The sequence below is a fragment of the Apteryx mantelli genome, chromosome 26 (genome assembly GCF_036417845.1).
Source record: "Apteryx mantelli isolate bAptMan1 chromosome 26, bAptMan1.hap1, whole genome shotgun sequence".
Lineage (NCBI taxonomy): Eukaryota > Metazoa > Chordata > Aves > Apterygiformes > Apterygidae > Apteryx > Apteryx mantelli.
In genome coordinates, this window is record NC_090003.1 from 8,265,397 (window position 1) to 8,334,528 (window position 69,132).

At 48.7% G+C, this 69,132-nt stretch overlaps 3 protein-coding genes and 1 long non-coding RNA gene across 7 annotated transcripts; 3 read left to right on the forward strand and 1 right to left on the reverse strand.

The window, feature by feature from the left end:
• The first annotated feature begins 1,150 nt into the window (after positions 1-1,150).
• Positions 1,151-23,509, forward strand: KIF17 (kinesin family member 17). Of its 2 annotated transcripts, none has more exons than XM_067311054.1 (14): positions 1,151-1,381; positions 3,222-3,368; positions 4,479-4,580; positions 7,446-7,635; positions 11,593-12,045; positions 13,065-13,162; positions 13,867-14,014; positions 15,113-15,204; positions 15,635-15,759; positions 18,382-18,613; positions 19,944-20,202; positions 21,001-21,071; positions 21,742-21,862; positions 22,929-23,509. In XM_067311054.1, exons 1-14 carry the CDS (start codon positions 1,151-1,153, stop codon positions 23,126-23,128), a joined length of 2,469 nt encoding a protein of 822 aa, XP_067167155.1. In that variant the 3' UTR covers positions 23,129-23,509. The 2 variants fall into 2 exon arrangements, with proteins under 2 accessions (XP_067167155.1, XP_067167156.1); XM_067311055.1 differs by having other exon boundaries at positions 21,004-21,071.
• A 500-nt stretch (positions 23,510-24,009) lies between these two features.
• Positions 24,010-31,247, forward strand: DDOST (dolichyl-diphosphooligosaccharide--protein glycosyltransferase non-catalytic subunit). Its single transcript, XM_067311014.1, has 11 exons — positions 24,010-24,179; positions 24,475-24,585; positions 24,927-25,013; positions 25,471-25,574; positions 26,864-26,958; positions 27,567-27,660; positions 28,164-28,312; positions 28,965-29,112; positions 29,856-29,976; positions 30,137-30,243; positions 30,746-31,247. The coding sequence occupies exons 1-11, from the start codon at positions 24,023-24,025 to the stop codon at positions 30,893-30,895; spliced, it is 1,323 nt and encodes a 440-aa protein (XP_067167115.1). The 5' UTR covers positions 24,010-24,022; the 3' UTR covers positions 30,896-31,247.
• A 4,816-nt stretch (positions 31,248-36,063) lies between these two features.
• Positions 36,064-40,925, reverse strand: LOC106487504 (uncharacterized). 3 transcript variants are annotated; one of them, XR_010886376.1, is made up of 5 exons: positions 40,806-40,925; positions 38,421-38,545; positions 37,182-37,306; positions 36,567-36,678; positions 36,064-36,384 (listed from the first exon to the last, which is right to left on the reverse strand). It is a non-coding gene; the product is annotated as an uncharacterized lncRNA (long non-coding RNA). The 3 variants fall into 3 exon arrangements; XR_001293084.2 differs by having other exon boundaries at positions 36,064-36,678; positions 40,829-40,925; XR_001293082.2 differs by having other exon boundaries at positions 36,064-36,678.
• Positions 40,926-45,549: 4,624 nt separating this feature from the next.
• LOC106491261 (guanylin-like) lies at positions 45,550-49,902 on the forward strand. The gene is made up of 3 exons (XM_013950827.2): positions 45,550-45,786; positions 48,394-48,574; positions 48,908-49,902. The coding sequence occupies exons 1-3, from the start codon at positions 45,712-45,714 to the stop codon at positions 48,973-48,975; spliced, it is 324 nt and encodes a 107-aa protein (XP_013806281.1). The 5' UTR covers positions 45,550-45,711; the 3' UTR covers positions 48,976-49,902.
• The last annotated feature ends 19,230 nt before the right edge of the window (positions 49,903-69,132 follow it).

Sequence of the window (69,132 nt, forward strand, 5' to 3'; positions counted from 1 at the left end):
CACCCATGCACTCATGCTTGCACACTCTTGTGCACTCATGCAGGTGCATTCCCATGCACCCACACTTGCACGCTCATGCGCTTGTGCTCCCGTGCACTGATGCACCTGTAAACACACACTCGTGTGCACTTGCTGTCCTGTGCACTCACACTCAGTCACACGCCCGTGCACTCATGCTTGCACTAATGCTCTTGTATGCTTGCACCCTCGTGCACTCCTGCTCTGGGGACCTCGTGCACTCGCACTCATGCACTCGCACAACCACACTCCCATGCACTTGTTCCATTGCACTCCCATGCACTTGCACGCCCCTGCACTCGTGCACGCGCACGCCCGTGCACGCGCACCGGCGCGCTCCCGCTGCCGCGCGCGCGCTCCCGCTGCCGCCCCCCCAACTCCCTCCCGCGCACGCGCCCTGGCGCCGCCCCGCCCCTCCGCTGGCTCCCGCGCGACGCTCCGCGGTCGCCGTGGCAACGGGGAGGGGGGGGGGAGGGAAGCCGCGCTGCGCATGCGCGACGGGGCCGGCGGCCGCGGGCCGGGTGGCGGGTGGGCTCGCGGCGTGACACCCCTCCCCCCGCCCTCGCCTCGGCCCCTTCGGGGTCCCCTGTCCCCCCCCCCGGGCTCGCCTCGGCCCTTTTGGGGTCCCCTGTCCCCCCCCCCAGGTCTCCCTCAGTGCCCCCGGGCTCCCCTCAGCTTGCCCCCCCAAGGTCTCTTCCCCCCCCCCGTTTTTCTCCCCCCCCAGGTCTCTCTCTCCCCCCCCCAGGTCTCTCTCCCCCCCCAGGTCTCTCTCTCCCCCCCCCAGGTCTCTCTCTCCCCCCCCCAGGTCTCTCTCCCCCCCCCAGGTCTCTCTCCCCCCCCTCAAGTCTCTGTCTCCCCCCCAGCTTGTCCTGGTTTCCCCCTAAATTTGCCTGGTCTCCCCCCCCCCCACCGCCCCAGCTTGCCTCAGGCCTTGCTTGCCCTACACTCAGACCTGCCCTAGCTCCCCCCCCCCCAACCCAACCCCCCCATCTCGCCTCACGCATATCTGGGCTCGCCTTCTCCATCGCCCCCCCCCCCCCCCGAGCGGCTCCAGGCCTCTCCCGGCCCCCCAACCACCCCCATAGCCCGTGCGCGGGGGGGCCTCGTCCGCGCGGGGCGAGGGGCCTCGCCGATGGCCTCGGAGGCGGTGAAGGTGATCGTGCGGTGCCGGCCGCCCAGCGAGCGCGAGCAGGAGCTGGGCTGCAAGGTGGTGGTGCGCACGGAGAGCGCGCGGGGCCGCTGCGCCATCCAGAACCCCCGCGCCGCCGGCGAGCCCCCCAAGCAGTTCACCTTCGACGGCGCCTACGGCCCGGAGCACAGCACGGAGCAGATCTACAACGAGATCGCCTACCCGCTCGTGGAGGTGAGGGGGGCCGCGAGCACGTGCCCGCCGTGGGCAGGCGCCAAGCCGGCCGGCCGGCCGCAGGGAATGTATAGCGGGAGATGAAGGCTTGACGCCGCTTTCCGCAGGATTATCCCTGCGGTCTGTTGCGCCGTGGGTATATTTAAAGAAAACCTGAACGTAGCCTTGCTACGGTACCACCTTCCTCGTGCATCTACGCGCATCTTCTGCTGCTTGGAGCTTTGCACCAAAGTCACTTACTCTGATAAAGCTCTGCTGGTTGTGTGGCGTCTTAAATGCACGCGTTAAGCTGTCCGAAACCATGCAGGTATTTGGGGACAGGCGTTTTACACGGGGGGGCTGCCCCTAAGTGGTGCTGAGCGATACCCCCCGCTCCAAGAGGCTGAGCGACAACCCAGGTGCCTAAAAGAGCACTGGGGGAGCAGAGAGGAGCGAATGGCATCCCAAAAGCAGGCTGTGAAATGGGGGAGAAAACCCTTCCCCAGCAGCCAGCGGGGCACAGCGGATAGGATTACATTTGAGCGTATGAGATTCTTTCTAGCCAGATGTTTACATGAAAGATGAACCCCCTGAGGAGGCCCTGGACGTGGTAGCTAAACAGAAATTTCAGTACTCTCCTTCCTTTACAGCAGGGGAAAATGCTGTGAGGGGAAGAAGGACAAGCAAAGACCCCTGAAGATTGCAGGGCAGTTTTTAGCGAGAAATCTCAGAGTAGACTAGGGAACCTCAACCTGTTTTATTTAGCCTAGCAAAACGAATCCTGAGAGGGGGCACGATCGTTGCCTGTTAACACGTGGTAAACCAGTCAAGCAAGAGAAAAATGCCGTTGCAAGAAGTAGCAGAGAGGTAACGTGGCCATCGATAATTTTAAGACTCAAGTTCCTGATGGTCGGGAGAGCCGAGTTCCGAAGCAGTCTTCCAGCAGAAGCGGAGGGGTGAACAGAGTTACAGAGCCTGATTGCTCTAAGGTGGCTGTTGTGCAAGTGTGTGATTCTTGAGAAATGCACAAAAAGAGCCTTATAAGATGGCTGCTGCGCTTGCAGGCGCTCGGGGTCGTCCTTCCCTATCCTACGTTCCTGTTAGGATGGGATTTTTCAGTGTCTCCCTCAAAGGCTTTTGTTATCTGTTAGCATTGCAACTGGGGGCTTTGCACGTAGGTTTCTTAAACATTAAGAAATCCAAGTATCTTCTGTTTATATCACGGTTCCCTGAAATAGGAACAAACGAGAGCGACGCCTTCTTTCAGTCAGCTTTCCAAAGACTGCCCTTGAGATGGTTGATGAAGTATAACATATTTATTATTTTAAGCTAGAGACCTCCCTTTTGGCCACCCTGCAGTCAGCTAGCATCCTAGCTGTCTCTCTGGTTCTCATAATATTTTCTGCCCTATGGCAAAAATATTGTAGTCTTCTAAGCGTTGTCAGCTGGCCTTCCTGTTTGGGCCTTCTGCATTTTTTCAAACGCTGCATTTTGAGAGAAAACCACCGCATTTATATGGTAACAAAACACATATTTATTATCTTATTTCTACGGCGTAGGAAGATTTTCTCGTGCTCTAGTTTTGTATCCTTTCATCTCTCAAATTTTTTCAGTGACATGTCTAACCAAGTCCTTGGCTTGTTCTTTTTAAGAACCCAAGGGACTTTCCACAAGAATTTCAAATAGCAGCTTAGATCTGTGCATTTCATCCACCTCCAGGTTGCCCAGCAATTTGTTTGATGTTTACTTCCAGCTCTTCCTTAAAAAAAACCTTTTATGAGATGGGAAAGAACTCGAACAACTTATTTCCAGTTATGCAAAAGATAAAGATAACGGCTTTATGGTTTTACTCCGTTTCCAGGGTGTCACTGAAGGTTACAATGGCACGATATTCGCCTATGGCCAGACTGGCAGCGGGAAGTCGTTTACCATGCAGGGTATCGTGGATCCGCCTACACAGAAAGGCATAATACCCAGAGCCTTTGAACACATTTTTGAGAGCGTGCAGGTAGGTGTATAAAAATGTGAAGGAGCTCCTGTTGTAAGATTGCGTGATACCTGAAGGATGATTTTGTGGTCTTCTGTAGTGGTCACTGCCATGCTCTCTGAGCCACAAGCAAGAATTTATCCTGGCAACCCTTCTGGGAGGTAGAGGAGGAATATCCATACTATCCTCTGCACTTCCTCCTGCCCCGCCAAATCAGACAGAGCTACAAGTAGTACCCTGACCTAGATCCCGGTCAAGGTTTTGAACCAAAACACCATTTTTCCTAACCCTGAAACCATCAGCGGAGTAGCAGGCAGTGAGCTGGACAAGAATATACCATGAGGAATGAGTGAGTGCTGATCGCAGTTCTGGCTGGCTGAGCATATGTGATTCAGTAGCAAGAGTGGGAACAGACTCATCTGGGACTTTGGATTGTCTTTGAAGCAGTACCTTTTATTTTTTTTTTCCACTTCTGGAAGTATCTTTTTAGAATCTCAATTTCACTATCAGTAAAATTGTGACCACCAGGGCAATAAAAGATTTGATGACGCCCTGTTCCTGTGAGGTTTCAGTCTCAGAGGTTGTAAAGTATCGTGATGTTTTTTACTCAGGGTGGTAGAGAAAGGGTATGGTATTAGTTTTACTCCAAGCACAGCATTTGAAATATCTTGGTATAGACTCTTCAACACAGGACTAGGCTAACGTAGTCCTGCACACCGTGACGGGTCTGTTTATTTTCACTGGACAGCAGGCCTACAGCCCAGCCAAAAGGTGGGGGTCTACAAAGCAGGTGTCTGCTTCTGAGTAAGTCACCTAGGACATCCTCTCGGATCAGTATGGCCAGTGAACTTCAGGGTATATCACGTCTCAGCCTAAAGCAGAGGCCTGTGTATAGTCATATGAACTGTGCCCTAATCTCTGACTTGATTGACTCTCACCTGAGAAGTGTAAGGCCTGAAAGCTTCTGTAGCAAGTGTGTGAAACAGTTAAACCTGGGGACTAAATGCCGTGAAAGATATGATGAAGTGCTGCAGAGAGGTAGGCACCCAGCTGTCGCTGAGGGTAAATGCGAGATGCCTAGTTCCCTTGATTTTGAGAACCTCATCCTAAAATCATTCCTGTTTTGTGCAGTGTGCTGAAAATGCCAAGTTCTTGGTGAGAGCTTCTTACCTGGAGATTTACAATGAAGACATACGAGACCTTCTAGGAGCTGACACCAAGCAGAAGTTGGAGGTGAGGAGACCATAGAGTCAGCGTGTCTTGATTAGGACGTGCTTTAATTTGCTCAGATAACTGTTACCATTAATACCTTACAAAAGTGGAAAAACATTGTCTGTCAGAAGTTGAGCGCCTGAATATAAAGATATGGTGACAAATATGGAAGCCAAGAGGAGATATGGAGGGACTTAGTTGAAAGTTTTGTAGCAGTAGGAACAGGATCCAGTCGGACAGATGTCCTGTGTGTCCTTCTTAATGGTGGCCAGTAGCAGAAGCTTAGTGGAAGCTGCATGGAAGTCATTGTTGGAATAAACTGCTCATGGGGCAATTTCTTCATCTCATGGCTAGTTTATGCTCTAAAGCAGGAAGATTCTATGCCTTATAAATGTTTAATCTGATCCAGTGTAGCCATGGAGGATATCAATACCTGTTTAAAACAAAAAGGCTGATCCCTTTTGAAAGGACAGAGCAGATATTACTCTCCACTGGAACGCATGGGAAAGGTGGGAATTTTCCCAAAAGACAGGGAGGGAAACTTCACTGAAATCGTAATCAAGAGGTTGGTTTTCATAGAATTTGCCTCTTAAGTAGCTTTGCAGTTCTGCCTTTTACCACGTATTCCAGGGGGGAGACCTGCAAATCTTCTGTCCCAATTTACTTCCCTGCAGGATTGCCCTCGTAAAGAAAACCGAGGCACTAGCACCATCTGCTGCACAGAAGCGCTGAGATGGTGACAGACCCAGGCTGCCTCCCCCTGCCTTACAGGGCAGATTTTTTTTCTTTCCAGGCTCCTGCCTTTAACAGAGGCAAACGCTCTTGCGGGCTGTGCTTTGCTTTGCCTTCCAAGCCTGTGTCTCGTGCATGCGTGTGCCGAGAGAGAGAAGGGGGAGAAGGGGACTCGCTGTTTTCGAAGGAGCTTTCTGCAGATTCCCTTCCTTTGTTCCACATCAGCAGTGACACTGGTTTCTATGACAACCGCAGTTGGCACTGGGAGGGCAGGACTTGGGCAGAACAGTTTCCAGGGTAACACCGTCACACTGGTGACAGCCGCTGGCTGTTGCTGCCTCCACTGAGTAATTAAGCGAGTCGTGTCCTGCGGAGACAGAGAGACCAGACTGACCTACTGCCTTCTCCCGTTTCCTGGAGCCTGGCCCTTTTTCTCCTCTGAAATCCCATTTCTATTTGTTTCTTTGCAGAGGTGTGTTTGTTGCCTTTTAATGTCAGGGATTTCCATGAGTCTGAACCCCCTGCTCCGAGGCTCACAGTCACTTCCCATGAAATGAAACCCTGTGAAGAGTGAGTCCTTCAGAGCTCTGCTAGGATAATGTCCCGGTCACTTGAAACGTTTGTTATGGAGCTAAACACCGGCCATGTCTTCAGTTGTGTGCCTGGAGGATTGCAAAGTTCTCCCTTCCTCAGGGACTTGGCCTTTGCAGCATCCTCAAACGCAGCTGTGCCAGCTGCACATTTCTACTGTAGCTCGGTCAAAAGCCATAGTGTAAGAGCGGTCTGGCTACGATTCTGTAACTGGATTAATCCTGGGCTGTCACGGCTTTACGTTGGTCATAGAACAAGGCTAAAGTCCTGTCTAGCTTAGAGTTTTCAGCCAGCTCTGCTCTGTTCTGCACAGGTCTTTTTATAGCAAAGATTCTGTTTTACATTGCTTTTTGGAGTGTGTGCATCACTAAAGTATCTCTTAAGATTAAGATTCAGAGAAGAGGCTCTTCTCTGGAAGTCACACTGCCAAATGCAGTATCTGTCGCATATTTGACACCCAATCATGACACCTACATCTCGATATCCCAGCTGACTTATGATAAAGATAGGATTTTAGTTATGAACTCGGTGGATGTGGGGCATAACACAGCTGTTGAAAATGATTTCAGCTCATTTAAAATTCCCAGCGTGGAAGGAGCTTCAGAGGTGGCTAGTGTAGGAGGGTAGGAATCTCTTGATTGTTTTGTATTTTTTATGTAGGTTTGATGGATCATTGAAGACTTGGAACATTTCAATAGTTTATTAACATGCTGTATGAAAACTTTCTTCTGCACAATTGGTAATTGCTGAAAAGAAGCTATTGGGACTTAACGCTCTACCTCCATCCAGATGCCTGAATAGGATGTTAGAGCATCTAAAGAAAGGAACTAATATCTGGAGAAAATCTATTATAGTCCTGTGCGTGATGGGCGTGACTTGAGGAGTTTTGTCAGTGAGATCAAGACGCCCTCTCAGAGCAGAGGGGTTCAAAGAAGTACCCAGTAACAATATCCTTTATTATTAAATCTGTGCTTCCATTTTAAAAAGCTCTCTATGATTGAAGATACACTAGAGATTTTGCTATAATAGGTCAAAAATATTCCAGTTCTTTTTAACGTATGCAGTTTAATAATAGGGGAGGTAGAAAGCAGCTCAGTGCAGAGAAGCTGGGTTTCTTGTGGTCTGGAAGATGTAGGAATCAATCAGCAAGCTCTTAACATTAATTCTTTTTGACTGTAGAACCTTAAAGGTGGTTCTGTGTTTTTGTGTGGTTTTGTTCCTGCTTCAGAAATACCAGGTTTCGTGGTGGTAGCCAAATACAGCTGCCTACTGAAATTACAGCTGGGTGATAGGGTGTGCCAAAGACGGCCACCTACTGAGCGTTCCCGGCTCGCATGAAATTGTCAGGAGGTGCGGATGCTCAGCACGTTCACGGCAGTCTCGTTACATTTTTTCAATAGTTAACGGTACGTTTTTGCTGTGCTGCAATTTTCACGTAAGCGCGTTTTCTTTCACCACGTGCAAAATGCGTCTGGCCCTCGAGCTTCTGGACGGTTTCAGTGTGCTTTCCCGGAGTCTTGGTGTATCTTGTTGTAACCTGTACTGTGTTGTCCCTGTTTGCAGCTGAAGGAGCACCCAGAGAAAGGGGTGTATGTGAAGGGTCTTTCTCTGCACACAGTGCATAGCGTGGTCCAGTGTGAGCGTATCATGGAGACAGGCTGGAGAAACCGCGCAGTGGGTTATACCCTAATGAATAAGGACTCTTCCCGCTCCCACTCCATCTTTACCATCAATATGGAAATCTACACTGTAGGTAGGTGCTGGATTCCCTGCGTCAGGCCTGGAGCAAGCAGAGCATAGAAACAGCCTGTGCAATCGGGCCAGTAATCCCACAGTAAAAGTTAGATTGTAAATGATTTTAGGTTTAGTAGAAATCAGCGTTGTGCCCTGACGCTGGCATTCTTCACAGTATGAAATGGCTGAGTATTCATAACTCTTTTTTTTCCCCCCTTGATTCCTTTGGGAGAGAAATGTCTTATGCTTGAACTGGGAACACATTTCTGTCTCCTTCTGGTTCTTTAGCTTCTAAAACCCTTTATTTCCAGCTAGGGGTGCTAAAAATCACAGCCCATACTTTGGGTTGGAGTTCATAAACTATAAAGCCTGGAGAAACTTGTGCCATTATCTGTCTTGTTTGACCTCCTTTATAATGCAAGTTGGATAATTTCGCCCGATGATTCCTTCTTTTAGCTTAATCATGGGGCACATCGTTTAAGCAAACAGCTAATCTCAGGTTAAAGACTGGAATAAGAGTCCCTTAATAATGTTTTAGTGACTAATTTCCCTTTTTCAAGTATCTCATTTCCATTGGCTTCTTGCCACTGGAGCTTCTTTAGCTGATAAAGCTTATAAAGCTGCATCACTGGGTCTGAACTCGGACCTTGAAGGGATTATTTCTGGGAGTAAGAAAGGAATTCAGTCTCCTGTATTCTGTCTAGTCCTTGACCCCAGCTAAGACTGTGAACAGCTTGGCTTCATTTTCTTCAGCTGTTTCAGTCACGGGGAAAGTTACACAATGCCTTCCTAAACCGTGGTTCCAGATGTCAGTGACAGTACCTCATTTTCAGGAGTAGAAGAAGGATTATGCAGCAAACATCTATTAAAAACGGCGTGTGTGAGATCTTTGGAACTTAGCACAGGCGGTGATGCAAATCCTTGCATTACATGGGTCTGTAAAATCCTGACTTTGATGCTAACAAGGAAAATTAAGTATTTACACTCCTCTTTTGTGTTGCTGATGGGTGCAGGGCTCTTAATCCAGCCTGTAATAATTTAAAGCTTTCAAAATTTGTGCGCTACAGAATGGCAGCACAGAGATTTCCCCTGCCAGGGAGTAGTTTCACTTGCTGGCTGTAGTTTCACTTATTCATTAACAGACCTCTGTCTAATCCCTGGACCTAAATTCTGTTCCGAGACCCTGCGTTTTGCATCTTGCTGTCAGACATCAAACTCAAAATTCTTCATAAGTTGAATTTGTAGTTAAAAGTGAATACAGGCAAGACAGTGCTCCCTTATCTATTTTAAAGTTAAACTGATTTTACCTTTTCCTCAATTTTTCAGTTTCTATGTGGTTTAAGATTGGTTACTGATAATCCAGAGTGGCACAGGGGAAGGTTGGGAAACATGAGGTTTTGGCAGTCGAGTAGATGACAGCTGGAATATTCGAGTAGAAAGTTTAGGGTTCTGGCACAATCTCAGCTGGATGGTTCTGCTAGGATAATCACTAGTTGAAATAGTTAACAAAGTTGGTATTTATATTGTTGTCTTTAGGCTTCCAAAAGATGTGCATGGAGAAGTTCAAACTTGTTTTCCAGCTGAGCCTGCAGTCCATCCCAATTTACAGGCATTTAAAGGCTCTCTTCATAGTTACGTGGACTTGAATGACTTTTTTTAAAGTAAAAGTTTAGATTCAGGAACAGGATTGTGGCAAATACTGGCTTCTCTGGCTATGGATGTACGAAATGCACAAGTTACCATTTGTATTTTTAGAGTATTCAGAGTAGCAGATGTTTTATTCCTTTACATTGTGCTTGGGGATTGATTTGCTAAACAGAAGGAAGTTTTAGATTTGACCAGCGCTTATGCCACCGGAAAGGGCTGATGGACTGTAAGAGAATTAGACAATAAGAGCCAAGACGTTCAGGCTCCTGCAGGCGTTTTAGCAAGAGTCGGGGGACCTTGTTACACCATGGAAACTAAACCACTAAGCTCCCTGATTGAAACAAACAGCCTCCTCGGGTAAAAGTCCTGGCAGAAACCAAAACAACCTTTTAATTGCCAAGTCGGTGTTTATATGAAGGAGGGGAGGGAGGGAAAGGGTAAGAAAACCTGCTTTTTCTGACCGTCCATTCATCCTGGCACTGAGAAAGGATAGTGAGAGAATGGACTCTTCAAGCTCCATCTGCTGTTTCCCAGTTCTCCCCCATGTCCTGACATGCCAGAAACATCTGGACCGAAACAATTAGCAGTGCTGCAAACGTTAGGTTCTGCTGTTAACAGTCTATTACTGTAACTGGAGAAATATCCTGGGGCGGTGTTTTTTTTATGCTTACCTGAAAACTTCTAACTTTTCCCCCAAGCGTCGGACTATTCATTGTTCACGTTTAGGTTTTCTTCATGGCCATAAAGTGTAACACTGACCAAATTCGAGGTTAGGTATTGCAGAAGTCAGTGGGATGTCTGCGAAAGGGCTGACTCGGTGGAAACCTTGCTGCACCCTGGTGTGAATCTGTGCTTGGAGTGTTAAAGGAGCTCCTTCCTTGAACTTGTGTTGCGATTGCAAGGAACGACTGGGGCAGGGATATGCAACAGCGTGGTCCGGTGCTCGGCAGGGTAGTCCGTGATTTGGAGAGGTGTGTCCAACTCTTTGCTCGTGAACTCCCCGCATGAGGCTGGGAGAGTTTAGTCTCTCAAGGCCTCAGCCTGCCAGCTTTCAAATGGGAAAATGGCACTGTTGTCTCAGTGGAGAAGGTAAGGATGTCAAAGAGTACAAGGTAAGCCGGGCAAGGCTGGCCAGCGAAACAGGGCTGCTTAAAGCAACTGAATGCAACGTGTCTTAGTCACGGGGGATTTGTATCATCATGTTGCCTGGAAATCTTGCCTGGAAATGTAGGTCAGGAAGCAGGTATTATTACATGCATGAGGTGTGCTTCTAGATAGCTGGGAGCTAGCTGTTTACCAGCTGTTAACTTCAGCTCACTCCTTCCCTTACAGGTATGATGGGAAGGGCACCAGCTCACTGAGGAGATCTGGCTCCTCATCCGGGTGGATCATTAGGGCCGAGTTCAGTCCTGATTTCTACGAGTTTTCTTGTTTCTTGCATATGTTCCCTCATTTTACTTTCTCATCGAGAACATTGTGAATTGAGGAGGAACAGATGCTGCTGAGCATGCCTGTGTGCTGAGTCACTGCACTGTTTTAGAGCTATCTGGACAAGGGGGGAGATCTGCCTTGCTTCTTGAATGTTTGCGCCGTCTTGGGACGGAAAGCCAGATGGTGGTCCTTGATGGTATTTGGATCTCTTGATAGGATGTGCTTTTTCTTTTGAAGCACAGCAGGAAACTACTTGAACATCTCCCCTGATGAGGGTTGGTCTTGAGAAAAGCTGTAGTTTGGAAATTCATGGAAATACTGTTTCCCACTCTAGTGGTTCCTCCAGCCCTTGCACAGCGATCTCTAGAACTAACCTTCCTGTCTTCCTCTCCGTATCATGAAGGCATTCAGAGAGCCCACTCTTCGGCCTGTACTCTCCATTTAGCCTTGCTCCAGTTGCTGCCTCTTGAGTCCCATTCTCACTTCATGCTCCCTCCTGTTGTCAGTCATCATTTAACTTCATGAAATAATCTGGGGAGGAAAGAAGTTTTGAAATCCATGGTCTGATCTTGTTACTTGTAGAGGCCTTTGCATAAAATTCTAAACATACTCAGCTTCTAGGGAAGTCTGTGGAGGCTGTGTGTCTTCATGGCTCAGAGGGATAGTAACGGTTATGAATTTTTATGGCATCCTCCAGAAATGCAGGATCTGGTTCAGGAAAGCACTAAAATGTATAGTTCTAAAATTAAGTAGGTATTTACTTAAGGAAACCAGGGCCCAAACGCAAACAAAGAATGGGGCTTGAACTGAAACACAGTGCCAAAAGAAGTTTTTGTTTTTATTGTTATTAAGAGGCTGCTTTGTAAGAAGACCCTAACCCCAAATTATTTTCTTGCAGATGAGAGAGGGCAGGATCACCTTAGGGCTGCAAAACTCAATTTAGTGGATCTGGCGGGAAGTGAGAGGCAGTCCAAAACTGGAGCCACGGGGGAACGGCTCAAAGAGGCCACCAAAATCAACCTGTCTCTCTCAGCTCTGGGTAATGTCATCTCAGCCCTGGTCGATGGCCGGTGTAAACACATCCCCTATCGAGACTCAAAGCTGACAAGGCTGCTGCAAGACTCCCTTGGAGGTAACACCAAGACCCTGATGGTAGCATGCTTATCTCCGGCTGATAACAACTACGATGAAACTCTCAGCACTTTGCGCTATGCGAATCGAGCAAAGAACATCAAGAACAAACCTTGTATCAATGAGGACCCCAAGGATGCTCTGTTGAGGGAGTATCAGGAGGAGATTAAGAAGCTGAAGGCCATTTTAGCTGAGCAGATGAACATGAATACCTTGTCAGGTAAGAGAGCCCTCAGTAACACCACCAATGTTTTAGCTTTCACAGAACAATGAATTTCTACACATAAAATGCTCCTTGGATTTCACCTCAGCCTTTCCCTTAGCTGTTAGGAAGAGCTCTCCTCCATTCTGCTAATGTGCTTGTTCTTCACTGATGTCAGATTGACCTTATTCCATTCTGCAAAGACATCTCAGTTATCCTGTATTTTCCCTTTTCAGTAATGACAATTTCTGTTAAAACAGGCTGACATGATTCAAATCCTCGGTTCTTCTTGGTCATTCTAGCTTGGATTTGGTCAGTCACAGAAGAGAGGTTACAGCTGGCAGAACAAAGATGAGCTGCTAAAGAAATAATAATGTAAAATTCTTTATTAAATATTCATATTTTTTCAAAATTAGCATTCAGCCCTTGTTCTCCTAAGCTGTGAATTTTTGACTGTACCAGGAAAGTTTTGCCCTGCTAACAGCATTTGCTTACAGAGGAGCACTGTGCTCTATTTGAGGCTTCAACCCAGCCTCAACACACTCACTGTTTGCTATGAAGTAGGAATAGCAAATGTGGGGACAAATGGGAAAGAGCGGTCTTTAGGGAGCTGATCACCTTTTGAGAATTATACCTCTCCACTGAAAGTTGCCCATTTTTCAGGATAAGACTGTAAGATTTTTTTTTTTCCCTTTTCTTGCACCTCTCATCTCCTTCTCAGGGTATTTTATCTTCCAAATCTGTTAGCATATCTCTAGAAACAAGTCTCCTGTTACTCTGTGAAAGAGATTAAATTTATATTCACTTTCATATACCTGAAGCTTAAATATCTACTCCTCTGCTCAGCAATGACTCCTTCTCTCCCCACACCTATGGAGTCCCAGGCCAGTGGGCGTTTTGGCAGCACAGATGCTGGCACACGAGCACAGTTTAAAGGAGCACGTGGATTGAGAGGTTCTTTGTTCTGTTTCCAGGCATTCTACAGATAATCCCACCCAGTAACTGTGACTGATTTTTATTTCTTCTTTGCTTTGCAGGGCTTTTACCTGCTGAGACTGTTCACCTGGAAATGAAGCCAGATCCCCTCCTTGAATCCCAGTTAGACGTTGAAGCAGAGAAACAGCTGATCAGACAAGTAAGTCAGCAAGGGGGTATCCATACTGTCTTCTACTGATGCTCGTAGGTTTTTATAATACTCATTACAAATATGATGCAGGGGTCTGTGGCATAGCCTTCTCAGTACAGTTCTGTACGTATTTTTTGGTCCTTGGACTTCTACTATGGACAGAATGTATGCTGTTGGAGGACTTATTTCAATACCATTTTCTCTCAGCATTGTTCCCACTTCTCTGGGGATGAATTGGAATGGATTCCCAAGAAGGCTTTTTGAAGCACATGTAACAAGAAGAGGAAAGTATGTGTGAAATTTAGATTTGTTCTGTCAGAGGAGGGAGAAATATGGGGGAAAAAGCAGTAGACAAAATTTTAGTAACAGTAGAAGGATGAAGGAAAAAGAGAAAGGAGAGGTGGATCCAGGAGGAAGAATGAGGCGCTGAGAAGACAAAGAGAATAGGCCAGAAGGGAATAAACTTTCTCCTTGCTCTTTACAAAGCTCCTTCCAGGGCACCACATATGCCCAAGACAATCATTTTCTGTGGATGAATGAAAGATGGCAGCTCTAGGGCTAACGAGTCACCTCTCCTCAGCTACTGTGTCCACCTAAATCACAGAAAAATGTCTTAATAGAGGACAATTAAGTTTTATTGTGGTGGACAGAAGAAGGGTTGTGTGCAGTCGGGAGCAGGGATGTTGCATCAGGCTCTCTGCTGTGCCTTTCAGGAGTACGAACAGAGGCTGGCCCTGCTAAAGGCAGACTACGAAGCGGAGCAGGAGTCCCGTGCCCGCCTTGAAGAGGACATCAGTAGCTTGAGGAACTCCTACGACCGCAAGCTGTCCGCTCTAGAAGAGAACCTCAGGAAGGAAGCAGGTGTGGATGAGGCAGGTGGAGGGTGCTAGAGCGAGCCCAGCACAGGTTGAAGGTCCCCCGATGCTGGTAATAAACTGGAGGGTTTAGGCATGCGTGGAAACAGATGTTTTCTTGCAAAGTCAGATTTGTGGCAGCTACTGCAACATCTGAAGTGGCAGTGACTACTCCTGCAGTAAGTGCTGCCTAGCAGCAGCAGCAGTCCCTGCTTTCATCCCTCCTGTCCCTTATTGATAGCAGAAGCATTAAGTCTGGCTCTCCTGGGCCCTTCTTAAGACTCTCTGTCCCAGCTTTGTCTCCTTCCCTATCTCCCCCACCTCCTTCCCGTGTCAGGACCAGCCTGGCCCTACCCTGCAAGCCCTGAGGCAATGAAAGGCGGTTTTGCCTGCGTAGCCGTGAGTTTCCTCTGACTTATAGCAGCGTTTGCCTAGAACAGAGGCTTGAATTGCAGAGATGACTGGTCTCAGCAGGCAGTGCTCTGTCTTGATCTGATTGGTTTTGCACAACTCACATGCCCGAGACGAGGGTGGCTGCGGCAGTCTCTTCCATTGCATGCAAATTTGATGCAGCTCTTGGTCTCCTGGTGAATTATCATCACCATCGCTTTGCTGGAGGGCAGATAGTCCTCTCCCACACCTATAAATTGTGGCCGGCTGTCCTCTTCATTTCTGCTTTTTATTTATGCTTCTATAGTGCCTCAGAGCATGTTTTGTAATGTGCTTATTCAGCACTTAACGCTCAATATTAATTATTGAACCTCTAACACAAATTTTTGATGCTATCATTTCCTAAAGTGAGAGGTTGTTTTTTTCCTCTGATTACAAACGTGTGCCCCCCAGCTCTCTGAAATAGATTATTTGCATGTGAACATGAGGATCCAAGCTCTCCCAGCCTTGTAAGATCTATATTACTCACTTGATATGCCCTCTGGGTCTCTGATGGCTTTTACTGACCAGCATGAGAAGGTAAATAATGAGGCATTTCCTCCCAAATAGCTTTCAGCTTTTGGTGAAGATTTTGTGTGATGTTTTCACAAATTTACATTCCAGTTCTGCAGAGCTCATCACTTACATTGTGGGTATTTCCTCTTTTGTTCTTCAGAAGCTGTCATGAGGACTGAAACTACTCCTGCTGAGACACCTTTGCCTGAAGACTCTGCTGTTGCAGCAGATGAAGAACCAACGTCAGCCAAGGTACCCTTCAGGCTAATTCTCACTCTTGGGTTGAATAAACTTTCCTGCTTGTCATCAGCATCTGTTGGGTATTCACAAATCTGGTTAAGTGTGTCGTTATCTATTTTTGCCACATCTGCCTCTGGGGCAGGGCTAATTCCTGTTAAACGTGCACACCAGCACATTTAGGGCAGAAAATGAGAAAGGTAACTGAAGAGCAGGGAGGAAAGTAGTTTTTCTGGTGCCTAAACCTCATCCTACTTAATCCCAGAATGCTGAAGGCAGCATGGTAGTCCTGGTGACTCGGGTGGCAAGGAGGGACAGTAATGCAGTGCTCCTCATTCTTTGGGCAATGATTAGTCCTCAGGTTGGTAGTGTCATGCTTGATCTACCCCGGTACTCGCAATGCATCTTTTCAGAGCTGCAGCCTTTGGTTTCCTTTTGTCCTCAGGACCCAACAGAGCCTCAGGCAGCTCCAGAGCCTGGCAGTGTGACCAGGGAGAGTGCTGGAGCAGAGGTGGCTGTCACTGCTGAAAGGATTTCAATGCCTGTAGACCAGCAGCAGGTGCTTGCCAGGTCAGTGACTGTACAAGATACCTCTGGTCCAGTTAACTGTCTCCTGTGTACGTGTATGCACACAGCACACGCAGGCAAGAAGCAATCCTGTTCTTGCATATTATTACTCCTGTTGAGCTGCAGCTGTGTGTTCAGTGCACCATAAAATCAGGCGGATGCATATTCTTCATCCCAAAATTAACTCTGTCCTGTGTGAGTAGTTAAATGGTAGCTGTGGCATTAGATGATGCCAAGTGCCAGAATTATGAGAGAGAGAAATCCTGAGGTGTGACAGGAGATGTGGATGCAAGAAAGTGCACGTGCTTTCCAGATAACCGGTTCAGACCCTGCCTGGGAGACCACTTTTTCCCTCTAACTCATGGATCTGGCAGTGTTTGCAAGACTTCAGCCACAACAGGCATCAAAATTGCCTGAGAACCAAATTTTAGGGGCGACGTTAGGTCCGGGGCCTGGATCACATGACTGGGATGTGAGGGGTGCAGATTCAAAGCTCATGCTTGGCCCATCTCAGATGTGTCCTGCCCTGTTTTCCTCCAGCTGAGAGATGTCTTGACTGAGTATTCCTTTAGCCAGAGTACAACACAGCATATTGAATGAAACACATGGGGTTTAGGTCTGTTTCACAAGTACGTTCCTTGCATATACTAGGAGCAAATTCTGCTGACTTCTGTATTTTACCCTATTGTGTGGAATTATGTTAAAATTGGAAGTGCTTAACATAAAATATCATATTGTGGATGATACAGTTTCATTCTGAAGAGTTTCACGCTCTTTAACTACTCTTCCAGCTTTGCTGTGAGCTCTTATGGAGCATACTTGCTCTTTTGGGCTTCTCCTAGCTGAAAAAGGAGCTATTAAGAAATACAGAATAGCACAGTCTGTAATTTGCAGGCAATTCTCTCCATTAATGGAGATGGCTGTAAAGAAGCCATTCATTTTGATTATATCAAATCTTAACAGTCGTATTGCAGAGTTCCTTTTTGTAACAAACAAGGACAAAATACTCGCCCAATTACACTGTTAAAATCAAAGTTCTCTGCAGATTAGGCAGGATGGTTTGGCTCCACAGGCATGGGATTTTCAAAGGCTCCTTTTAAAAGCTTTCCACATCAGGACGGCTGTGAGATCTCTGATGCTCAGCAAAGCGGGATTCACTTGTGCATTCAGCAAAAGATACTGAAGGCTACTTGGGAAGTGCAGTAAAGTAGAAGAGCAAGTCATCTCTGGAGGGCACCTGAGCTCTTTAGGGGTGGGTTTGAAGATAATTAAGAGGATATTATCAGTGTAGGTTTCACCAGCAGTGGGATTTTCTCCAGTTTCAGACAGTGCTGGCCAACCCCTGAGATATCTTCTCTGCTGCAGATCCCAGTGCAGACAGAGAAAATAGCTCTGAATTACAGCATGCCTTGTCTGAATAGGCACGAGCCACGGCAGGGAAAACGGGGGCCTACAAGTGTTTATGGCACGTGCAACGGTATAAGGGGTGAGCAACCTGGTGTTTGAAATCCTTGGCACAGCCAGGCATTAGAGGAAGACTCCCATATTCCAAAGGCAGCAATAACTTTACACGATCTGCGTGCGAGTTGGGAGGGGAACAGATTTTCTCTCAAGCGTGCAAAATGTCTAGAAACAGATTGCTCCCTCAGGATGTGTGGCTGCCAGTTTGTCCTGTGACTCACAGAAGGACACTTGGTCTTAGCGCTTTGTCAAATATTTATCTGCCTTCCGGGAGTTTTACCATAGGCGTTAAGCTCAGCAGGGCTACATCAGTGTTGCCCTTAAAAGGCAGACTGAGGCACATTGAAGAATGGGGATACGTTCCCCGGGCTGGTTTCAAGAGCCGCGACGCTACATTTAGTCTGACGGTAGCTTAGTGCTTGCTCTGCTTCACTGTATAAAGTTTGCCTGACCTCGGGCTACCTACAGATCCCTCTGCCCTTCTGGCAGGCTGCACGGGGGCCTGCTCGAAGGGTCCTTTGGTTGTCGCATCATGCGAAAGCACTGTGAGAACGGACGGGAGCCCCGGCTCCTCCAAAGCTTTTTTTACGGCTGTGTTGGAGCATAGAAAGCCATGCGGTGTGGACGTGAGACGAGCTTCATTTCAAATATGGGCCCGTGCCTGCACTCGAGCAGCAATGCTGAGGTAGCCCAAGGTGTGAAACCCTTGCTGATACTGCTCCAGTAGAGAAACTGTGCTATAGCTTCCAGCCGTACTGCTCCCCTATCCACCACTTAAAATATTTGTTTGCATTTCACCTTTAATTTTAGCACCTTCTGTGCTTGCTTTGAGAGCCTTTCAAAACAAGAAAGAAGAACTGAAATATGCGTTACACAAAATGATGTTTTTAATAGAATTCTGTGAGCGTAGATACAGATTTCCAGACCTACTCGGATGACAAAGGCGCTCAGAGTAACAGGCGCGTTGGCTTGGGTCCACGTCAGTATTTATGACAAAGTGTTATTAAAAGTGGAATTTGCCGTCACTACTCAGGTCAGCAAATCTCAGAAGAAATGACTTCTTCTGTATCGTGTCTTTCCATTCAGGTAGGGATGTATATCATTTGCAGTTACGCATATGTTTCTTTGCGCTGCTGATCTGAGAGAAGTATTTGCCTTTTCCAGGCTGCAGATGCTAGAACAACAGGTGGTAGGGGGAGAACAGGCTAAAAACAAGGACCTCAAGGAAAAGCATAAACGCCGGAAAAAGTATGCAGACGAGCGGAGGATGCAGCTGGTGGCCGCGCTGCAGAAATCTAACGAGGACAGCAGTGACTGGGTTCTGCTTAATGTCTACGACTCCATCCAGGAAGAGGTTCGAGCCAAGAGCAAACTTCTGGAGAAGATGCAGAAAAAGGTAAGCCTGCAAAAGCAGCTTTCTGCTATCCCCGCTTAATTTAGGGAGCATTCAGTGCAGTTATTCTCAAGATGGCTTTTTATTTATTTATTTATTTTATTCAACACATCCTCATCTGCCTTTCCTCCTCTGCTTCCATCTTCTTTACGTTGAGGCATTGTAGGCAATCCGTCTAGAGAATGACTCTGGCTATGTCTAATATTTCTCACGTGTGCCTGCGTTATTACCTACAAGGTTTCTTTTGCATGCGTTCTTATAAAATAGTTGCTGTAGCATCACTCACAGTGGTGAAACAAGTTGTTCCCTGTCTCCAGCTTTCTCAAAGCCTCACCTGACCATTTTCAACTTTATTGTGTAAGAGGTTGGCTGCGTGAACATGTCTGTTCATGGCAGAGGATGCGACTCCCTCTGCTGGCATACGCAATCTATTACACGGCTTCCTACAGTCGCAGCGGCACCAGTTCAGGCAGGTGCCCTTAATGCTGATCATCCTGGATGCTACACTTGTGGTTCAGGAAGAAATTACGCACTGCAAAGTCTTCTGGGGGGAAAAAACAATTGGAAAAGCAACACTGTGCTCCTAAATTGTAGGTGCAGTTGAAAATCAGTTTTGCTCTGAAGGTGTGAGGCAGAACCATCAGAAGAGCTTCAAAAAATGTGTGTGTGTGTGTATGTGCACACTGTCCTAAATCTATACATATTAGGACTTATATATGCATTTAGGTTATTGAAGAATATGTCACCTTTTTCATCTGAGTTAAAACTCCCAAGAGTTTGTTATCATTGGACTTACTAGCAAGATTTACTTTAGCTCTGTTTGAAGACTTGGTATTCAGAGGAAGATATGAGAAACATCTCATTAAAACAGATGTGGAATGATCTCTCCTGATAGAACTCGTCCTAATTCTTAATTAGAAATTAGAAATCTTCTAAAGCATTGAAGCTTCTGTTTTTTCAAAAGTGAGAAGTAACTGTATGTGCTCTCACTAACCTTATAATCTTTTGAACATTGTTAAGTTGCTGGCTTCAATTGATTCTAAATCTGCATCATGGAATAATATATCTCCTTGTAGCATTTTTGAGTTTTTCCACCATACTTTTCTGTAAGTGCCTCCTCATTCTTGCATAATGGGACAGTGAAAGTAAAAGTTGCTGGTCCACTTTCTCAAGCTGTTCGTTATTTCTTGTGCTTCTATCACATCTCTTTCTTATTTGTTTTCAGAGTAAACCGAATGATTTCCATTTCTCTACCTGACAAATTTTCATGCTCATAGTCCGTGGTCCACTCTCCATTATAATCCCAACTAGCCATTTTGTTTTTATGACCCAGCTGCGGGCTGCCGAGACGGAGATCAAAGATTTGCAGTCGGAGTTTGAGCTAGAAAAGATTGATTACCTTGGCACTATCCGCCGGCTGGAGCGAGACGTGATGCTCTTCCAGCAGCTGCTAGATCGGGTGCAGTCCCTCATCCGGCGTGACTGTAACTACAGCAATCTGGATAAGATCAAGCGTGAGTGCGTCTGGGATGAGGAGGCTGGTTGCTGGAAAATTCCAGAGCCCGTCATTCAAAAAACCAGCCTTCCTGCAGGTAAGAGGAGCATCTCAACTCTACTGCCAACACATGGCTTTTTCCCAGCTCATCAGTGCGTCAGCATGCTGTTTATCACATTTTGATTGCGCTCACTTGTAAGATCTTGCATGTACAGCATGGGCTGGAGTCCTTCTAGAAAGTCTGAATAATAACCTAGTTTAATGAGGACACAGCTTTCTCTTTGTGGGTCTACACAATGTGTGATAAAAACTGGAGAGCAGGCAGGCACAGGTTTCCCTGCTAAGCCATGTACGTTCAGTATTGCAGGTCTCTGCCTGCCTTCTGTGGAGACTGAATGTGATGCCCTTTTAAAGCTGTTCATCCTAGGATCTTAAATCACTTTATGCCGTTAATGAGTAAGCCCAGCAACCCCTGTAAGCGTGGTGTTGTAAGACTTGTTTCAAAGCTTGAGCAACTAAGGCAAGGAAACATCTTGATTTCAGCTAGGTGGCTTTCCTGAAGTTTCACAGTGACGTTTTGTCGACTGAGAATCAGAATTCAGGGTCCTTGTGCTCTTCATGTGATTCCCACCCGCTTATGAGGTGCCTTAGCCAGAGAGGTGTGTTGCCTTCCCTGTAAGACTTCCCTCCAGGAGTTGGTGAACTCGCACGTTACTCCTTTAGCTGATGCATATCCTGTACCAGTCGTTGGATACAAATCACAGTAAGGGTCCCTGAAGCGTCTCTGTTAGCCCAATAAACAGTGATTTTGAGCAGTGGTGGGGATCAAGGAGCGCAATCATGAGTGTAATTGTTTTAGAGGTGATGGCCCTTTAACGTTTGTGTTTTCTCATAGCAGTTTCATCACAGCCACAGGCAAAACCTGCCAGAAAGAGCCCTTCAGCTGAGAGTGGAGAACTACTAATGGTAAATTATATTTCTTTTCCTCCTGGGGTCCTGAAAAATCCTGCTGGGAAGTCCGTGTGGTACACAGCTGTTTACTCTGGCTGCTGCGGGCAAAGTGTTAAACGCCCAGGCAGTCGCACATAGTTGTATATAGTCGGTGTCAGCCAGCAGGATTACAGCAAAGGACCCTTCAAGACGTGTGCAAAGCAGAGTAAACGGGGAAGCAGAGAACTAGCGGCACAGTTTGGTGGCCAAAGGAATACAGAGGCTTATTTAGCTCGAGCTGAGCGTGCTGGGGGTTCGGGTCCAGCATGGCAGTGGAAAGTGAGCAGGTAGAACACTAGTGTGGCCCTAGTAAGTTGCATTCACTTCCCAGGAAACTCGGCTGCTTTTAGTTCTCCTCAAACAACAAGAGCCTGATTTGGGGCGATTCTGTTCCTGGCCTTTCCAGTGTAACAGAGTTGCTTTTATCATTACAGCTTGGCGTGGCTCACAGCTGCTGGATAGGGTTGCAGTATCTGCCCCAAACCAGGCTAGACCGTACCCCTCCTATATAGATTTCTTTGTGTCACTGTATCCAAGAAGTTGTTTGTATCTCATGTTAGGGTACTTGGCAGTATTTCTAAGCCTTTAACCTGTGAAACTTGTCTGCCTAAGAGCTAGTGCTGATGATGGTGTTTTCTGATTCCAGCAAGAGGAAGACCGCTACAAGCTGATGTTGAACAGGAGCGATAGTGAGAATATTGCCAGTAACTACTTCCGATCCAAGCGAGCCAGTCAGATTCTTAACGCCGACCCGATGAAGAACAGAGGTAAATGGGTCTTTTGTCCAATATATTGTTGCTGTTCATCTTAATTTTTCAGGAGTAAATTTGCTGGGCTGCTGAATTTTTGGGAGCACTATCCTTAAACTGTGTGTTATTCTGCTTCAGTTGGCTATAGATGTAGTCCTCAGTGACAAGTGCCCTTGATGGATGTAGAAAAACCTGGATTAGAAATACTTAAATGTGAACCTCTGAAAACAGAGTCACTGGTGCCCACCGCTCCCTTGAACTTAACAGGAATATTTTGCAGAATGAGGCTGGGTTTTTAATTAAAAATTTGTATTCTGCAGAACTCCAGACCTTTGCTGCACCAGGCCACAAAATAAATGTTGCTGATTAGCACTTAAAATACTTCCTCCTCTGGTTACTGGCTATGGTCTCCCCTAGATATATATGACAAAAAGCAGTCCTTAGAAAATAGCAGGGTTGAGTGGCATGGATTTGCTGTGTCCGTGTTGGTCCTCGAGACCAGCTGATTGCAGAACAAAATCCACTCTGCCACTAATTTGCTTTTTGCGTGGCAGCTTCAGCGAGCGGGTCAGAACCTGCCTGGGGTATAGAGACGCCTGTCTTGCCCTCGAGAACCCGCCTTGACGCACGTTGATACGCAGCAGGAAGAACGCTGCCGTGAATAAATAATTGCTGCAACTGCTCTCAGCGATGCCTGTCCCTGTGGCATCTCAGGGCTTCAACTACAGAGAATAAACAAAGCCAGAACTAAACAAAGCCAGAACTAAACAAAGTGCTTATCAGTGTTTAAACAAACTAAACGAGGGTGGCGGTGGGCTGAGAAGGTCGTAATGTCTTTCTCATAACGTGGGGGTCAAAGTCACCAAAGCGGGCACGAGGCAGCACGCCATTCAGCAGTCAGGTGGCAGAGTTGGCAGCTGACCGGGAATTCAGTGTTCATTAATGTGTGGAAATTAAATATGGGCATTTCTGCCCTTTATTAAACATCACAGCTAAAGTCTGAATGGAGCGGGGAACGTGGAAAAGCATCTCTATATCCGAACAGATTAAATAGGTAACGACAGCCTGTTCCTTTCTGTTCCAGCTCACCATAACCCTGCCTCTGGCCTGAACGTCCCTTTGAATAACAACAGCACCTCCAGCGTGGCATCGGCCCCTCCGGCACCGGCTCTAGAGATGCCCCAGCCACGTCCTTTCCGCCTCGAATCCCTCGACTTCACCACGCCCTCTGCCAAAACCAAGCGTAAAAAGGGCAAAGCCAACTTTGGTAGCGACCCTTTCTGACTGCGGTAGCTGTAAGTTGACATAAGCCCCCTGACTGGTGGCTTTTGGAGGCTTTTTAAGGACAGTGGAAAGAGCTGAACCTGCTTCCAGCAGTTTTAATTCGGTACTGACAACTCCAGGCTCGTGTGAGGGCCGGCAAGTTTCTCCGGCCCCTGCGTGGAGTCCCTGCCCTGTCCACGCGCGTCGCCTGCCGTCCCCCTTTCTGTCTCTGTGGCGAGGGACATCAACCTGCCCTGCTTTTACTGAAACCTCTTTGTTGAGAGGAAGAAACCCCACAACCGCCGCTCTCCCTGCGTGTTTCCTTTCTCAGTGTCACGTTCGCGCCGCGGTCGGGCCCTGTATGGGATTTCCCGGTCTTGCCCTCCGTTGTAATAAATGTTTCTGCCACGACTGCCCTGTCGCGGTTCTTTCGCTGAGCATCGGCTGCCTCTGCCCGAGGAGAGGGGAGGCTGCAGCCCTGCGCCGGGGCTGGTTTTGCTCCCGAAAACTGCGTTTTCCGCTCTTGCGACGCCAATAAGCAGCGTTTTCGCGTGGCACCCGGCTCTCCCTTTGCCCCCCTGCGCCGAAGCTCGGCGGAGGGGGCGGAGAGGCCCGGGGTGGAGAGACCCGGGCCGTGGCCCCGGCGGGCAGCAAGGTGAAGCCGGACCCGGCGGTCGCCGCCGCCATCATCCCGGGTCGCCCCGGCCCTGCCGCCCTCCCAGTAGCACCTACGGTGGCCGGGACGCGATCTCATTCAGCCGTTCGGCCCGCCTCCTTCCCTCCCGCCGCGGCGCTGATTGGCCGGCAGTGCGGAGCTGTCCCATGGAGATTGGAGGGCGCCGGTGCGCCGCCTGCCGCTGATTGGCGCTCCGCTCCCGACGCCTGCCGGGAGGAAGCCTGCGACCGGCGGGGAAAATGGCGGCGGCCGCGCTCGCTCTGTGGTGGCTCCTGGCGGCGGCGGCGGCGGCGGCGACGGCGACGACCGGGGCGGAGGGGGGACCCCGCACCCTCGTGCTGCTGGAGAACGGCAACCTGCGGGACACGCACTCGCTTTTCTTCCGCAGCCTGGCGGGTAGGGCTCGGGGGCGCCTGGGGTCCCCGGGCCGGGCCCGAGGGAGGCGGTCGGGGTCCCCGGGCCGGGTCCGGTCGTGTTAGCAGGAGGCGAAGAAAACAGAGGTAGCAACAAAGGAGCTTTTCGGCTGCTTAATCCCCGTTTCGTCTCATCCGGGGGCGCCTCAATGACGCTCCCGCAAAGTTCTGATGCCTCCAAGCCCTGTAGAGCTCTGGACGTGGCAGTGTAGTGCTGTGATGCTACGTTGATGTTTTTCTTTTAGCTTGTGAAATGCTTACGGTTGTCAATTTTGCAGACAGGGGCTTTGATCTCACCTTCCGGACGGCTGACGACGCTGGCCTGTCCCTTATAAAATACGGGGAATTTTTGTATGATAACTTGATCATCTTCTCGCCGTCTATAGAAGGTAAATACACGAAGGAAAAGCATGAGCACTATTGTAGCTTGGTGGCATTTTTGAAAGGGAATTTCAAAGTGTTTTGTGAATATTAAGAAAGTTATGCATTTTTGATATCATTCAGTCTGTCTTGTAGCTGGTAACTGCTACCCAAGATGAGATGGTGCTGGGGGTAGAGTTAAGGTTAACCAAGCTTGATTCCAGGCCTTTGCTGTAATGATGGTTCTTCTAGCCACGATCAGAGCGATCCGGTGTGTTGCCGTGGTTTTAGTTGTGGATGCTTGGGATTATTTCTGAGATGCAGGCTGCGGCAGATGATAGAAGTGTGAATTTCTGGTGTGCGTTTTCAGATTTTGGCGGAAACATCAATGTGGAGACCATCACTGCTTTCATCGATGGTGGTGGCAGCGTTCTCGTAGCTGCCAGCTCGGACATTGGTGAGTACAAATGCTTGTCAGATGAAGGTAGAGTCACGAGCAAATCGGTGTGCGTCAGCTACTTTGTGTAATGGGTACCTTTGCCTAATTACCTCCTGCAACGAGTGAATGGCTTATTGCCCTTTTTTTGAGCTACTGCAGGAAAGCTGAGGACAGCTTGTGGGTCTGTAGGACAGAGCTGTTTAGCTTTGAGTTTTGTAGATGTGCTGTAGGAATTCACACCTGGAGAGGAAAAGAGAACTTCTTCTGTGTCCGTCCTCACAACCCTTCAACCTCTGCCTTAGCTACGTTTTCAACGGGAACTGAGCCGAGGGGGGTTGTGAATGCGAGTGGTTTGGCTAATAGGGTGCTGAGCACGCGTCTCCAAGCTGTACCTGCTTTGTGTGTTGACCGTTTGGATTGACACCGCGTCCTTCTGAGCACGCTGCATAACTGAGAATCCGTTTTGTCCTTCCAGGGGACCCTCTGCGAGAACTGGGTAGCGAGTGCGGGATAGAGTTTGATGAGGAAAGGACAGCTGTCATAGACCACCATAACTACGATATATCGGACCCAGGCCAGGTAAAAGTCTTTGTTTGAATATTCTGGGGATGCCCCCGTACTTGAAGGGAGAGAGTGCATTTTGTGAAGCAGCTAATGTTTTGGTTAGCGAGAAGCGACTTGCAGTTAGGTGTGAGATTTGGAGATGAATCTTCTGTCATTGTTTTCCTCTTGTTCTTCCTTCCGTTCTCTGCTCTCCCAGCTTGCTCCGAAGAAGGTCTCAAGTGGTGTCATTTAGCAGTATTCAGCCATGCTGCTGTCAGGACTGCAGGCCAAATAACATAATGCCGGGCACATTTGGGATCTCTGCCCTCAAATCTGTCCTTCTGAACTTCCTGATTTTGATCTTTCTGCTGCCCTAGGTAGTTTCAAATTGTTACAGTGTCTCAAGCAGTGCCAGTGGGCGTAGTGAGCGATTTTGAACCGCTCCAGGATGGGAGAGGGGGATTTCACCTGCTCGTGAAGTGTGTCTGGTTTTATTTCTGGGAGGTTAGGAACGAAGATGTTAAGTGTGACACTTTAAATGTGGCGTATTTAGTCCCAGACACTGTCGAGAGAGAGCCGTATGGATATGCACACAGTCCTCTGATGTGCTGCCTTGACGTGTTGTTGACCCTTTTTGGAGGTCTTTTTGGTTGTGGCACCGTTTGAAGTGCCTCCTTTTCACAAGAGCTACCTGATATTCCAGTTATGTTCAAGGGAATTAAGTATTTGAGAGCTTTTCTTCTTCAGGGCGTCCAAGCACGCGTGCGGTAGCTGATACCCTTCCTGGGGGAGATGTTTCTTACTAATGTATTCATGTTTTTTTTCCTAGTGTCAGTTTGCTCTAGTGTCAGTCAATACTTTAAAATTAAACCTAGATTAAGGTCTGAACTTAACAGATTCTACTAATTTTAATTTAAATGAAACTAGGCAGTACATGGAAACTGTCCTACTTTAAAGATGAAAGCGAATATGAGGAAATAACTGGTCAAACTCCTGTAGGTGATGGTAATTAATGAGCAACAATATTTTCTTTATCAAAAGGTGTTTTACGTTTCCTTATGTATCAGCATATTTAATCTGATCGTAATTACAATGAAACAAAAAATGGTTTTTTTTCTGCATTTTAATCGAATCGTAACCCTTTTCCAAAAACTGTTCAGTCATCTGTAAAAAAAAGAAATTAATTTTTGCATAAAAAAGAAACTATTGTTCACCGCTCTAAAACATAGAAGTTATATAAGGTGTGCGTAAAAGCATTTGCCTGTGCTTTAGCGTTCAGAAGCCAGACAGCTGCATTTACACAGATCTCTCTTGTTTCCTCCCAGCACACGCTTATAGTTGCGGATGCTGAAAATCTACTAAAAGCTCCCACTATCGTGGGGAAAACTACGCTGAATCCCATCCTTTTCCGAGGAGTTGGGTAAGCAACCCGCAAAGCGGGGCTGGAAGGGAAGGTGTAGTAGGACAAGCTGTTGGTGGGGAAGCATTTCAAAAATACTGGTGTTTCTGTAAACTAAGGGTGTAGGGTAGCCAGCCGCAACTCTTAACTTTTGAGACCTGCTGCAAGAAATGGGATTAGTTTTAACTTGTTGACACATATTGAGTGAAACTGAATTTCCTAGTTCTGGTCTGTTACCTGTTTTTTTTTCTCAGCACAGACAGTGAATAAAGCCTTTTGATACTCATCTTCACGCTGCACTTGTTTTAGGCTTTTCTGTTTTTTGTGCTACGAAATCTCTCTTGATTTCAGATGACAGTAGAAAGAAAACCTCCCAAAATAGCTTAGCTGTTGACTTTGCAGTGTTTCTTAATGTAAATTACTGAAGCTCGATTCTATATCTGGAAGAAAGATTTAAAGGTTGTTATTTTTGCCCTGGTAGATTTCTCTAAGTGTGCACATTTCTGCAAGTGTCTTGCTAAATTCAAAGAGTGAGGAAGTTTGTGCGGTTTAAGTGGCGTATGCCTGTTCCTCTGGGATTGAGTGGCTGAGGGGGTGTTCCTGCTGCTCACTGTGCCTTTCCCTGTAAGGATGGTGGCTGATCCTGACAACCCGCTGGTACTCGACATCCTGACCGGCTCTTCTACCTCTTATTCCTTCTTCCCGGATAAGCCTATTACTCAGGTACGTTCAGTTACTTTTTCTCCTCTTTGGGGCCGTACTTAGCACCCTCAGTTTCAGCAACGTGCCAAAATTCTCAGGCGGTTCATCTCCTGAGTTTGAAAGTGTCAGGCTGTCGTCTGCTTCCTGATACTGCTCTGGGAATCTTTCTTCCCTTCTGTTTTTTTTGTTGTTGGGAAAATGCGCGGCATGAACGATGCTTTGGAAGAAATGCCAGCCTAGAATAAAGACTATGCTGGAATCGAAGTATATCTCCTTTGAAGGGTTTTATTCCAGCCAGTGAGGTAGGAGGAAAAAGACTGCAAATCCTGTTACTGGTTATTCTTGGCAGTCAGCTTCTAAGCTGCGCTTAATTTTGGGCCATGCTAGCAATGGTCAGAGTGTGCCGCCTTGCAGCAAGCCTGTGGCAGTAATGAAATCCGATGGCCTAGAGACTGACTCACTTGTCTTTAACCATCTTTGAATTGTCTAAATGCTATTTTAAATTTGGATTTGCCCCTCTTCAGTATCCCCATGCTGTTGGGAAGAACACCCTTCTGATTGCTGGACTCCAAGCAAGGAACAACGCCCGTGTCGTTTTCAGTGGCTCCTTGGATTTCTTTAGTGATGCTTTCTTCAATTCTGCTGTGCAGAAAGCTACTCCTGGCTCCAAGAGGTACGGTAACGTCTTGGCATCCTTGGCTGAGGAATGTCTGGGGAGCTGTTTGATCACAAAAATCCTGGGAAACAGGCAACAGATATTTGTGCTATTGGAAATACACAGAGTACTTTCCTGAAGAAAGTAAAGACTTGTGTTCTTTTGACTTCGGTGCAGGTAAGCTAGCTAACTAGCCCAAGGTGTGTGTTTTCCTCTGGTAGCTTTTCCTGTCTACAACATCAGGTTGTTTTTGCATCCAGAACATCCAAAGGTTCTGCAAATGCAATTGATAGCCTTGAGGGCACAACTATGATGTGCATAATATTCCGTGTCACATCCCCCTTTCAGCACAAGCATGTCCCATTAACAAGCAAGGCATAAACTAAGCGCTGGATTTCTTTTAAAAATATTTTTCTCCGTATTTAGTGACTGCCCAGCAGACTTAAGATGATGCTTGAGGAGCAATAATTTGTACCAGAAAGCGGGAATGTAAAGAGTGCGTGATATGTACCTTTGCCCTGGTAGGAGGGAGTGCTTTGGAAAGTAATTCCCTTTTCAGACCTAGGCTAGCTTTGTGCTGCTTTCAGATCCATTAATGGCTTGGTTTTTGGCATGTGCTGTAGTTTTTCAGAGTGGCTGCCGTACTTTCTCTGCCTTTCTTCAACTGTAGATATTCCCAGACTGGTAATTACGAGCTGGCCATTGCCTTGTCTCGCTGGGTGTTCAAGGAAGAGGGAGTGCTGCGTGTTGGAGCGGTGTCTCACCACCGCGTGGGAGAACGCGCGCCTCCGAATGCCTACACTGTCACTGATCTTGTGGTAAGGCTGCGGATGATGCGGTTGGAACGTGTTCGTGTTCTCTGGGCAGCAAGAAACGTGGAAGCAGATTTGTCTTTGCTTCTCCAGTTAAAAATTTGAGAGTCTTGGCATTCACTCGGCGTCACTTCCATCAGACGGTGCCTCCATGAGTTAGTGCTGAGAGAGGTGACAGTGGCCACAGTCATGCGTTAAGTGTCTTGGTCTGGAGAAGCCTGTGACCTCTCTGTTAAATGTTGCTGATGTTCAGTAGTGGGGTTTTTTTGTTTTTGGTTTTTTTTTTCTGGAGCTTTTGCTTGGTCATTGCTTGTCTGTCTTTCAATACAGAGATTTCAGACTGCTGTAGAAAGTAAAGTCAAAGCGTATCATTTGGCAAGCTGGAAAAAACACCTTATTGCCTTTAAAGATTGTAACTATAAAACCTGTTGTACCGGAGAGGATATTTTCAGGTTTCGGCTGCCTAGGGAGCTGAAAAGTATAGCTGGAGCTATTTCAGGTCTCTGTAAAATCTGTATCTACTTACTTTTTGGCCACTGAGAGCTGATTTGATCGTTGATAGCTCAGTTGTGTTTCTAAGAGGGCAAACATACCTAATCTGCTTTGGAAAAAGAAATTTGGGAGAATTCCCTCGTCACCTTGAAATTTCTCCCTTCTCTAGCATCATAGTCTGGCGTTGTTTGTCTTTTAATGTCTGTTTTTCAGGTATTAATCTTATGTAATATTAATGCACTGTGGTTTTGTTTCAGGAGTACAGCATTGTCATCGAAAAGCTCTCTGACGGGAAGTGGGTTCCCTTTGATGGAGACGACATTCAGCTGGAGTTTGTCCGCATTGATCCGTTTGTCCGGACTTTCTTGAAGAGAAATGGTAGGTTTCTGTCGCCTCTCCGGCCTTGGGTTTACGTGTTCTTGCCTCTTGGCGCGGCAGTATTTGTAACGAGGAAGACCTGGTGCAAGGAGAAGGCTTCCACAGCTTCTCTCCTCCTGTTTTCTGTGTCACTTAAACACTGCTGCTTTCTCTTTCTTAGGGGGCAAATACAGCGTGCAGTTCAAGCTGCCAGATGTCTATGGAGTGTTTCAGTTTAAAGTAGATTATAACCGACTGGGTTATACTCACCTGTACTCCTCCACCCAGGTACGTACAGTGGGAATTTATCATGCAGGAAGAAAGGGATATCTGCTAAAGTTATTACTGGGGTGCAGCGTACTTAAATGTGCAAGGAATTTGAGCACTTTTGACTTCCTTATCTTTCGATTTGCCTTTTTGAGGTCTTTAGTAAGATGTGGAAATGGGCTTCACAAGAAAATTGTTTTTGTGGTTGCCTCTTTTTGGGGAAATGCTGTGCAGCTGCTGAGAATGCCAGCACAAAGGTAGTCTTACTGCTGGGGGGACTTGAATCGTGCAAATGTTTCTTGCAAAGTAGAGAACTTGGAGCTTTTAGAATACAAGGGGCATGTCAGAAAGCTTTTAGCTAACGAGGAAACCAGTGATCTGTCCTAAAAATAAATAGTTCATTTGCCTTTTTAGTCAAGCAACAGGCACTGAAGAGCAGAGGGTGGTAGAGTTGTGTGCAGGAGATTATCTTGATCTGTTATTGCGTACTGCCAAACTCAAGAGACATTCTCTCCTTTCCTAGGTGTCTGTGCGTCCCCTCCAGCACACGCAGTATGAACGTTTCATCCCCTCGGCATATCCGTACTATGCCGGTGCCTTCTCCATGATGGTAGGCCTCTTCATGTTCAGCATCGTCTTCTTGCACATGAAGGAGAAGGAGAAATCCGACTGAGCTCCCTATGGGAGGAAGAGCCTTTGTTCATATCACTGGCACCGCGCAGAGACCGGCAGCACTCGGGATCCTTACTGTAACTGTTTGAGGACTGGTAGGTGCCAGACAAGCTACGACTTTGTTTTTGATGTTTTTTTTTTTTGTTAAATTTGGGGTGACTAGTTGGAGGGAAAATGAACCGGATGTTTGAGAGGAATCCATTGCCAGAGGATTTGGAAACGCGGTGATTCTGCTATCGTTGTTCCGGGACTAGTTTGCAGTGCTGCTGCTGCTCTGTTTGTCTCTTCCCTCAATTGGAATGATTTTGACTCGAGGTTGACTCCGTTTTCAAAATAAAGTCTCGTTCCTCTCACCCTAGGTTGAAGTGTGTGAATCGACCGTTTGGGGCTTTCTGGTGGCCCTTTCTTGTAGTTTGGGAGAAGTGTTGTCCGCTGGGGCTGACTGCCTTGTCCTTGCACGTGAGCTGTAGCACGGTTACCCCGTGTGTGAGGGGGGGGCTGGAGGGGGATGCTTTTCTGATGGATCCTCCCCTGTTCCCAGGGCAGAAAACGAGCGTCTTCCGAACGTACAGCATGAACGACCTAGTTTCCGCTTCCCCCCTCAACAGCTTCTCTCTCTCCTAGAAGTTTGGTGTGGCTGGCAGTCCCTGCCTCGTCCCCAAGCTGGCATGTGATGCTACAGGGGACGCTGAGGCCCCGCGCCAGCGCTGTCGCGCTCCGGAGCAAGCCCCCGCATCGGCCTTGCCTTCGTGAGCCCGTTTGCAGAGGGAGTTTCACGGTCTTAAGGGCTGCGTGCTGTGGAGGGAGGAAGTGTGTGTGTGGGGGGGAAGCGAACCACAGCTGCCGTGTTGCCTTCTGCACCGCTTTGTTTTTGGGGATGAGTGTCCTTGTTCCCGTGGCTCGATGCGGGAGGTCCAAAGCCAGGAGCTCGGGGCCCTTGCTCCCCTGGGAGCGCTGAGCTGCGCTCAGGACGGGCCGGGATTTTGCCACGGTGCAGGAGGACCGAGGGCACCAGCCCGTCTCTCTCTCTGTGTGCACCCCACTGCTACGCCCCTGCGCGCGCACATGCACCTCTCCAGCTTGGGGCTTAGCGGCGTTGCCTTCCTGGGAGGCCCTCGAGCGAATCGGCGTTAATATTTCTCACCGTTTGTGAAAAAGAACTGGATGGCAACAGGCTCGAGGCATTGCCGGAGCTTCACAGGCTCCGGATGGACTTGCAGCCTCTCGGGAGGCGCGGGCCTGCCGGCGCCCTGCGAAAAGCCCGCGTCGGATGCGCTTTGCCCAGCTGTAGCGGGGCAGGAGGCCGACGCCTACGGACCACGACCCCGGTAAGAGCCGCGTGGCGGGGGGATTCCCGGGAGAGTTGGGTGGAGGGAGGAGGAGGAGAAGTGACGATGACTGTTGGGGTCGTGGTGACCGTTGGGGTGACAGAGGGGGATGAGAGGAGGCAATGGCAAACGAACGTGTGACGGAGGGATGCCAAGACCTCCGCTGCGCTCTGTGTTTCTGCAGGAGGTGGATCCCGAGCTGATGCCTGGGGAGCCCGGAGACCGTTTCTGAAAGGGCCTGGCAGCGGAGTGACGGGAGACAATGGCAAAGAGATTTGAGGTACTTAAGTGTATTTAAGTGTACTTAAATAATCTGGTGTAAAGGTCTAGTTAAAAGACTTTTGTTAGAAAGTAAAAGCTTTAATTAAAAGTCTGGTGCAGACCCAGCTGTGCTCTTGAGGGCCCAGGGCCAGGAGGAGGAAGAAGAGGGAGAACTGATTCTGCTCTAAGTTCTGTACCTTCCCTTTCAGGCCGGGCAGCACCTGGCAGCTCAGACGTCAGCGCCGCTTTGCTGGGGGTCGCAGGCGGCTCCGGGCATCTCCCCTGGCTCCGGCTCTCTCTGCCTCCTGCCCGTCACCTCCTCGTCCCTCGCAGCGCGTCCCGGGGAGGAAGTTCAGCGGCGGCGGCGGCAACAACCGACCGGATCTTGCTTTCCGTGTGGACCCCAGCGTTGGAGGCCAGAGAACCTGGTAAGCAAAGAGCAAAACGGGCAAAAATGAACCTCTTCTGCTTCTTACCCGAAGGCCAGCGCTGGCAGCTGCCCCCAACAGGCGCCCGTGCCAGGGCTGCCTCCCCCTCCAGGCCGGGTTCCCTGCAGGGTCTGCACCCAGGGCCATGAGCGTAGGTGTGCGGCACCGGAGCGGGAGGCTCCCCCAAACCTCCGCCTCTTCCCCTCTTTCCCTTCGCCGGTTCTCAGCAGCTGAAGTTAGGTGGTTTTTTCCTAGAGCTTTGGTTTCCCTGCAGTTATGAGCAGGGAAGGGTTGTTGGGAGAAGCTGCTGCCCCTTGGATCGCCTTTTCCCAGCAGAGCCAGGCCCTGGTGATGCAGCTCCTCCACCCAAAGCCGATCGCTGCTGGATGCCCTCCTGCTTTGGAGGCTCGGCGCGCCCGAGCCTGCAGCGCCGCGCCGCACCGGGACTGCAAAAAATGTCCCCTTTGAGCCCTTTCCCCTCCGTGCTTTGGGAGGGGGGGGCTGGACCGTGACTCGGTGCACGAGCAAGGTCTAGGGTTAGGGGTGAGAGAGGGAGAAACGTCCCCCTGGGCCTTGCGGTGCGCCCCAGAGCCCTCTGCTGCTGCCAGGCTGGTCATTTTGGGGAGCTGCCATGATCCCTGGCTCCTCCAGGGCAGAGAGCCGGGTCCCGGTTTGTTAGGTTGGAGATTGCAGGGCAGGAGCCGGGGCTGGGAACTGGGGCCCTGGGGAGAGCCGTGATGGTCTCGTCCCAATTTTGCTCCCTTTTACTAATAAAAACCTTTGTTTTTTTTTTGTTTTCAGCACGAGCGACGCTGTGTTGATGCACCGAAGCGCCAGAAGGCCCCAGCGAGGAGCACAGCGCTGCCGACACGGGGAGCGAGGGAGGATCCCCGCGTGGGAGGAGATGTTGGGTGAGCGCCCCAGAGCGGCGCGCGACCAAAACTAAACCCCGAGGTGGCTTTGGGGACCCCCGCGAGGTAGGAGGCGTTTTGCCGCCGGTGCCCTGCGCTTTTTGGCAGGGCCGGGAGGGCTTTTGGCCGGTCTGGCCGGCCGGGTGTGACTTGTGCCACCCGAGATGAGCCGCGGGCGCAGCAATAGTGACGCTGCCAGCGCGGGAAGGGGCACAGCCCCAGTGCGCAGAGCCGCGCGCCTGCCCCATGGCGGGGGAAACGCAGGGTTGAGCCCTAGTGTTGAGAGAGGGAAAGTGCCTGGAGTTTCCAGTTCTGCTCTTTATTAAAATACACGTTTTGTTTTCCTAGGTGCTCGTTGCTGGGAAGAACTGGTGTTTCGCCTCTCGCCCACCCCTCCGCCAGCTCTTCGAGGCCACCGGTTCAGACTCCAGCTGCACTGAGGAAGGGACCTTCTTTTCCAGAGACCCCACCCGGAGGAGCAACTGGATTTTGCCTTCATTTTCCCCTCGAGAAGGACGGGGGCCTGCGTTTGTCAGCTCCTTCTGCTCCCCCGGAAGGAGCAAAGAGGGAATCGGGCACGGTAGCACCACACTAAGGTGTTTTGACTCTTGGCAATAAAACTTGGAGCGAGCCACAGCTGAGACAAGGTGATGTGTTTTATTGTGGGTGCCGTGTATTTTAATCCCTGCTAACAGCTCGCAGAAGGATGCGTCCCCCTCCCTCCTCGGGGACCAGCTCATCACCGTGTCGCGGGAGCTGAGCCGAGGCAGCCGTGGCCGCTGCGCTGCAGCTCTTGCTCCCGTGCGGTAGGCGAGAGCTCACGTTAAAGGGGCCGTTTCTCCCCCTGCCCGGGTTTGCACTTTATTTCAGCACAGCTCCAGCCCTGCGCTCCCCCCTTCCGCTCGGTGCAGGAGGCGTCAGCGACGAGGGAGCAGCGAGCGCTTCCCCCCGACGTGCTTTGTGTGGGGGCAGAGGTGGCGCAGGGCTTTTTTGTCTGCCATTGCTGCCCTTAAAGGTAAGGCTGAGAGGCTTTAAGAGCCTTAAAGTCTCCAGGTACTCTTAAAGTAACTTTGAGTTACTTAGGAAGACATTAAGTCACTTAAGGAACTCAGACTAACTTTAAGAACGTTATTCTTAAGTTCTTAAAGTGACTTTAAGGGTACCCAGAGACTTTAAGAATCTTATAGTTGCTTTAAGAATAGCCTAAGGAACTCAGACTAACTTTAAGACCATTAGTCTTACGTTCTTAAAGTTGGGCTGAGTTCCTTAGATTATTCTTAAAGTGACTTTAAGAGCCTTAAAGTCTCTGGGTACTCTTAAAGTCACTTTAGGAATAGCCTAAGGAACTCAGCCCAACTTTAAGACCATTAGTCTTATGGTCTTAAAGTTGGGCTGAGTTCCTTAGGCTATTCTTAAAGTGACTTTAAGACTCTTAAAGTCACTTTGAGTTACTTAATGTCTTCTTAAGTAACTCAAAGTGACTTTAAGGCTCTTAAAGTCTCTCAACCCTGCCTTTAAGGGCAAGGTGGGCGTCGGGGGCAGGCCTCGAGCCGATTGGCTCCCCGGGGGGGCGTGGGGTGGGCCTGGCCCAATGGGAGAGCGGGAGCCCTCTCTGCTCCCTAGCCTAAGAGAGTTGTGTGGGGACAAAAAAGCCTTGCAGAATTTCTGTCCCCACACAACTCTCTTAGCCTAGGGAGCAGAGAGGGCTCCCGCTCTCCCATTGGGCCAGGCCCACCCCACGCCCCCCCGGGGAGCCAGTCGGCTTGAGGCCTGCCCCCGACGCCCACCTTGCCCTTAAAGGCAGGGTTGAGAGACTTTAAGAGCCTTAAAGTCACTTTGAGTTACTTAAGAAGACATTAAGTAACTCAAAGTGACTTTAAGAGTCTTAAAGTCACTTTAAGAATAGCCTAAGGAACTCAGCCCAACTTTAAGACCATTAGTCTTATGTTCTTAAAGTTAGGCTGAGTTCCTTAGGCTATTCCTAAAGTGACTTTAAGAGTCTTAAAGTCTCTAGGTACTCTTAGTCACTTTAGGAATAGCCTAAGGAACTCAGCCCAACTTTAAGAACTTTATTCTTAATAATAAAGTTCTTAAAGCTGGGCTGAGTTCCTTAGGTTATTCTTAAAGTTACTTTGAGTTACTGAAGAAGACAGTAAGTAACTCAAACTGCCTTTAAGAGTACCCAGAGACTTTAAGACTCTTAAAGCCTCTCAACCTTACCTTTAAGGGCAATGGTGGGCGTCAGGGGCAGGCCTTGAGCTGACCGGCTCCCCAGGGGGGCAGTGGGCAGGCCCGGCCCAACCGGAGTTGCTCCGACCCGAATGAGTTGTGTGGGGGCAAAAAAAAAAGTGCTGTGGCTCAGACACGTGTCCTGAGCCGGGTTTATGACCCAGCCTCTGCCGTCGCGAGGAACGTCGATGTCTAACTGCAGAAACATCTCGGTTGCAGGGACCTAAGTCACCTCGGAGCGGCTGTGGCTGCTTTCCACACCTCCTTGGGGACAGGCAGCCGGTGCCGGCAAAGCAGGGCTGGGAAAGCTGCTCTTCCGCAGTGCCGGACGTGCTGCAAGGGAAATAAAACCCACCTTCATTGCCCCATCCTCTGCCCGGGCGCTGGGTGCTGCCCAGCTGGAGAGGGCTCTGTGTGGACAGGACTGGGACTCCCTCTTCTTCCTCCTCCCAGTGCTGGGCACCACCAGGCACGGCACAGCACAGGGATCGCTCCCAAACTCATCCGAGTCCTGCCTGTGCGGAGGTGCCGAACGATGCCCTCCCCGCGTGGCTGGGGTTGAGGCGCACAGGGAGTGGGGGAGGCTCTGGGACACCCAAAAATCCAAACCGAGGGCTCTGAGGTGCTCTGAAAGGAAAAAAAAAACAAGGTTTTGGGGCACTTACTTTGAAAGGCACTCAGAGGGCTCTGGGGATCCCAAAAGCAAAACCGAGGGCTCCGGGACATCCCACTAGGCAAGGAGAAACATCTAAGATGCTTCTAAAGGCAAACTGAAGCCTACAGGACCCTCAAACGGGTACGGCGAGGCTCCAGGAAAAGGACACCGAGGGGGCTAGAGCACCCTGAAAAGCACACCAAGTGCTCTGGGGTGCCCCAAAAGCCACGCAGAGGGTGCTGGGGCACCCCGAGAAGGACACCGAAGGGTCACGGTCACACCTAAAGGCACTCGGGGGAGATGGGGCGCACTGATGAGCGCCCCAGCGAGTCCCGAGCTCACCAAACGGCGCGTGGTGGATGCACCAAGGGGCTCATCGGGTGCTCTGGGGAGCACTGATAGGCACACGGCGGGGCCCAGGACACCCCCAAAGGGGCATCAGGGGACCCCCAAAATACACACCAAGAGGACGTACCTGAGAGCGCAGGACATGGGTCCGCGGAGCCTCGACAGTCACATCTGGAGCTCTGGGCAGCACCAAAAGGCAGAGCAAGGCGACCGGGGGGGCACCGAAAGCCACAGCGATGGGTCCAGAGCAGGCTGAAAGGAAGAGTGAAGGGTCACGGGGACCCCAAAATGCACACCGAGGGGCCCAGACACCCCAAAGGCACACCGAGGGACCCAGAGAGCACCCCAACCCATGCCCAAGGGTCACGGTCACACCACCAGGCACCTCAAAGGCCCCAAAAGTCACCCAAGGGGGCACTGATGCCCCCAAGGGCACCACGAGGAGACCAGAGCACTCCAAAAGGCACCCCAGGAGGCCTGGGATGTACCTAAAACCACGTGAAATGGGGCCGGGGAGCCCCAAAAGCCACATCCGGACCTCTGGGGAGCACCTAAAAGGGCACCAAGGCGACCTGAGGGCACCAAAAGGCTCACCAAGGGGTCTGGAGCACCCCAAAAGACACACGGAAGGGTCAAGGGTGCACCAAAAGCCACATCCAGGGGTTGCATGTGCCCCAAAATGCACCCCGGGGGGACCAGACACCCCAAAGGGGCACCGAGGGGCCCAGGAAGCACTCCAACCCATGCCCAAGGGTCACAGGTAACACAAAAGGTGCCTGAAAGGGGTCCAGGAAGCCCCAAACCCACACCAAGGCAACCGGGGTGCACCAAAAAGCACATTGAGGGCTCCGTGGTGGCCCCAAAACGCACACCAATAGCTCTGGGGCACCCCCAAAAGGCCCCCCAGGAGGGCACACAAGCACCGAGAGCCACAGCAAACGCTCTGGGCAGCACCACCGGGCACCTCAAAGGCCCCAAAAGTCACCCGAGGGGGCACCGATGTCCCCAAGGGCACCACGAGGGCACCAGAGCACCCCAAAAGCCACCCCAGGAGGCCTGGGACGTACCTAAAACCACGTGAAATGGGTGCAGGGTGCCCCAAAAGCCACACAGAGGGTCCTGGGGCACCCCAAGAGGGACACCGAAGGGTCACGGTCACACCTAAAAGCACTCGGGGGAGACGGGGCGCACCGATGAGCACCCCAGTGGGTCCTGAGCGCACCAAACGGCACATGGAGGGACTTGGGTGCACCAAGGGGCTCATCGGGTGCTCTGGGGAGCACTGAGAGACACATGGCGGGGGCTAGGACACCCCCAAAGGCACATCGGGGACCCCAAAATACACGCAAAGAGGCCGAGGACGTACCTGAGAGCGCAGGACATGGGTCCGCGGAGCCTCGGAAGTCACATCCGGAGCTCTGGGCAGCACCAAAAGGCAGAGCAAGGCGACCGGGGGGGCACCGAAAGCCACAGTGAAGGGTCTGGAGCAGGCTGAAAGGAAGAGTGAAGGGTCACCGGTGTTCCAAAAAACAGAGCCAGGGGTCCAGACACCCCAAAGGCACCCCGAGGGGCCTGGAGAGCACCCAAACCCCTGCCCAAGGGTCATGGGCAACCCAAAAGGCACCTGAAAGGGGTCCAGGAAGCCCCAAACCCACACCAAGGCAGCTGGGGTGCACCAAAAAGCACATCGACGGCTCCGTGGTGGCCCCAAAACGCACACTGATAGCTCTGGGGCACCCCAAAGGCCCCCCAAGAGGGCACACAAGCACCAACAGGCACAGCAAACACTCTGGGCAGCACCACTGGGCACCTCAAAGGCCCCAAAAGTCACCCAAGGGGGCACTGATGCCCCCAAGGGCACCACGAGGAGACCAGAGCACCCCAAAAGGCACCCCAGGAGGCCTGGAACGTATCTAAAACCACGTGAAATGGGTCCGGGGAGCCCCAAAAGCCACATCCGGACCTCTGGGGAGCACCTAAAAGGGCACCAAGGCGACCTGAGGGCACTAAAAGGCTCACCAAGGGGTCTGGAGCACCCCAAAAGACACACGGAAGGGTCAAGGGTGCACCAAAAGCCTCATCTGGGGGCAGCGGGGGCCCCAAAACTCACCCCAAGGGGACCAGAACAACCCAAAACACACCCCAAGGGGCTGGGGGTGCACCCAAGGTGCAGCCGCCAGCCCAGGAGACACTGAAGAGCACAGAAGAGGGCTCCAGGGAGCCCCAGAGCCCCAGCCAGATCTTGGGGCAGCACCGAAAGCCACACTGAGAGGCACTGCGAGGAGCTCAAAGCCCCCCAAAAGGCACATGGGAGGGGTCTGGGGCACCCCCAAAGGCACCCCGAGGGGCTGGGGTGCCCCAAGAGACGCCAAAAGGCACCCAGGGCATCTCCAAAGGCACGGGCAGAGGCCTGGGACACACTGAAACACACAGCAAGGGCTCAGGGTGGCCCCAAAAAGCACACCAATGGGTCCCGGGCACCTAAACCCCTGCCCAAGGGTCGCGGGCAACGCAAAAGGCGCCTGAAAGGGGTCCAGGCAGCCCCAAACCCACACCAAGGCAACCGGGGTGCACCAAAAAGCACATCGAGGGCTCCGTGGTGGCCCCAAAACGCACACCAGTAGCTCCGGGGCACCCCCAAAAGGCCCCCCAGGAGGGCACACAAGCAGCAAGAGCCACAGCAAATGCTCTGGGCAGCACCACCAGGCACCTCAAAGGCCCCAAAAGTCACCTGAGGGGGCACCAACCCCCCCAAGGGCACCACGAGGGGACCAGAGCACCCTAAAAGGCACATCAGGAGGCCTGGGACGTACCTAAAACCACGTGAAATGGGTCCCGAGAGCCCTAAAAGACACATCCAGAGCTCAGGGCATCACCCAAACGCTCAGCAAGGTGACCTGGGGGGGGGGGCACCAAAAGGCACAGCAGGAGGCCTGGGGCACCCCGAAAGGCAGGACAGCAGGGCTGGGGCACCACGAAAGGCACCACGTGGGCACCAAAGCCACCCCCAAGGCACCGCACTGCTGCGGGCAACCCCAAAAGACACACCAGGTCCCCCAGCGTGCGCCGAAAGCCACCCCGAGGGGCTACAGGAACCCCAAAACACACATAAAAGAGTCCGGGACCCCCCCAAAAACGGACACATCAAGGAGAGCAAGGGGGCTCCAAAAGCCCCATCCCGAGTGGTGGGACACGGGGGCGGGCAGCTGCCCGCTGCGTGTTTTTGCTGCCCACCCGTGAGGACACCGGGGTTGGGACCACGGAGCAGCCCCTTCCCCGGCTCCCTGCACCCTGCCCCGCGCGGGTGGCGGGGTGCGTGGACACGTCCGGGCTCTTCCTCGCTCCCCGGCCCCTCTTTTGAACGCCGTCGCGTGTAAAACGAGGGCGCCGATTTTATTTTATTTTTTATTTTTTGGGATGGGGGGATGATTTGCACCGGGGGGAGCCGCAAATCAAACCTCCTAATGCCTTAACGGTGCGGACCGGGGCGGGCAGCTACAGCGGCCGGGACCCGTTTGCACCGCCGGATCCCCGGGGTGGGGTCTGCGATATCTGCCGCACCGCCCCCCGGGGTTTATTTTGGGGTGAAATACAGCGTTTTTGGGGCCGCTGCGGAGCCGCCGCTGCCGCCCGGCGCCGCGCTCGCCCTCCGCCTCCCCCCCGGCGCTCGCCTGCTCGCAGCGAGTCTCGCACTTCTCCCCCCACCCCGCCGCCTTCCTCCCCTTTTCTTTCTTTTTTCCCCCTTTTTCACGTTTTCCCGGCTTGTTTCCCGACTTCCTGCGTCTGCTGGCTGAGCGAGCGGCGCTCCAGTGCTTTAAGCGGGAGCGGTTCGGTGTCTTATTCCAGCTGGTTTTGCTCCCGCGGCTCTGATCCCTCCTTCTCCTCCTCTTCCTCCTCCTCCTCCTCGGGGGAGGAAACGCCGGATATCGCCCCTAATTGCCGCAGCTGCTTTATTGCTCCGCCCGCGGAGCCCATCGCGGCGAAACGGGCCGTGCCCGGCGCCCCCCCCTGCATCGGGGAGGGGGAAACGCTTCGTTCTTGCAGGGTGCGGAGGGCGCAGCGCAGCCCGGCACCCCGGCGCAGAGCCCCCGTCCCACCCAGCTCCTCTCCGGCACGATAAAGTAAAAGAAAGTCTAGCCTAGTCAAACCAAAAAAATAAACCGCGTCCATCCCTGGGGTCCCGCAAGCTGAAGCCTCCCCCGCCCAGCAGCGCTTCGCAGGGCTGCACCCCGCCTGTCCTGCAGCGCGGAGAGAGCAAAAAAAGGACTTGCACCCCAAGCGCGCGGGTGTCCTAAGAGCCCCTTCGATCCGCTGGAACCATTTCCGTACCTCGGCCGGGCTAAGCCTGAGAAACTACCGTCCGGGAAGCAGCTGGACCTTGTGGACAAAGCACGGCCCGCCTGGCCCCGATGATGGGAATTTGGTCAGGGCGTAGTTTCCCACGCCAGGGGCCACCTAATCGTGTATCCTGCCGGTCACCGGCTCCTCACCGGATTTTTCCGCAGGTGTTCGCACTACAGCCCGGCACAAGCCCGCAGAGCCTGGCACGAGCCCGTACAGCCTTGCACGGGGCCGTATGAGCCCCCAGAGCCCAGCACTAACCCGTATGAGCCCCCAGAGCCCAGCACCAACCTGTACAAGCCTGCAGAGCCTCGCTCATGCCCATACGAGCCCCCAGAGCCTGGCACGAGCCCGTACAGCCTTGCATGGGGCTGTATGAGCCTGCAGAGCCCGGCACGGGGCTGCACGAGCCCCCAGACCACAGCACTAACCCGTATGAGCCCATAGAACCTGGCACGAGCCTGGACGAGCCCATCAAGCCCAATACGAGCCCGTATGAACCCCCAGAGCCCAGCACGGGGCTGTATGAGCCTGTAGAGCTGAGCACTAACCTGTATGAGCCCATAGAGCCTGGCACGAGCCTGTACAGCCTTGCATGGGGCCGTATGAGCCCCCAGAGCCCAGCACTAACCTGTATGAACCCCCAGAGCCCAGCACGGGGCCATATGAGCCCGTAGAGCCCAGCACTAACCCGTACGAACCCATGGAGCCTGGCACGAGCCTGGCACGAGCCCATACAAGCCCATAGAGCCCATCACAAGCCTGTAGAGCCCAGCACGGACCTGTACGAGACTGCAGAGCCCAGCATGAGCACGTAGAAGCTCATTGAGCTCAGCACAGGTCACCTACTGCCTTCGCAGCCCCCGGTGCAAATACCACCCCCGACAGACACCCCCCCCCCCAGCCCAGAACCTGCACCCCCCCCCAGCCCAGCAACCGCCCCCATGGCCCAACAGCCTCCCAACAAACTGCTCCACAGCCCCTGCCCGGGAGCACCATCATCAGGCTGGGCCTCACCAGCCATGTGCACAGTGGGGGCTTCAGGGTTTTTTTTTGGGGGGGGTGGGGTGGATGTGCACGTGTGTGTGTGTGTGTGTGTGTGTGTGCGCGCGCGCGCGCGCATTTGCACCTTTGCATGCATGCCTGTGTGTGTGTTTGCATGTATGTGTGCATGTGCGTGTGGATGCATGTGCATGTGGATGCACCTGTGCGTGCATTTGAGTGTGCATGTATGTGTGTGTGCATGCTTGCGTATATTTGCATGGGTGTGCTGTGTCCAGTGCTGGGCTCCCCAGTAAAAAAAAAAGCAAAGACATAGACCTGCTTGTCTTGCCAGCACAGCTGAAGAGCCACCTGCGATCAGAAATCCTTTTGTAGATCTTCCTTCCAGCTGCCGGCTTTCTCTTGGATAAATTCAGGTAGCTGACAGAGCACAAAAAGCATTTAGGAGCCTAGTTCAGGCTTTATGCTTGCTGTAGGCCTTTTAAATCAAAGGCACAACCTAGAAGAAGTCATTCCTGGAGGTGACCGTACCTGTGAGGTGCCTCCCTATTAATTCTTACAGACCTTTTGGGTTCAGACGTCGCTCCTCCACGTGCCCAGAGCTTCCCAGGCTGAGCAGCTGGGAACAGAGCTCTCGCTCCAGCTATGCCATCAGCCAGAGCGGGCCTGAAGCATGACCACTGTGCTGAACTGGGAACCAGCATAGTGAGCATGGCCACTTGCCTGCAGCAATCCCTGCAGGAAAAGAGGTGGAAGAACATAACCACCTTCAGCTGGCTCCAGCAGCCACTGCCCTCCAGTGAGGAAATGGGAGTGGCAGGAAAAATCCCTAGTGCACCTGCAGCGGTTGCTCTGCGCTAAGCAGAGCTACCTGCACGGCGGAGTAAAGCCCACCGCTCTCCTCCACCCAGCCAAGGGCAGAGGGAAGTCCACCTTGACTCCCATCACCGAAACTATGGAGGAGAGCAGAATCACAGAGGTTGGAGGGCACCTCAGGAGATCATCTGGTCCAACCCCTCTGCTCAGTCAGGGTCACCTAAAGCGGGTTGCCCAGGACTGTGTCCAGATGGCTTTTGAATATCTCCAAGGATGGAGACTCCACAACCTCTCTGGGCAACCTGTTCCTGTGACCTGTCACCCTCACGGGAAAGAATTGTTTTCTTATGTTCAAGTGGAATTTTCTGCGTTTCGGTTTGTGCGTCTCATCCTGTCGTGGGGAACCACTGAGAAGAGGCTGGCCCCATCCTCTTTGCACCCTCCTGTCAGATATTTCTACACATTGATAAGGTCCTCCTGAGCCTTCTCTTCTGCAGGCTGAACAGTCCCAGCTCTCTCATCCTCTCCTCATCTGAGAGATGCTCCAGGCCCTTAATCATCTTTGTGGCCTTTGCTGTCCTTGCTCCAGGAGGTCCATATCTTTGTGGTCCTGGGGAGCCCAGCACTGGACACAGCACTCCATAGGTGGGCTCACGAGTCCTGAGTCGAGGGGAAGGATCATCTCCCTCAGCCTGCTGGCAATGCTCTTCCTAATACAGCCCAGGATACTGTTGGCCTTTGCCACGAGGGCGCATTCCTGGCTCTTGTCCAGCTTGTCCACCTTCTCTGAAGGGAACCTTGCTTTGGGGATGCCTGAACAGGAATGTGGTCTCCCAGTGAGGGGTTCTTGGCTCTTCTGCGGGGAAGAGGGCACATTGCGCACCAGAGACACCTCGACTACCTCGTTGTGTGGGAGACTACCTGGAGGCTCTCAGCTTCACCCCACGCTTGGAACAAGAAGAGGAATTTCGGGTTAAAGGTCTCATCTTCAGACACGTCTTTCCTGAGACCTCCAGCGGGGAGAGGCTCCGTCCTACTGATTCCCACCTCTGTAGTGAGTTTGCTGATGGAGGAGGCCATGACTTACTTACACTCGCCTCCTGCACTTGACCACACAGGAGTTTCTCACTCACAGCAGTGAGGAAGAGGGTACCAGGCAGGGGAGATGCATGATCTGAGTTTTGGCAAGGAATCTTTTTTTCCCAGGCACTTGGCAGTTTGGGGTTTCAAAACTTAGAAGTAGACAGGCTGAATTTAAACAACAAAGTGTAATAGTGCCAGTCAAAGATTTATTGACTTAACATTAACGTTACCCAAGCAAGAAGGGAATGAGGAATGTGATATAATGGACAAAACCCGGTGTATCGGAACTTGACATAACTGTTAGATAAAGCGGAAAGCAAAGGCGGGTGTAGGGCAGCCACCGTTCTCTCTGAAGATGTTTGCAAGATTACCTCGGCGAGAGGGTCTACCTCTCTCCTGCCAGAAGAGCAATTGGATGAAAAGCACAGAGATTTTCCACCATGGCATGCCATCAGCCCCTGTAGCTAATAGGAAAGAGAATAAAAAAAAGTTATTAAAATGAAAGATATACTTAATAATTCTATATCTCAAGCATGTTAGTTGGCTTTCTTCTTTTTTCCTGTACCTTCGACGGAAAGATTTAACTATTTAAAAAAAAAAAATTGTCATGATCCAAAGTTAGTGGAGTTCTCCGACCCTCCAGTATTATATGGCTGAAAGTCATGGAGAAATAATTTGATTCCTAGCAGCCTTTATTTTTAATGGCAATCCCTGTGTGTTTTAACATGTGTTTTTTAATAAGCTGCTGCAAAGAGCAGCAGCAAGAGGCCACTGCAGATCTGCTCATACGCAGGCACAGGCTACGTCCATCTGCACCCTAGTTGCTGCTGCCTTGGTATCCGGAGTCCCCAGAAGAGGGAACTGCCTGGCCAGCAGTTGGTGCAAGTGATCAAATAGTTGCTATCTCCTTCCAAATCTCTTCCTTTCTCACAGCTCTGCAGGAAGTGGCCGGCAACCAGAGGACATTCCCCCTATAGTCTCGGGCTTTGTGTTAGAGCTAAGCCCATCCTCTAGCGTTTATCACGGTAACGTTTTTGTAATTGTTTGTAGTGTTTTGCTTATCTGTGTCACGGCCACTTTCTCAAACTAGGAAAGACTCATAAACACTAGGATCCGCCTGGGTGTAACTGGCCTCCTCTGCCAACGAGTAGATAACTGGTGCTCCACTCAAGGGTTATTGTGTGTCAATAAAGAGTTTAGATTAATGGATTACCAAGCAAATGCTGCGTGGAGGCTTTATAAAGCTTCTCTTTGCACTGGGAAGACAGAGCTCTGACTGCCAGAAGAGCCGAGCGCTCAGAGGAAGAGAGAGGAGGAGTCCGAGAGGGACGCAAAAAAAGGGCAGTTAAGACCGAATCAGGAGAAAAGAAAAGAAAAGATATTCAGCTTTGGAGAGGCGCCGCTTGGCAGCTGCTATGAACGGCTTGCTTTCCTTCGCAATCCTTGCGCTCCTTTCACTGGTGCACAGCTCCCAGGCAGTCTACGTTCAGGTGAGTTTTCTGCTCTTTATTTTCTTGGTCTTACAAGCTCAGCAAAGTCCTGAGCTTATACAAAGAGGTTTGATGCCTCTAACTTTACAGGAGGGTATAAACAGGCTGTGACCAAAGAGCGCGAGTCTTGTCTCACCTGCTTGCGGGTGGGAAGTTCTTCCTGAAAATGATCTGCGGCTTTGTGTGATGGAGCCTACACATGCCACACATAAAAAAAGGGAAAGGAGTGATTAGATAGTTCTGAAGGAATATGAATGGGCAGATGAGCTGTAGGAGAAGGAGGAAAAAGCTAATACCAAGTTTTCCGAAACACATAGCACCCATGACTGATGTTACGTGCACCTAGGAATCAGTTGGGTGGATCATTCAGCACTCTGGTCTGTACATGGCAGTTAGATCTGTCCGCACTCGCTCCCTAGAAATGATTTGGGAGACCTTAGTTTTACTGCAATGTAAATAACTTCCTTGGAGTATCAAGGTGGCTAATATTTAATTTCTTTCCATGCATGTACACGAGGTTTCCAGGGAGTGATAAGGGACCAGCCTTGTGCTTTGAAGCAACCTCTTTTTCTCCTTTGGGTGTCAGACGCTGCAGGTCTCACTTACTCCTTTCCTTCAAACCATTCATTAGCACTGAGAGTCTCTGGGGGTAATAGATAGTTTTCTATTAAATGAAAAAATCTCCATTTTCCCCTTAGAGCTGTAAAAAATAACTAAATGAGAATAACTGTTTCTAGGAGGGACAAAGGTTAGAAAGCTCAGCTCTGAAGCTTTTGCTTCTTCTCTTTGTAGTTTGAATCTTTGTCTCGGCAGTCGCTAAATCTGGATTTTTTCTGCCTCTTATAAGACCTACATATATGTGCAATCTACTGTGCATGCATGTTGCAAACCTTTCACTTCGATTACTTGAGGTGTCTAAGGTCCAGCTAATTCCTCGGTGCACAAAACTGGCTTATGCTCTCGTTTTGTGAAATCCTTCTCACAACTTTCCCTCTCTCTCCTGCCATACATCACAGAAGTCATTCATTTAACACAACGCTCTGCAAGGCACACGTGAAGTTCATTTGACTTTGCAATGTGCTTTTAAAGACAGGGTATCAGTATCTGGACACCTTCTGGCACAAATCTTGAGTGAATGCAATGGAAATCTGTGGAGGATGCTTTGCTAATTGTGGACTATAAACAGAGAAATGACAGAGGGGGTTTGTTCTGGCTTGCGCTATTTCTGTGATAAAATCTGGTGGTTCAGCAGCACAACATGCACTTGCAGCTTGGAGGGAAGATGCTGCTCAGGCTGAGTTCTCTCTTTAAAACATCATTCTCACTTCACATGACATTTTTTTTTTGTCACCAGGATGTACACATGTCTTAGGGCTTATTCCTGCTAGGCAGTGATATTAGGTAGGAGAAATTAATTAATTAATTAACCTGGGAAAAATCATAAACTGATTGGAAGTAGAAGAGGGTTTGACTCTTCATAAGTAAATGCATACCCACAGTTTGGTTTTTTTTTTGGATACTATAACCCAAGAATAACACTCTCATGCAATTCAGTGTCAGGCTAATGACACTGCGAAGCAGTGTTTTCAGGCAGTATTTGGTCTCATGCCCTAAGGAGTGTCACTTCAATTTATTTCTTTGAACGAGTAGGTGTTATTTGATTATACTGCTGACTATCGATTGGTCACTAAACCAAGTAAAACAAATGCTAAAAGTCAATTGGAAAATGTTTATTCCTGTTCTAGACCAAACTGATCCTGTGCAGACACGTACAGATCCTATGCACCTAGTGTACCAATTGCAACATCTGCAATTTAAGTTTATGACCCCAGTGGTGTGATTCACTTGAAACCATGAGGGAATGACCATTAGCAGATGCGCAGCATCTGAAAAATCAAGAACATGGAGTAATATCTCCCAGAACACTCTCCAGCCTCCAGAAGCTTTTGTCAGGAGCTTTGAGTCCGAAATGTCATATTTAGTAGCTCTCAATCAACTTGTCTTCATTAATTGTGGAGACATGTTTTAAACTCCTGGAAACTTGCTACGGTACCTTGAGGTGAGCGATTTCAGCTCTAACATGGTATGTGAAGGAATAGCTCCTTATGTTTGTTTCGAGCCTGCCACGTGACACTAACACGTGAAGGTCTCTCCTGGTGTGCTGGAAGAAAGAGCGAACAAAATTAATCCCCGTTCACCTCCATTCAACTTGTGATTTTGTAGATCTCTACCATACGCTGCCCAGTCATCTCCTCTCTAGGCTGAGGACTCCCGTCCCACACCTTCTAGCCCAGATTTTATGCGTCTTTCTTATGGGGGGCTGAGAAATGCCCTAGTTCTGCTGTTGCCTCAGTCCAGTGTGACGCACAGCAAAAGCCCTGACCAGCCAGTCTGGTCTCATTGATGCTCTGAAGGTCTCAATGGAGGAGCTGATCATTTTGTCTTCAGTGAGCGCTGGTTTTCTCTCAGCTTTGTCTCGTGAACACCCTCTTTTCCCTATAGTGCAGTTCTTTGGAGGCCTCATAATTCAACAGACTTCAGTTGGAAGAAATGCATTTATCTAAGGACTGACTTCCCGGTGCCTTTTTTCTGGTTCTGTCTACATAGGATGGAGACTTGAAATTCTCCCTCGAGTCCGTGAAGAAGCTAAAGGAGCTCATGGACAAGGACACAGACATTAGCCCTCGCATGAAGGTTGTCCGGGCTCCATGTGAAGAAAAAGATCTCCCCAAAGAGTTCCAGCCTGTGTGTGAAAGAAAAGACGCGCCTGTGATTTTTGAGAGGCTGAGTATGTAGTTTGCATTGCCAAGTCCCCATTCGTTAATCATGCTTTTCAACCTTAAATGTTCAAATAGTAGCAAAGAAAAGTAACTGCTCTAAGACCTGTTGTTCTCTTGCCTCTATATGTTCCCCTTGTTTTCCCAGTGAATCTAGGTTGGATTTCATGTTTTAAGCAAGACTTTTGCAAGAACTGATTTTCCCTGTGCCAGTGAGAACTTAAATGACTATCAAAGCTCATAAAGCACTAGTGGGAAGGGGTCTCCAAATCACTTGGTGTGTGGCTCTGCTCTCCAAGAAATTCCCTTGCAATTTCATTTAATCTCTCTTTTATCCCTAACAGGCATGGCTGTCAAAGAGATTGATCTGTGCGAAATCTGCGCCAACGCCGCCTGTGCTGGCTGCCTTTGAAGGACGAAACAACGTAAAGAAGATGCATCAAGCCATGAAGCTCGTGCTTTTGTCTTGCAACATCACATATCCTCACAAATCAATATCTAGGCTCCATCTCCACTTCAGTCAAAGGGGACCTGTTAGCTCATGTAGACATGCCAGAGGTAACCTTCAAACAGCTAGACTGGGTACCACCAGCGGTGCAGTTCTGGCAACAAGACCATAGACCTCATCCAAGAGGCTGGGGACTTGTCAAGCGAGGGGCTCGTGCCGAGTGCTGTTCTGCTGTGACTCGGCCTGAGCCACGCGTCTGTCTACATGAGCTGCAGGACACTTGACTGGAGTGAAGATACCCTGGGCTCAGTGTTTCAGTTTCCATATTTTTTCTCCTGGATTGGAAGATGGAACGGAGTAGTCTCCTGTAGCCTTTCTAGTATCTACATCTGCCTGTAATTGGGCCTCCCCTGCACACGTGCACTTAGCAGCATAGGGTTATAATCTTTTCCAGCTCGTGCTTTCCAAGCACAGTGGTTAAGCGTCGCTGTACACGTAAGTCTGCATGTGGCATGCATGTGTTTGCAACGCAGCCATAGCATTCAACCTGGGGACAAGTTACAAGTGTTTAGCAACACTTTCACAGAGCCAGAAATCTCTCAATCTGTTACTCATACTCACAGTTTGTTGCCAATGTACTGAATAGGTGTAGAGGAACACAGGCGCTAGGAACCCTTTCCACACCGATATAGGGAAGCTCACTTCTACTGATAGATATTCATGTTCAGGAAGTTCTGCTTAAGAGCAAGGAGGAGTACGCTGCCATGTTGGCATCACTCTGAAATGAAAACATCAATTGTTTTTATTTATTGGATGTGAAGGAAGAGCCTGTCCATGTTTATATGCTACTGTACATGAAATAAAAGCTAGCAATGAAAGTTTTTGCGAAAATCTGCCTGCTCCCTTTTCTCCTATATAAGGTCTTTCGTGTCTGGGTCTTCACTAGAGAAAATATTCTCTTGTTAACGTTGGCCTGAAGTTAAAACAATTTGTTTTTCCATTTGTGGCCCCTATATGGATCATAATAATATAAGACTACTTCATACCCTGTAAATTATTCCCTCTCACCATTAACCTCTTGAATTATTCTCTCCGTTTCATATATGGGGCGCTCAACTCAGCAACCAGGTTTCCAGAGGAATGTCAGTGCTATAAAGCTAAGCACTTATCCCCAGAACAAGGTGCCTAACTCCAGAAATGAAATCCCCAAAAGTCACGCTAGGTGCACAAATTCCCGATTCACATGAGAGAAAAGCTAGGCGGGTGCAGAAAGGGCTTGCCCACATCCAGTATGATGACTGCTGCCGTGCCAAAGGCATCCAACAGCAAATGCCAGAGTGGTCCCACACTAAGGCACCTTGAAATAGGCACCTTTGGGAAACTGGATTTCCTGTCTTAAAACCCTACATGGGCTTATTTTGACCCCAGAATAGTTTCTATGCATATAGAAAGTGGCTTTTTTTTTTCCTCTTAAACTACATTTGACAAATCACCGACCCCTAGCACAACAGCCTTGCGTGGCTCGCCCAGAGGGGACAACTTATGCTTTTTGCAATGAAGAATTACTGGCAGCAAGACCTGGAAGCAGGCTCTCCCTGCTGATATGCTGCAGGGGTCCACACTGGGCTACTGGGCTGGACTGGGGACCTTCTCGCACGTTCTCCTGCTGCCTCACAAGCCTCATGCTCCTCCACTGACAGTGTCCTGCCTTTGCCAGGTGCACCATGGCCTGGTGCCAGGCTGGCTTGCAGCATGCAGCGTAGAGCACTGCCTTGGCATACAGAAAAAGGGGGTTAGAGGAGGGAAGCAAACCTGTTTCTCACTTGCTAGGTGAGATTTCTAATAGCTGAGGGATTATACAAGAGGAAGGTTGTGGCGTTAAAGAAACAACCGAATAAACCAAGAAATGAAGCAGAAGTGGCTGCAAATCCCAGTATTACAGAAGGCTGTAGGAAGTCCGCTGGAGACACTACGTTTTGAGCATTGCATTTCCCAACAATCCCTGGGCCACGGGGATTGGCCTAGCATGGTCAGAGCAGAGCAGAGATCTCAGGTGGCATTATCATCCCAGCCCCCAACCCTCTGCCTGCAGGCCATCTATGGGAAACCGATACCCTGCAGGCATCATGCTCATGCAGAAACCCCAAGCTGACATTCTCAGCTGCCAGTGCTGAGTTACCAGATATAACCACTGCTGTAGGCATATGCATTTTAACTAGCAGGGTGTTATTACTTTGGTGCAGAAGCTTCACTTGCTTTAGGAAGAAACCCCCATGACAAACACAAGTTCTCCACGCATGAAAGCTGCTCTCTCTGTCCCCAAGCCTGGACTCCTCAACACCGCCTTCAAGGTCTGTGTAGTAAACACAAAGAGAGGGAGAAGAAAGGAAAAACCAAGCTACATTTCAAACAAATATCCTCTAGTTTTAATTGCCTGTAGCAACAGAGACCAAGACAAAGTCTTCAGCTAATCATACCCTGTTGCTCAGCAGCAGTAAGCTGCTGTCTCAGCTCAGTTATCTCATCTAAATGCACTTTAGCAGGGAGAGCAGAGAACCTTCCTAAACTGTAGCATTAGCCAACATGCTCAGGCCAGTGTCAGAGTCCCTGAGATTAACAACATACTTTTGGTCTATTTTTCTGCCCACAACCTAACCTCAAAGTGTGCTCAAGGGCAAGAAAACTTTGGCTGTTGGCTGGTAAATATGCGTGCAAGCCCTGCCGATGCCCGGAGAGCTGCACCTACACAGACATCCTGCTTCTGACAGCTCCTTTCTTTGGCCTGTGCCAAAGCAACACTCATGTGTGAACATTTGCAGCAGCAGAGTGAAGAGCTACCTAGTATCCCTGCTTAAATGAAAGCACAGACATGGTCCAGAGAACTGTTCAGGACCTCCGTAGCTTGGCATAAAAAAAAAAAAAAATTAACATGATTGGTTGGATTTGAGCCCGGGAAAAGAACAAGTGTTAAGTGAACTTCATATAAACTCATTCTAATCTGATGGTCAACAAAGAAATTTTAAACTAGCGATTATTCTATAATGAAAAAAGCACATCTCAAGCTAAGGATGAAACACGATTGCCTGGCCAAAAAAAACCCAACAAAAAAAAACCCCCCAAAACACCACACTGACTTCATTTAGGAAGGAAGTGACAATCGCACTCTAGTTGCCTCCGTTCTTATCTATTTTGCCTTAGAAGTATCAAGGGACAGAAATGCACGTTACAGAATATGAGCTTGAGGACATTTGTGATGCTGATCTTAGCCTGACACTAAAAGGGAACTTACAGGGTAAAGCTGCATTCTGTTTACATCAGGAATCAGTGTAACCAAACTGTAGGAAGATCAGTGCTCTAAACTGATCCCAGTAGCCCTGTTCATGCTAGGATTACTGGACTGTGTCCAACACTGGTTACCATCGTGGTGATGAGGCAGGTCTGAGGTCAAGCCAGGAAAAAAAAAATCAGCCCACAGGTCAGGATCAGTCTGATGATGGTAACCAGGGCCAGGCCAGGAATCATCAGGCAGGTCCATAGTGACGGGACAGGTCCGAGGTCAAGCTGGGAAGTTACTCCAAGGGGTTGGGGTCCGGATCAGCAAGGTCCACAGCTGGGCACAAGTCTGATCTGGAGATCAGACTCCTATGGCATAGCTTGGGCAGGGACAGAGGGCCCAGGGCTGGACTGAAATGGGACTCCTGGGCCCATGGGCAGGGGTTGTGTGTGTGGAGGCTGCAGGTGAGGCTGAGCAGGGCCATTTCAGCCTATTTAGTGCCCTCAGAATCCTGACACTATATCTACAAGATCTTTCAACTTTTTCAGATTTCAGCAACTGAGTGCTCTCGTGCATGGGGGAGAAATGGGTATTAAACCCCACATCTCTTAATACTCTGCAGTAGTTCAGGCACCCCTGAGTTTTGTACATGAAAAAGGCCAGGCATAGGGAAACCAATTCAGCAGCTCCGTTCCTAGCCAAAGGCCCTATGCAGCCACTTCTCGTCACCTTAAACAATACTCTAATTCACAGTGATTCCTTTTTTTCCCCCCAGTAGCAGCACTTAGTGAATATGACACCTCACAGTCAAAGCAGAGGGACAGACCTCCATCCTTTAGACACAGTCTTGGCTTACACAGGTGAGAGTCTCAAGAAAATTCTGCAATTGCTGCCAGCCATTGACCTTTGCTCCTCAAACTACTGAAACGTCTTCATGGCCAAGGGCACACAACACTACGTTGCAAGCTGGACAGCTAGAACTGGTCACCAGTTTAACATTTCCCAGATGTCTCACACAGGTTCACAGCAGTTGTCATTTGCTTTGGCCAGCTCCCGTGTATGTTATGTCCACCATGTCATGTGCATTCCTACCATTACCATCTCAGAAGGTAGTTTGTGCTCTTTGTTCAGTTATTTACTTCAGTTGTGTTAAGGGTTCACAAGACTCACATGACAGGCCCTGCCTGCTATAATTAGTCAGAAACCTCTCTGTAAGCACACCTCCTTTTTTCTGATAAATAGCCACTGTTTTCCTAAGAAGCAAGATAGACTGAGCTTTAAAGTGGGTCACATTCTTAGGAGAAGCCAGGACTGCCACCTGCTATCATTTATTGGCTGCATATTTCTTCTATTTCCTGCCTCCTATTTACAGTGTAATAAAAGTTGAGTTATGATACAAATTATCACAGAATGGTCGAGATTGGAAGGGACCTCTGGAGATTGTCTAAGTCCAACCTTCCTGCTCAAGCAGGGTCACCTAGCACATTGTACAAGATCGTGTCCAGGTGGATTTTGAATATCTCCAGAGAAGGAGACTCCACAACCTCTCTGGGCAACCTGTTCCAGTGCTCTGTCATCCTCACAGGAAAGAAGTTTTTCCTCCTATTCAGGTGGAACTTCCTGTGTTTCAGTTCATCCCTGTTACCTCTTGTTCTGTCACTGGGCACCACTGAAAAGAATCTGGCCCCATCCTCTCAGTCTTCTCTTCCCCAGGCTAAACAGGCCCAGGTCTCTCAGCCTTTCCTCATAAGAGAGATGCTCCAGTCCCCTAATCATCTTTGTAGTCCTTCGCTGGACTTGCTCCAGTAGTGCCATGTCTCTCTTGTACTGGGGAGCCCAGAACTGGATGCAGTACTCTAGATGTGGCCTCACCAGGGCTGAGGAGAGGGGGAGGATCACCTCCTTCGACCTGCTGGCAACACTCTTCCTGATGCACCCCAGGATACCATTGGCCTTCTTGGCCACAAGGGCACATTGCTGCCTCATGCTTAACTTGGTGTCCACCAGCACTCCCAGGTCCTTCTCAGCAGAGCTGCTTTCCAGCAGGTCAGCCCCCAACCTGTACTGGTGCATGGGGTTATTCCTCCCCAGGTGCAGGACCCTGCACTTGCCTTTGTTGAACTTCATGAGGTTCCTCTCTGCCCACCTCTCCAGGTCTCGATGAACAGCAGCACAGCCTTCTGGGGTATCGGCCGCTCCTCCCAGTTTTGGATCATCAGCAAACTTGCCGAGGGTGCACTCTGTTCCTTCATCCAGGTCATTGATGAAGAAGTTGAACAAGATTGGACCCAGTACTGACCCCTGGGGACACCACTAGCTACAGGCCTCCAACTAGACTCTGCGCCCCTGATCACAACTCTGAGCTCTGCCATTCAACCAGTTCTCAAGCCACGTCACTGTCCATTCATCTAATCTACACTTCCTGAGCTTGCCTATGAGGATGTTATGGGAGACAGTGTGAAAAGCCTTGCTGAAGTCAAGGTAGACAACATCCACTGCTCTCCCCTCATCAACCCAGCCAGTCATTCCATCATAGAAGGCTATCAGATTGGTTAAGCATGATTTCCCCTTGATGAAGCCATGCTGACTACTCCTGATCACCTTCTTTTCCTCCACATGCTTAGAGATGGCCTCCAGGATGAGCTGCTGCATCACCTTTCCAGGGATGGAGGTGAGGCTGACTGGCCTGTAGTTCCCCGGGTCGTCCTTCTTGCCCCTTTTGAAGACTGGGGTGACACTGGCTTTCTTCCAGTCTTCAGGCACCTCTCCTGTTCTCCATGACCTTTCAAAGATGATTGAGAGTGGCCTAGCAATAACATCTGCCAACTCACTCAGCACTTGTGGGTGCATTCCATCAGGGTCTATGGATCTGTGGGTGTCAAGTTTGCCTAAATGATCCTCAATCCCCAATCCTCCTCGACCAAAGAATCACACAAAATCACAGAATGGTTGAGATTGGAAGGGACCTCAGGAGATCATCTAGTCCAACCCTTCTGCTCAAGCAGGGTCACCTAGAGCACATTTCCAAGGATTTTGTCCAGACCAGCTGGAGAAGAAGTGAAAAAACCTACAGACCACCTCTGCCTGATACCAGCAGGGACCCTCAGCAGAAAATGACCTGGGCTCCCAGATCCTTGACCACCATCCCCAGAGCTCTGAAATCCTGTTTGATGGTTTCCAATTTGCCCTTGGTATCGTTAGTGCCCACATGGAAGAGCAACAGAGGCTAGTAGTCCGAAGCGTGGACAAGCCTTGGCAGTCTTTCCATGACATCTCGTATTCAAGCCCCTGGTAGGCAACAAGCCTCTCTAGACAAGAGGTCAGGTCAGCAGATAGGTGCCCCCATCCCCTGCAGCAGGAAGTCCCCCACAACAAATCACTCACCACTTCTTCCAGGTGTTCCCGCAAGGCACAGGGTCTGTTGTCCCACTTGCTTCCCTTGCAGCCATGCCCAGCTCCTCCTCAGCCTGGAGGACACTAAACCTGTTCCTCAATTGCAAGTCTTCAGGAAGAGTAGGAGTCTTTCTCCTCCTACAAGGAGTGACCAGTTTCCAGATACCTTCTACAGTGTTATGGACCATTTCACATGGCACAGAGCCCTCCGGCAACTCCACTGCTGTAGGGGATTGAGACTCCTGGAGCTGTATGGTCTCCAAGAATACCTTGTCCATCTCTTGCTCATCTTCTTGGATGCTACGCAGCCTATTGACTTCCTCCCATAACTCCTTTACCTGACAACACAACTCATCAACAGCAGCCCACCTTCTGCAGGAAACCTGACTGCCAGCCCAGGCCTCCCGGAGAAGCCCCAAGCGCTCCCTGCAGCCTGAGACCTGGAGAGCTGCATCTGCTGTCAGAGGGTCTGTCTGGGTCAAAGCCTCTGACACAGCTGATGCAGCAACTCCAACAGCTACTGGGGAATGTGCTCTGCAGCATGTCATGACCATACCCGAGGAAGCACACGCTGCTGGGATTGGAAATGAAGGTGCCTTCTTGCTCCCTTCTGCATGAACTGCTGCATCTGCTTGCTGCTGCACAAACCACAACATCTGCTCACTGCCTCTGCTCACTGCACTCTGGGAGCTGTGCTCCAGGCGTGGCTCTTATATAGGCTTCTCCCTAGCACTGACTCACAGGGTGCTTGACCCACCCTAATCAAGGGCCACCTGGATCAAAGACCCCAACTCCCTCTGATCAGGGGCAACCAAGAGAGCTTGTTAGTGGCAACTTCACCTAGCTAGAGCTTCTCCCAGGAGAAGTTAAGGCCTCCTGTAGTTGTCCTTGCCTATGTCCCCTTTCCTGTTAGCAGCAATCACCCTCTAGTTCCTCAGGGGTCCCCAGCAGAGGAAATGGGTGCAGGGTAACAAAAATGTCATTTCCAATTACATTGCAGAGCAACACCTCATTGCTAAATGGCAGCATTTTCAACAAGAAAATGTAAGCTACTGTCAGCACTTGCTGATACCACGTTAATAAGCAGACATAGCTAAGGTCAAGTATTCTAGTTGGTTGCAATTAGTGACTGAAGAGAGGGGATGATTGCTGAAAGTTTCTCTCCGCAGGTTTGGTATCCAGTTTACTTCCTTTCTCTACATTGTTAGCATATTTCCAGTAAGATACAAACAAAGTTGCAAAGTTACTCTTAGATAAACTTATAAAAAGAGTTCCTATAAAGAGCAAGCAGCAATTAAGCAGCCATAAAAATACTTCTTCTTGTGTAAATTCAGAAGAGAGCAGAACAATAAATCAGTGTGCAAAATACTTTGAACTAGCCATGTTTGTGTTTGATGCTCTGCCTATTTTATATGCAAGCGCATGATATAGGAATTCTGAGTCATGAACAGTATGTGTTGCGCATGGCAACAAATCTGCAATAACTTACCCAAGGGAATAATAAAAGAGTAGAATAAAACATTGCCCATTGATGCAGGCCTGGGCAGCATGGAAACTCATGCAAAAGAGTTTCTCTTGATATGTCTTACATCGTGTTCCTTATGGTCTTCTTTGAGTCCTTAGGAGAAAGAGAGATGTGATCTTGGAAGGATGTAGCCATAAGTTAATGACTGTAGGATTTTGCTCATACTTAACCTTGAGAAACAGGCAACCAAACACATGTAAACCATCTCAACTTAAATATCCTTCACTCTGGGAAGTGGGGACCTTCTTCAACTCCCTTTTTCCAGCTCAATCAGTGACTTTTCAAAATGTTCCATAATGGAATGCTCAAGTTATGAAAACACGTGGCAGCTCCTCAATAAAGGGAATGTTCAAGAGGTGAAGGAAAGCCTTTTTTGACATCTGATAAAACAGTTTCAATAGGAGTATTCTGAAAAATAATAATTAATTATACCTTTATTATATAGGTATAATAAAGCTGTCAAATCATACGTTAACTGTTATGCAAGCTTTTGCTTCAAGGGCAAAAAGTCACATTAGGAGATTAAGGATGGATTTCAAAGTCTGGGTCTGATAGCTACAGCTTGGAGTTGCCCCTGTACATTTCTTCATAGCATCACATGTATCCTGCAAAGGCAACAGGAACATGCGCCCATCTTCATACTCCTCTTTTTGTTCAGTGACAGCTGGGCTTTGGACAAGTCTTGGAGACCAACATTGTCCTTACAGGACCATTTAACCACCCTGGACAGCGTAGGAGGCAAATTCTCAAGATATATCTCTGCATTGCAATCCAGCGTAGCAACCTCTGCTGTCCCCAAGCTGTTCTAGGTGAGAGAATGGTGGCATCTACATCTGTTAATGGTTAACCACTAATGGCGATATAGATGTTGGCCCGTGGCTGATATCTTTCGCTCCTCATCTTATGGGTTTTACAGCCAATCCTCTCTTGGCCCAGAGCTCTAGTTAGTAAAATCTGTATCACATTTCTGCACTGCTGCAGGTAATAAGTATGCATATCACGTAACAAGAAGGCAAAGGGCATCATATGACAAAAAATCATGTAGGAGTGCTGTGAACAGATCCTCCAAAGAATCGATATGATATTTCCACGCTGCTTTATGCTGTCTATTCTGCAGTCTTAGTTGCACTCCAGACTGGATCACTGGGGTCCTATCTGCAGTGCTAAACTCTTCGAGGCCCGATAAGTTTCCCCATCTGAGAGTTCTGCCAGAGAAGAGTGGCAGGATTCAATCAATATTACGAGGAAAACCAGTTAATCAGAAGGACCCACAATTTAGATGTTAATCACACTTTATTGCCCATGTCACCAAATCAATAACCGTTAAATCAAAACAGTAAGTTCAAAGAGCACCTCAAGAAGAGAAGCAGACTTCAAAAGTAAACATATTTACCATCTGAAATGCCTAGCCTTCTGCAGATTGCACTTTCAGAAGACTAATTACATTACTACTGACACAATTATATTTTAATCATTCTAGCTATTCACAGGAATTCTTTCTCCTCATTCCTCATTACACATATTATCTTACTTTTACATGCATTCTCATGTGACAGTAGTGACAGAGAGATATCAGCTCATCTCATCTCCAGTGGCTACTCTGGAAATTTTAGGAGATCAGCAAGCTCTAGATTTCCCCACTCATCCTCATCAGATTTATATATAAGTCTAATCAAAGTGAACCTGCTCCAATTAAAGGATGTTTTTCAGGAAGCATAACAAAACAGTGTCCACATTAATCAACATAAATGCATCTGAACACCTTGTTCACGAGGACACATGCAACCCAGTTATATTTATAGGGTTATGCTAAAGTAGGATTGCAGTGATGCAGACTCCACAGTTTGAAAAAAAAAAAAAAAGAGCTTTCTGCTCTCCTCTTGCTGGTTCCTGAAAGTCTCCTATTCCTATTTATGGTAACAAGGGCTTGAGACATTTCAGGGTGTCAGAAATAAATAAGAGATGTAGGGCCATGTCCCAAACAAAGAATATGGGATAAAGATTTCAAAGTGTTAAACTGATTGTGGTGGCAGGTGCTCCACTTCTACTGGAGTCCAGAGTCATCTGCTCTGCCTACCAAGACAGCTCAGACTCTCCTTCCTTCGTTCTGTAACACTGGGCAGGTGAGAACATCCCAGAGCTAGTGGTTCTTAGAACTGTCGCACCAAACCACAGAATCACAGACTAGCTGGGGTTGGAAGAGACCCCCTCTGCTCAAGCAGGGTCACCTAGAGCACATTGCCCAGGACTGCCACTGTCACCTCCCTTGAACTACTGGCAATACTCTTCCCTAATGCAACCCATTGGCCACCTTTGCAATGAGAACACATTGCTGACTCATGTCCAACTTGGTGTCTGCTAGGACCTCCTGGTCTTTCTCTGCAGAGCTGCCTTCCAGAAGGTCATCCCACAGCCTGTACTGGTGCATGACATCATTATTCCTCCCTAGGTGCAGGACTTTACAATTCCCTCTGCTGAATGTCATGAGATTCTTTGCACATTTCTCTAGTCTGTCAAGGTCCCTGTGAATGGCAGTGCAACCATCTGGTGTATCAGTCACTCCTCCGAGCTTGCTGATCGTGCATTCAAGCCCATCATCCAGGTCACTATTCAAGGTCTTAAATAGTACTCTGAAACCTCTCCTGATTGATATGACCTTTCAAAGATGATTGAGAGTGGCCCAGTAATGACGTTGGCCAGCTCCCTCAGCACTGCAAATCCTTTCAGTTTCCCTGTGTCAATGTTCCCAGCCTACTGCATGTGAGTTACTGCTGTGCTTTCTGTGCACTCTTCTCCAGGAAGCAGCTTGGGTCCAGTCATTCTGCGTCCAGAGCATTGGGCAGTGTGGTCACACAACCACTACATACTGCTCAGGGCTGAGATTATTCTTAATGAAAAGACACTGGCAACTATCTCGCCTGCTTCGAGACACCTTCCTACAATGGCATTTTATGGGAGATTGCTTCTCTCTCTGTTGGCTACATGGTGTAGTCACCATGACACCCCTTTTGTAGATGGATCAGAGATGCTTCCCTAGATATAAGCTTTGGGGACCACCTTTTGGCTCTCGTATAGCTCCTAGGAAAGAGGGATCTAGGAAGAGTAAGTGGCAGCAGGATGTATCCTCACCCACTGTGTCCTCAAGCTCTCCAAAGAACGCATCCCAAACTTTTCACATGTACTGGACAGAGTGCCTGCCTCTCAACAGGGAAAATGAGGGGTTCATTCTTCCCCTAGCTCTTGTCAGGCCAGAGGTCTCTGTCAATTGCCCTCAGGAATTTTGGTTTGAATCATTCTTTCACCTGAGCTACTCACCTTTTTAATTGTGAAACCCTTTTTCTCCAGAAGGACACCAGCCAGCTCCTATCTGCTAACTACATGTCAGTCTGCACCTAAACTTCCCAGATGTGGGATCTCTGCAATGAGGTACAATTTTAAACTATTTGTTTCTCTTTGCTTGGCTCATATGGGCCAGGGACCCATGAATCTGTTCTCCATCCATGTTCTTCACACCAGTTCAGCCAGCAAAGACATTGCACTGGAATTAGTCCCTGAAAGAGCCCCTTGCTTCTCAAGAATCATCCAAGCCTTTCTCTGTGCAATGGAGGCTTTTGCATTTTCCTGTAGAGGATGAAATGCTCTTCACCTTCCGTTTCAGGAGCACTTTCAGGCCTGCAATCTGAAGCATCTATCTGGAGAACACACGTTGTCATAACAGCAGGCCTGACGGATCTTGTACTTTCTTGTCCAGATATGCCTGTGGCATCCTTCCCAAAACGCACCCACGCACATGACCTCCCTATGCATATCTTATATTTTGTGGGATTGACTCTAAGTTCTACTTTGTCCCGTGATATCCATGAATGCCTTACAAATATGTAAATAAACTACCATCATCACTAGCTAATGCTGCCATTTTGATCTTGCTGGCATACTAGTTGGAAAATGTTGTCCACCAGCTGGCATAATAATGTGCTCCATAGGCAAAAAGCATCATGCAGGAAAGAAACATGGCTGCAAGGTTGCCCTTTCATGTAGCTGTCTCATCCGGCATGGAAAGAGCATAAGTACATCAAGTATAGAAAGAGAGCTTATCCATCCATACATCTGAAGTTGCACTGACTTTCTGAAGGTTCTTACAAAGTCCCTCCTCCAGTCCCATCTGTGGAGCTCTATAGGGGACTGGATCCACTGGGAAGCTGACCCACTGGCAAAAAATGGCTATTTTCTATGAAACCAGTTCCCCAGGGCTGACATGCACTAAAGAGAGGGAGAAGGAAGTGGTTATAGAGGGGGATGGGGCAGCAGCAGCAAGGAAACCCTCTCAGCAACTACATGGAGCTCTGCCAGATGACGCCATTGACTGCCATGGATTGCAGTTCTTCCCAAACCTGCTCCTGCTAGAATGATCCTGGATATGGGAAATGAGCCATAGTTAGTGTTTAAGTATAACCTACCTTATCAAAGAGAAGGTTAAGAGATGACTTCATTATACAGACAGGTATTTGCATAGGGGAAAAGATAACTGATAAAAAGGAGGATTTGATGTCAAGGGCGTAACAAAAATCCTAGTCAGATAAATTCCAACTTTTAGAAGCAATTTCTTTTTAGGGTGGGTAATTAAATATTGGAGCAGTTTGCAAGGGAGGATGAGTTTCTGCTGCTTAGGGTATTGCCGGAATTATCTTCCTTAAACACACACTTCCTTAAACACTCACATGGCTGCGTTGCTTCCACTGCCACAGGTGGCTGTGTCTAGTGGCTCCAGGGTATGGTTGGGGGCACGTGGTCAAGCTACAGAAGCGTGAAAACTTGCCAAGCTTTGCTCAGGGTTACTGCCCTTGCACGAGGTAAAGTAATTGGTCATCTTTGCTCCATCTTTGTCGAGATGCAAAGTAAAATTCTGTGTTCCCCGAACTTACTCGGTGGGTCAGAGGTGTTTTCTGCTGCGTCCTCTATTTCTTCAGTAAAAACTCCTAACACTGGACCTTTTTTTTTCAGCTGTCAAGCACTGAGATGACACATTCAAAGAACCGTGTAAATCCAAGAGCTTCTTCTTAAAGCACTGGTTAGTTCAGAGACTCCTGTCATGATTGCTCTTCCCTATGTTCATCACTTTACACAAGCTGGCTCTGATTTCCAGCTGCCATTTTATTACTCAGTAATTCAGTATTATGATATCCACCTGTGACGATGCAATATAGTCAACAACGTTTATCATCCCAGGACTTACCCTTTCATCACTATCACAGAGGCTATTACAGACTTTTCTGCATGCTCTCCCCAAAACTGACCTCGTCTTCGCCTCAAAATTTCTCTGACCCTCCTCATCATGACAAAGAGCACACAACATTCTTGCTCAAGCTCAAGATTCTCTGGGATAATAAGATTTTCGTTTTTCTCTCTCGCTTGGAAGTTATGTTTTTCTACAGTTTTCTCCAAGTTTTGTTTTCTCCCCTGGTTTTGACTACCAATTTTCTCATCCCTCCAGCTTTAGAACCCATTCACATCATCTGTTTCCCCACTCCCACTCACATTAGCATCCTGTCTCACTCCTGTATACCTTCTCTCCAAACACTTTTTCTCTCTGCCTCTTTTCCCATCTCCCTCCATCTTCCCATCTGTCTGGCTATTATCTTTTCCGTGTTTGTATGTGTTCACCCATATTCCAGAAAGTCTGTGAACTCTTTTTTCCCCCCAAAGATTTTATTTTGGTCAAGTACAAGCATATTTTGGGACAAGTAGAAAAAGTTATCTTCCTGACAAAAGCATTCCCTTCCTTCCAAATGCTTAAAAGTTGGAAGGCTAAAGACCATTTCTTAGGTCTTTCTGTTTAACAGGGGCAAATGTTTGGCTTGTCTCCTCCCTGGAAACAAAAGAACAGTTTTTGCTAAAACTTCAAAAAGAGACTTTTGCCAAGGAAAAGAAATTTCACAGTAAAGAGCTGAAGTTGGGCAAAATGCAAAACAATGACAGATAATTTTGATGGTACTGGCCTGCCTTGTGCTTGGGAGGTGCTCTCGCTCCTGCCAATCGTACAAATGAATGGTCCCAGAACGAGCGCTCAGCAAATACTGAACACACAAAGGTGCGACTGTCCTTCGAGTAATATTTTAACTAAGACAGAGGTCGATGAAAGTACCAATATTGACGTGGTTTGGTTTATAAGCAATAAAAAGCCTATAAAACCAATGACATAGAAAAGGAATATTTACATTAAATAATTTGCTTGGGCACCTTGGAGTCTGAGAACAAAAGAGTAGTGTCTAGATAGAAATAGTCTTAGATCTTTTCTGGGGCTTCCCTTGGGGTTCCAGGAATTTGGAAGACACCTTCAATCTTTTTATTTATTTATTTTTTGTTGCCCAGTCATTACTAGCTATTATTTGATCAGATCAGCATTCTTCCTGCTTCCCCATTCCAGTGGAAGAGGGGATACAGTGAATCCTGACGGCATTTGGCATTCATCTGCTTTAAATAGTATCCAAAGCTCAGTTTGAAATGTCCTTCAAAATAGGCACCTGCATTTAGTTGTGATTCAGCTGCTTTAGTCCAGGCAGTTGATTTCCCTAGATACCTAGTGGTAGATGTCCAGCTCCGCTCCTAGGTGATGCAGCTCTCCCTAGGTTCACCTACACATCTTGACTTCTTCATGCCCCAAAGTGCTAACAGAACACACACGAATCAGCATCCTCTGCATTTTCCCTGCTCCTACCCACAGACTAACTTCATTGTAAAACCTGCATTTCTCTTCACATAAAAAAGGTGGAAGAGGGGAGAAAGAGGGGACTCTGAAACGGATATTGACTCTGCCCAGATCTGTGCTCTCCAAGTCATCCCAAGTCTCTCCCAGGGATTCACTTTGCAGCGAGGCTAGAAAACCTCTTCTGTCCATTCCCTGGTGCAGCACTTCTCCGTTAGGACAACAGTGTATGGAGCTGCTCTATAATTTGTTCTGCTCATGCTACACAACCCCAGTAATTACCATGTCCAGCACTGCCTTTTAGATAGACAACTTTGCATAGCAATTCAAATACTCGCAATAGTGATAATTCTTTGGCAATTCTTGGGTGAGAGGAAAAGTGGAAATGCTGTTCAGGTGTCCATAGCATCCCAGGTTTCTCCAGGGCTCATACAGCAGCTGATATTTAGGCATAAAGTATGGCATGATATCTTTGCTGTAAATCTTCTGTAAAGCATTATGTTTGCACAATCTTACCTTTCAAGGGCTTTCAGGGTGTCATTTCTGCGCAGACACTTTGCTTTATGGTTCAGAGCTAGGAGCTGGACCCGGATACCAAATATTAATTTACATCCTTAACTGCAAGGCTGCCTTTTCTAACAAACCGCAATATTCAAGCAAATACCTGCAGGGTAAGTAAAACATTCAATGCTGAAGAAAAAGAGACTGAATATCAGGGGAAGAGACTCAATGGAGCTTTGTAGTTTTAAGCCAATACTATATTTTGACCTGGTTTCCTAAAGCTTGCTCAGTGAATGGTTTTCACCACTTATATCCTTGGATATTGCGCTTGTATAAGATGCGTCATACAAATCTGAACCTGCCCCGTAAATGACTCTCTCTCGCAGAATAACTTGGCTCAGGTTTTTGCTGTTTCTTGAGGTAGCTGCATACTCATTTCCCCTAATTTTAATTCAGCCTTCCAGCCCTGCATGTGACATCCTCAGCCCATGTCTTCTTCTATCATTCAGTCATGACGTAGCTGTTTTTGATCAACAAACAATTTAGATGGTGCCTTTCCTAACGAAGGATTCATCTTTCAGTTTTATACTTTATGGGACTTGGCTGTTAATCTGTTTCTGACTGCAACAGCTGAGTGAGAAGAGACTGAGCATGACTCTTTCCTTAGAAGTTTACAATTATGACCTTGGCTTTCAGATAATATTTTGCTGAAACCCTGTCTGCCACACCCTCCAGGCTGCATTCCTTTTTTCTTTCAAAACCTGTGTATGTGATCTGATCTGGGTTTGACTTCATTCTCCAAAACTGCTTATTTGGAAGAGATGGAATGTACCTCCAGGCCACAGTCTAGAGGAAATGATCGGCAGTCCAGCTCAAGTCCTGCAGCAAGGTGAGCATTTATCTGTTTTCACACATCTTCACTGTGTCATAGCATTTTGCACCAAATAATACAGTGAAAACAGAAGGTTGGGCATAATGATGTGAGAAGTTTGGTTTTATAAAGATAGAGGATGAACACACTGTGGCTCCAACAGAAGACACTTCATTGTATGTCATCCCCTCCATGAGTGGCAGCTTGGTCAAAAAATGAGCTAATGACTTCTTCATAAGAAAGTGGGGAATTACAGGGTGCAAATTTGCCTGTTACACCAAAGAACTTGTGCATACAGACCTGGCACGGCCAAAAGCACTTTGCCATCGGCAGATGGAGAATGCAGGTACACAGCTGGCTCCAGAGGCAGATCCTGTGCCTGGCCATGTCCTGTGCTTCATCAGCGCAGTCTGTCCTGTCTTCTCATAAAACTCTATTTTCAGCTGTTTTCCTGGGCGAGGAACTTTTTATTCTGTGTGTATGTTGTGTGGAGGTCGAAGTGCCTTAGTGCTGAAGCTGGGGGCAGACATCAAAACAGCAGCCAAGTCTGTTAGGGACCAGAGCATTTCCCAGGATGTACACAGCAAGTGCTATTTGTGAGTACAGGTTGCCAGAGATCAGGAGATAGGGTTTAAAAAGAGGTTGGTCCAATTAAGGCTTGAACATAGTAATGATGATGTTTGTTTACTAAGCATCAGCATGCCTGGGATTAAGTAAAATCCAGGAGGTACGTGCCCTGCCTCAAAGAATTTATGGCAGGGATAATGTTTGCTTGGTGTAAGATAGGGGTAATTGCAGTTCCTGTTTCTTGAGGTTGGCTGATCACTCAAAGGTCAAAACTGGCAAATGGCCAATTATGGAAGCAGAGCGAAAAGCTCTCATTTACTGCGATGCTTTATGGGAGGCCATGGGCAAAGGCTGCTGCATCCAGTCAGGCAGTATCCAAGTGCTCTGGGCCTTTTAAACCATTTGCTTCCTCTCCTACCAGGCTTTCCTCTTCTCTTAAAAAAACAAACAAACAAAAAAAACCCCAAAACAGAAAAAAAATCCATTCTAGTAACACTTTGGCTACCAGGGATACAGACATCTATTGCCCATTAAGTCTCCTCTTGTTAGATCCATTCATCACTCTGGTATCATCTTTCAAGCATGTGCCAGCATCATGGCCTGGGTGTACTAGAAGATGCCTCCAGCAAACTTGGACAGGTGCCCTGTGGGTATCCACAGCTGTCAGCAGCTCATGAAGATCATCCCACATAGTGGGGGCCTCTTGGAGTAAAAGTTTTGGAAAGGGACTTTCTCCTGGGATTGCACCACTTCAGTGTCTCTCCAGGACCTCACGAGTCAGAGGTGGCCAACAATCCTCCAATCAGCTGAGTGCCATACATGAGCCCAGAGAATGAGAAAGTCCCTGGGCTGTGTGCCAGAAAGACCAGAGGCAAATGGAAGCATAAGGAAGGGGGCTGAACTGTGAGGCTAAATATTGGCATGTGGAGCTGGATAACCAGACACACAGATCCACTGGTCTCGCTCTGGAGATCACCTTTAGAAATGCGCAGCTTCATTTTTCTTCCAAAGCAAAAGCAATTCCTCCTAAGTCCTTATTGACACATGCATGTCTAACTTATTCTTAAAGACCTCCAGGGAAGGAGAGTCCACAACTTTCCCAGAATTTCTTTTCCAAATCTTTGCTATACGTACAATTAAAAAGCTTTTCCCATTGATCCATTCCTTTGCCGCAGTTTAAAACCTATTCCTAAACACTATTTCCTGTTCTGTTCACCATAGACATGGAGACCAATCCAACCTCTTTCCTCTATTATCAGCATCCTAAAAATTCAAGGTCTATTTTCATGCTTATCCTCATCTTTTCTATATTGTGCATAATTTGTTCCATCCTCTCTCACCATTCCTGGCCCTCCAGGGATGCTTATGGTCCTCTCTGGAGTCCCACCAGCTAGCCCACATCTCTGAAGCATGGTTCTCTCGCCTGGGCTAAACAACTGTAAAGATTATTCCAGGTGCTCCGCAGGCTGTGGTTATTTCGCAACATGGTGACCTTGCTGCCTCATGTCCTGCTGGTGTCCCACCGTGAGGACATGGGGCTTGGTTATCTGCCTGCTGTGAAGGTAAGCAATCAGAAGATCTGAAGGCTCAGAAAAACAACCCACAAATTTCACCGAAGATAAAGCATGTTGCAAGTTAAAGGTGCTTTAGGCAGGTGCATTTGCAGCGTGCTTATGCTTTAGAAGCAGCTGTTTTGTTTGCATGTTTTAGAAAGAGCTGAGGAGATGAGGGAAGAATCAATTGCTCCAAGGAGGACAGCATTAACCCTGCTTTGCCCACCTGAAGCCTGAATTTTCCTTCTTTTGGCCTGTATTTCTAACATTAGTCACACGAGGGCAACCTTATCCTCTCATTTGTGGGAAATCGCCTCTAAACTCCCTGGGGAAGGTTAGGCAGACTATAAACAGCTATTTCCTAGCAGAGAGCACGAAGGGAAACATTCCTGCTCGACTGGAGACATATCAAAGGACAGACGTGAACTCGAGGTTGAAAAGCAAATACTAATAAAAGCTGCTTGTTACATTTTTCTGCACGTTAAAGGTGTACTGCTAGGAGCATGGCTTGGCCTATCTTTTGTAAAGTGAGCAAAGAGAAGACTGTGCCAGGTCTTATAATCAAGGGGAGCCTTGGTAATATAATAAACACGGGAGACGGTTGCAGAGAGTGGGAAGGCTGTTAATGTCAGGCCAAAAAGTTGGTTTAACTTGTTTTCTACTTCAATAACTCAGATGTTTGTTTTAACTTGAACCCCTGAGACTGGATATCTTTATATTTAACAGATGTTTCCAAGAGATTTTTTCTGAACATATCGAATATTGTACACTAACAGAGTTCCATTTTTATCTTGTTTATTTGACTGTCCTCTCTCATACATATTTCAACCTAAAAAACACATGTTTCAAGTTCAATAAAAGTATATCTGGTTCTGCTAGTACTATCAGAATGACAAATGCCCATAGGCTTCTGAAAGTGTTGCTTTCCCTTTTTATTTCCCAGTTGTTCCTCTCATTAACCACTGGCTTCAGAGCACTGTCTGTTAGCACTTGCCAATGCTCCACCAGCAAAGGGATTGCACTGACAAGCTTCAAGCAGAATGTTTTTTCCACAACAGCTAAGTGAGGTCTAAGCACAATTGTTGTTCTGAATTGAAATCAGCCCAGATACTGGTGTACGAAATCCCAGAATCACAAAATTGCATAGTCCGGAAAGGGTCACCAAAGGTCTCTGCTCCAGTCACCTGCTCAAAGCAGGCCCAGTTACAGCAAGTGGCTCAGAGTTTTGTCCAGCTGAGTTCTGAATATCACCAATCCTATCACCTCCCTGGGTCCCCCCCCCCCAGTTTGGTAAGATCTTCAAAATTGCTGCAAGCACAGTGTCCCATGATCCAGATTATTATACAGACATTTAACAATATTTGTTCCAGTATCAGCCCCTGAGGGACACCACTAATGACTGTCTGTCAGTTGGTCTTTGCACCACTTATCACCACCTTTAGAGTCTGATGGACCAGTGAATTTTCCACCTATCTCATAGTCCTTCCACCCAGTCCATATTTTACCAGCTTACCTATAAGGATACCATGGGAGACCACATCAAAGGTCTTGTTAAATTAAAGATATGCAACGTCCATGGAGCCAGGCATCTCATCATAGAATGCTATCAGATTAGTCAGGCATGATTTGCCCTTAATAAATCCCTGCTGGCTGTTCCCAGTCACCTTCTTTCTCTTCATATGTCTAGAAATAGCTTCCAGGAGGATTTGCTCCATTTCCAGGGACTGAGATGAG

Coding starts and splice junctions, on each gene's coding strand:
- KIF17 (XM_067311054.1), top strand. CDS start 1,151: ATGGCCTCGGAGGCGGTGAAGGTGATCGTGCGGTGCCGGCCGCCCAGC. Junction 15,205..15,634: donor AAGAACCAACGTCAGCCAAG/GTACCCTTCAGG, acceptor TTTTGTCCTCAG/GACCCAACAGAGCCTCAGGC. Junction 15,760..18,381: donor CAGCAGCAGGTGCTTGCCAG/GTCAGTGACTGT, acceptor TGCCTTTTCCAG/GCTGCAGATGCTAGAACAAC.
- DDOST (XM_067311014.1), top strand. CDS start 24,023: ATGGCGGCGGCCGCGCTCGCTCTGTGGTGGCTCCTGGCGGCGGCGGCG. Junction 24,180..24,474: donor TTTCTTCCGCAGCCTGGCGG/GTAGGGCTCGGG, acceptor TCAATTTTGCAG/ACAGGGGCTTTGATCTCACC. Junction 25,575..26,863: donor ATATATCGGACCCAGGCCAG/GTAAAAGTCTTT, acceptor GTTTCCTCCCAG/CACACGCTTATAGTTGCGGA.
- LOC106491261 (XM_013950827.2), top strand. CDS start 45,712: ATGAACGGCTTGCTTTCCTTCGCAATCCTTGCGCTCCTTTCACTGGTG. Junction 45,787..48,393: donor CCCAGGCAGTCTACGTTCAG/GTGAGTTTTCTG, acceptor CTGTCTACATAG/GATGGAGACTTGAAATTCTC. Junction 48,575..48,907: donor TGTGATTTTTGAGAGGCTGA/GTATGTAGTTTG, acceptor TATCCCTAACAG/GCATGGCTGTCAAAGAGATT.